Raw genomic sequence first — 61,229 nt, 5'->3', positions numbered from 1 at the left:
GATGCTTTTCTACTGCAAAAAATGAAAAAAAAAAAAAAAAAAAAAAATAAAAAAAAAAGTAAGTGCCAGAATCTTAATTACTACTCAGGTAAGGTAATTGTCAGGTAGAACAGTCTTTAGGGAACTTATAGCTAAATTGGGTCAGATTTAAGTCTCTAGAACCCACAGAAGCTTAGCACAGATACAGAAATTCACAAGCCCGGAGTAAATTGTAAGTATGGAGTACTCCTGTCCACTTATAAAGTCATTTCTGAAACCTCTGGAGATTCTAAGATATAAGATAAATGCATATTACATGGGAAATATTGAAAAGTATTACACTTAATTAAATCCAAAAAACACAGTAGTATTATACGAAGATTATTACTGTGTTCTGGGCCCAGCCACAAGCTGTAGATAGAGAGGGTACAAAATGTTCACCAGACATTACATTTTTTTTAATCTAAAAAACATTTGTAAAATGTACTCGATTTTTAAATAATCACTTAACAAGGCAACAAACCAACTACAAACACATAATAAATAAGGCTATTAAAAGGTCACAATTGTAGTAAATTAGTCAGAACTATAAATGGGACATTAGAAACACTATGTTTTTCCTTATATGCTTAATAACCAGAACAAGAATTAAAAAAGAATCAGTTTATTTCAAAGTCTGCTTCTTATATTGAAGCACATATTAAAGCAACAGTACAATGTTCATAAAATATAAGTGTGATGCTGTAACATTTCTTACATGTCAGAATACTGATATTTGTATGTATACTAAAATAAGAATTTTAAAATTGTACAAATAGATACATTAAAAATGACATAGAAATAGGGCGCCTCCCACTGCAACAAGACAGAGTTTTTATATCTGGCACGTATTAGTTCAAGATGAAAGTATAAGCAAAAAGATTTACAAGAATCAGCAGTAACAAGTTTGATGCTCAAGAGACATAATAATTGTACATTGTACTGTACATACATCATATGGGTTTAAGCTGGCTGAATATTATATATTTCAAGTTTAAAAATGCACTACCATATAGAGTGTCCATAGTTTAAGGCGAAATTACAGCTCAGAACTGTTATCTTTTCTAATTTGTGGAAGCTTCTTTGACATAAAAGATTTAGATGTTCATAATACATAAAAGATTTCCCTTATTTGTAGGTTCGCTTTTAGCATTTTCCTTCATTTAAATATTTTGTATTTCTTAAGTGGGTTTTTTCCTCTAGTGAAGTTGGCAGCCAACTTCTATATTTGCCTTTTGTAGGAAAAGGTACTTCACAGTATTTACCACTTTCATGTCCTTTTTTATCAAAGGAATCCTCTCTGTCAAACTTAAATGTTTAAATGAGATTTTTCTTGATTTTTAAAAAAATACCTGCTTACATTTCTTCTGGATTCTTCAGAACATCGGACACAGTTCTTAAGGCCAAATCTTAAACTTTATTGTTAAGAATCGTCATCGAAAGTGTCTTTGGAGCCATATAAGTCTGCAAGTTTCTTAAATCGAGGTCCCCAATTTTGTAGATAGTCGTAGTCCAAATCAGAATCTGTTGTCGCTGACTCTAATGAGCTAAGTGAACCAGCCACTGAGCCTCTTCCTTCATAGCCATAGATCTGAATAGAGTCATAAGGAGGAGCAGTTGGATCATTATCAGCCTCTTGTATTCTTGTGTTGATGAAATCATCAACATCAACGCTATTAGGAGCCGGCCGAAGCCCTGGTCTTGGCATATACTGATACTCAGGTTTTATGTCTTTACGAGGAATAAATCCATTGATGCCATCAGGGTTCTGCAAAGTAGCAATGTCAAAAGCTTCAGTATCTTCCTCTCCTCCACCTTCATCATCATAAGTAATAATGTTCTCTCGGACATCTTCTTCTTCAAAAACAATCAGAGGTTCTTTTTTCTGTCTTTTCAGTGTTACAAACAACACTACAATGACTACAGGGAAAAAAAAAGCAAGTTAGACTGCAACCTCAGTAGCTGCTTTATAAATAGATTATTGCATTCACTGAAACCTCAGCTTTTGTGCTGCAGTTCATCATGTATTTTTGCTAACATCTGCATTTTTAGCATACCTAGCTAGGTAAAAGCATTGATGTTTGTACATAGAATTGGACATACTGATTTGAGGTTTTCTGTTTGGGCTGAATGCCATTGCTCTTACTAATTGCTCATTACTGCAAGACTAATTCAAAGAAGAGCATTTGTGGGCCCCCAGTACTGCACGAATGCTGTGGCGCTGCCTTTTAGCAGCACAACCACGTGTACATCTGCAACAAAACAAAGATGAATCTTTACTTTCTGTATGCCCAAAGCTGAACTCTAATTCCATGTTTCATTTCCATGAAAATTGAATTTTTCTTAAGCAACACATGCCTTTGTTGTTGTGTTCCTTCTCGCTTCAAATTTCTATAGAATAACTTTAAAATACATAAGAAAAGAAAGACTATAAATTACTATGGGCAAATTAAAACATTTTATATAAATACTTTCAAACCATCAGGAAATGCTTTACAGCACTTTCTTAAAAGCAGGTCTTCTGAGCCATTCATTTGTCTTCAACACAAGAGGAGTTAGAGGGAAATAGCTGGCAGGAGACATTAATCCTGGCTGACCTCAATAAGGAACCTGTCATCCAGGGAAGATCACAAAACTTAAAACTGTATGTCATGACCTCCTTTCAACAGTATCCCTGATTAACTGATGTTAGGCCACAAAAGGACATTCTCTGAGCACACCTAGACGAATTCACTGGTGTTTGCTATTGCAGTTATCATATATTGCATTGCAGCCAGGCAGATTAGTACTGCCTATAAAAATAAATCTAAGAAATTAAGATTCATTTATCCATCTTGGAGCTGAAGGCAAGGTTAATTTTTTAACACAAACAAGTGTAGAAGAGTAATAAATAAAGAAGTTTTTTACCTAACAAAATCACAATGCAAGCAAGAATGGCAATTAAAGCTCCAGTGCTTAATCCAGCATTGAGGATGTAGGCTTCAGCATTACAGGAGAGCAAGGAGCCATTGCTGTCACAGCCACAGACCCGAATGGTGAGGGTGTTGGTGCTGCTCATAGGGGGGAGTCCGCCATCACTTATTACAATAGGAAGAAGGTATAAATCTTGCTTTTGGCGACTAAATCCTTCACGTCTAACAAGAACACTTGCTGTGTTATCTGTTTAAAGGAGAGAGAGAGTCATCATTTTTTCTTCCACAAAGTCATCCTCTTAGTAAATATTGAAAAAATATATCTTGCTACAACGGCTCTGAATTTTCAGATGCTTTATTTATACAATAAACCAGTACAATCTATTGCCTTCCTAATGACCCAAGAGCAACTACAGTATTGTGTTTCATTCATACAGTACCACACTCAATTTTAATCATTTTAGAGTGATGAGGGCAACACAAGAAACACAAAAAATCGTTGTTAGCACCTCCTTTTAGCACCCCACTAACTTTCTGGGAAACTCACAATACTTCTTCAACTACCAGAATGACTAGGCCTTGGCATTGCTGTTTGAGCTGGTTCTAGTCCCTTTCCAGAATTAAAGCCTTCAGTGGAGGGGAAAAAACAAAATCCCCCTGATTTATTGTTCTTGGTGTCAGACCTACAGGAATAGAAGGCAGAAATCTGTACCAAAATGGCCTGTGTTAATGAGACTCCCACTAAAATGAAAAGCCAACATTTGCTGTGTATTAGCAGATTTGAGCCTCGGTGTTGACCTGTTTCAATAAGAAACACTAAAGTAAGCAGTATTTTATCAGAACCTGTTTTTCACCCAAACTCCCAAAGCCAGAATTCAGAAAGCTTGATCATACATGCACAGCATGTCTGGGCACATTTTGAACTACGTGGCTGTGAGGAAGAGTTAAAAGTATTGCTCTAACACTATTTCCAGTTGTTCTCACTGAGCGGTTGCCTGCCATGGACCTCCTGGTGCAGGGGGCGGAAACCAAGCTGCCATCTCAGCACAGAAGATCATTTTGGATAGTCCTTCACGCTTCCTGGGGCAAAAGCATTTGAAAGGGAAGTGTGTGACATGAAATGCTGGGATGAGACAGCCGGTGCTTCCTGCTCCCAGCCACACCAGACAAAGGCGAGGAGACACAAACAGCATTTCTTTATTGTGCTCCTTGTTTCTCAGTTCTCAGACTGAACCAATGTTTATAAAATTGTAAACATCCTGCAGTAAATAAAATGAAACAATCATATCTGTGGTTTTCAGACCTTCAAACACTACTTTAGTATGAGGATTTACTTCACACAACCTTTTCTGTTTTGCCATGTTCTTTATTTTTCACTATGTAACAGAAAGAAAAAAAAAAAAAGACGGGTTCTTTCATCTACTAAGGGAGGGCTATTCACCTCCAACAGTACCCATTTTATTATTGCCTTGGGGTACTGCAGAAGATTAATCATTTTCCTGTTGAAGAGTCAGCATAAATTCCAGAATTTAATAATGCAAATCATAAAACCTCTCTTAATTATCTAATCAGTGTTATTTCCATGAAAGTTAGTGAATAAATTATACCAAAAGGGAAGTATTCTTGCTTTATATTAACCACCCCTGCACCCTTGTCCTACCCCTGATGTAGGACAAGGTCTGAAACTGTCCCCAAATTTGGTGGACACAGGTCAATTTATGGGATGAGAAGGATGTTTCCACTAGGGCCCTGTTTATCCGACTCTCCGACTAGTAACTTCTGCAGATCACACCAGAAAGGATGAAATTTTTTTTAGGACTGTCCTAGATAGGATCTCTTTGTTAGATGCCAAATTAATTCATCTCCCCACATCCACACCTCTCCTGCCAGGCCCACCACACCTGATGCCCAGTGTGGTTACCTCAGCATGACAGAACTGGAGTCTTTCTGCTACTGAAGTCTCACAAAAATAACGTCTGGATAGAAGACAGCTTGCTACCTTCTCCTTGACATGATGGTCATATTTGCTAAGGACAGAGAAGCTGATAAAGATCTGATTATTTATTACTTGTGGTTTTTGGAGGTGCCTTTTGTCTCTTTTCAGAGACTTTCTAACCTCCTAAATGTTTACATGCATCATTTGCCCAGCTAGGCTTTGTAGCACAATTTTTTAAAGGACCTTAGTGATATCAGCGTCTGTGTGATAGGAATCTTATTTTAGGACTTTAAATTAATGGGCTTGTAACAATTTGGTATAAATAGAAATGTAACATCTAGTATCTATTAAACTATCAACTAATACTTGAACTAATATATATTGATACAGAATAAAACTATTCCACAGGGTTCTCTAAAATGCATTTAATAATTCATTTCCTCAATATGAGAACAGAGATCTGCTCTATTAAATGAAAGATCACAACAGGACAGATTATTCTTGTGGCAAAAAATATGAACATTAATAGTGGGCTGAGCTACAACTGCCTAGAGGTGCAAAGGCAATCTGGAAGGAAACACAGGCAATATCATATATTTGTATATTTAATCTGTTGGCTTATTATATTATACTATATTATATTTTTCTTTAATTTTGGCAGCTTAAATAATATTCGTAACTAGAAATAAGAAAAGGATGGCAAATTATTCACTTGTTATACAGACTGACCAATTCCACTGCAGTCAATTACATTACACTAAAGCTGAATTTGATCCAATGGTTGATTTATCTGGTTTAAATTGAAGTGATTTCTAGTTTAATATAATTTTTTAAAAAGAAAAATCCAATCAACATGCCTGGCTAAAGTTTAAAAAGGACTACCATATATCAACCCTAAAAGGTCATTTTTTAAACTTTTTTTCTGTTTATGTTCACTTCTCACATTCAGAAGAAACATAATATCCATAGGAGGAAAAAAACTTTTACCTAGATAAAAGATAACATCTAATCCTAGCTAATATTCTCATCCTTGCTTTTTCATTATTTTCAAGTCCCAGGAGTATAACTATAATCCAGGTATAATGGCACTTTTTAAGCCAAGAAACAGAAGTTAAATGTCAATACCAGCTTAAAACTATTACTTAACACATAGGGGAGCTACTTGACTGACAGTCTTAACGAACACAATGGGGGTTAACACAAGACAGAAGGAAGAGAATAGCCATCTCAACACCATCTAGAAAAATACACACGCTCTCATTTTTCCAGCTATTATTGTCTGGGATATCCAATATCCAAAAGTGTTGTAAGTGAAGATTACCTATACTCTCCATGAAATCTTCACAATTAGAAGTTAAAATTGCATTACTTTATGGTGATCTTCCTGACCTTTGACTTTCGCCTTTTTTGTCTGGTGATCTTATTGACGGTTTTCCAATTTTTCCTCTACATACAGGCAAATGTAGCTTAGCTCTTGGGGGCTTGTTAACACATATATTGTGTAAGGAGGCTTCTAGATTAAAGAACCTGACTGCAGTGTGAGCATTATCACCTGTATCAGAATGTGAGTGCTGATTCAGCAAGAAACCTAAACAATTTCAGGGGTCCAACTGTCTAAAATAGTTACCAGGCAGTGGCAATTGCTGTGGATAATCCATGGCAAAATCCCGTAACTGTATTGTTCATATGTTTCAAAATGTCTTGATTAAAAGGTCTGAAATTGAGAGCCAGAGGACGTGTTTCTACTGAAAAAGTGGATTTCAGTCACTGATTTTAGTGGCCTCACAAACTTAATTTCAGTTGTTGTAAAGCACTATCTTGTATATTTGAGAACACTACCACACCTCACTTTTGCTATTGCAGTGTAATTCGTCCTTGTGCAGCATGGTAAAGCAAGGTGGTTGCAATCCTTCCAGCAACGTTGGCCATGTGCCAGGCCTCCACACAAGGTGAGCGAGCCCAAGTGAAGGACATTTCCGTTCAGGACAGAGCAGGATTAAAAGCAGGAAATCCATTTGCTAAAAATCCATCTCTCTGCTGTGAAGTGTCATGAGCCTCCGCTGCTCTTTTGAAGCTCTGACTTCAATGGGAGTAAAATTGAACAGAGCCTGGGCAAACACAGTGCAGTTTATTTATGTGGTATAATGTAAATAAACAGCGCAAAAGTAATTCAGTGTTTTATCGCAGCATGCGATAAGCCATTATCTCATGTTTTCTATGGAAGATAGTCTCAGCTGAAAAACTTGGTAACACAGTAGGCTGTTAATAGGATGTAGAATGTGATTACGTTTTTTGGATTACTGCAATATGTGATTACTTTCAGGAGTTGGTAGAAAGAAACTCTATTAAATGATAATTATAGGACTGTATTCACTTTAAAGTTCTGTAATAGACCCAAACATTGGAGTTTTCATTAACTGTTCTCCACAGTTAATAAAGCCATTTTTCTTTAAAACTAGCAATTCCCTCTGAAAGCGGTGGCATGGTATATACACTACTCAGATTTACAACTGAAAAAAGAAACTTTAAATAATCATGTAAATTATTTGACTTGCAAATGGTAACACACTCTCTCCGAGAAGTTTTTTTTATATGGAAGTACATAGAATTTTAACTTTTTTACTTTGCTCTCTACCATAACTTATTTAAAAAACAAACACAGAAATAGGTAAATTAACAACATCACTGCACTGAGGATTGTACAAAAAAGAGAGGATGGAAATGGATGGATTTCATTACACTATTCATTTCCTAAACACAAAATTATACAGGAAGATTCAATCCTTAAATACCATCTTGTTGAAACAACCTTTTGCAGTATTGTCAGGTACAGTCACTACATTCAACTGCCATCATCATTTCCATTACAAAATGTCTTTATCTCGGTTAACTTTGTCATTAAAAAAAAGAATGAATTTGCTGCATATGGAAATGAAGGATTAATGGAATTGGCTGGAGTCAGGAACCATAATACCATTTGCCTGCAGCTGTATCAGAGCATCTCAATTTTGACCTGTGCTTCCTCTGTTAGATTATAAAATCTAATCCATTTTCAATTTGATATGGTGAACATAAAATATCTTTTAAAGAGAAACTTGGCCTCAGGGTCTCAAGCAAAGAATACATTTTTATTTACTTCTCTCTAAAAATACATTCATCAATTTTTCAAATATTGTGTTTTACTACTTTAAAGAGAATAAATATATCCCCCCCTCCACTGGATCTTTTATGAATTGCTTATGTACGTACAAGTGTCAAGCACTAGGCAACAGTATTACTTTGATCCTTCAAGAATAACAGAAATTTTGTTTGGGAACTCTGATCTTAATTACCCTCACTTCAGATGTGATAGAGATATAAAGTATGCCACAACATAACACTTGAGAGGAAGAAGTCGTTACTGAAATCATGTATCTGGATTATGTTGCCTTTTGTACTTCTGGCAATCTAGAAGAAATCCCTCAGATTCATTATTTAAACCAGTTCAACGGAGTTCTACATTTCAGAAAACAGTTACGTTTCCTTCAAACATTAAAGCTTGCTAATTGAAACCAATTTCTTAGAAGCTGAAGCAGTTTTTTCCCTGTACAGCAAAATAACAAATGAACATTGAATGAGAATATCATATTGCTTATCATTAAATACATAGAATAAATATTAATAATGGCTGAACCTGTCTTTTTTCTGTTTATCCACCTCTGGCTTCCTCAAACTCTGCCAAGTTAGGTTCACTGATGCTATTATGTTAGATGATCAAATAAGTTTTGACGTTCACCTATGCCTGGGGTTTTTTTGCCTACAAATTTCTTACATCTTAACATCAATCTGAATGCAAGGCTCTACTACATTTCATGAACAGAAAATTGGCAAAGGGATCAGGATACCCATATCCTGAGATACACTCAGGCTGGGTATGTTTCGCAACAGAAATCCACATATGTATTTCCTACAAAAGGTTAGCGTGGCCGTGATTTTATTCCATTAGGAATCTAGTCCATGTCTCTTGTGATCCATAATTTTAAAAACTAGCAAGCAGAGAAAGGTGAACAAATACAAGCAACCTAACAATTTTCCTGCCTCAGCTAATTTTAGCCTAGCAAGGAAGTTTTCTCTAAATCAAGGAGGTCTGCCAGTTACATTTAGTGAATGTTTTTGTCAATGGTTTTTACCCTCTTTCCGGAAGATAAAATGGCAGTGGATTTTTCATGTAGGGTATGGTTATGTAATTTAAAATAAGTATTCAAGAAAATGAAAATAAGTTAACAAACATTACATTATTCCAAGAACATCCCTGTATTTCAGCTATATTTTTTCTGCTTTCCTCCCCTAAATCTCTGGAAAACAGACACTCTGTCAAAGTTAGTGAAAATGCTGTTGCATGACATTATGTTGGCCATCAGTTTTCCTTTGTCATTTCTTTGGACATTAGTATAGAGGGAATCTTCACACAAACCTCTGTTGTCTCTGAGTGTAAAATTTGGATTATGAATAATTTCAGGTGGTAAACTGAAGATAAATCTTGGTCCATTGGCTGAGTCATCCTTGTCATCAGCACTAATTGTAATAAATTGCTGTAAGAGAAAAGCACTCTGTAAACAAACAGCTCCTTCTCTGGTTACATCACATATAGACAGCATTCTGAGAAATCCCTTCAATACAAAGAATTTTGAAATAGCAGAAACCCCCCAAATACCTCAATAAATGTATGCAATTATAAACACAAAGCAGACTCAAAACTAGAACAGGCAATCTTTATTTGCTATTACATTTAACCAACACAGAACTATAGATGGAAAAGTATACACCTCTACATACATTCTTATATACAAATGTGTGTTAATGATAGCTTAGTAGACTAAATAAAATTATGCAGAAAATTCAGCAGCTCAGAGGGAGTTAGCCCAATGTCCTTTCCAAAATGCTACACTAACTCCAAAGGTGCAGATAATGTGTAGAGCAGTATTTCTATAGGATACTAACCCCTCTTCCTCGCGGGTAGTTCAGGGGTAAATCTGTAGGCTAAGCCCTCCAAGCACTGTACTGTGATTCTTCCCATAAGATGCTGAGTATTTCTCTAATATCCAAAACAGGCTCACAACTGGGAAAGCTGCTCCCAAACAGCTTCGTTGCCCATGTGATGGTAGATACTCACAGTCAACACCAGTCATATTCAATGCACAAAGCACTGTATCTATAACTGTTGGTAGCAATTCAAAATAAAAACACAGTAAAGTGCCTTTCTGTGTGCTCTAGGCATTTTGGCCAAAATTTCAAAATCAACGTTCATTTACTATCACTCATTTGAGCTGCCGACACAAAACTGGGCTAACACCCTGAAGAAAGAAATTAACGTGCAGGGAAGGTGGTGGGCACAGGCATACCTGATTGCTTCGAGCATTCTCACAGACAAACGCTTCATAGGCTGCTGCAAATTTTGGAGCGTTGTCATTGACATCAACGACCTTAATTGCAACTGGAACTTTGGCTTCCTGGTGTTGTTTGTCTATGGGAGTAAGCAAAACCAAAATGAAACAGAAGCAGGAAAACCTCTCAAAAACAAACAAAATCCCAGTTGTATCCAGGTAAAAATGAAATAGGCTAAAGTATTTCTATTAGGATTTATTGCAGCTTATCAAACTGAAACAATTAGAAGACTACAGAATTTATACCACTGATTATAAAATTTCTCAGTGAAATACTTACGGACTTCAACTGCAAAGACAGAGATATTATGCCAAGCAATTTCTTCCCTATCCAAAGCTTTTATTGTCTTGATATTGCCATCTTCTGCATTAATAATAAAATATCATTCAAGGTCAGTGTGTCGATCAATTGAATATCTAAAGAAGATTGAAAGTCAGTAATTAGATACAAGAAGGACTTAGTTTCATGCATCCAAATTTGTTCTATATCATTATTATTTTTAAATAATCGTAAGTAGTACATTTACTGTTACCCTTAATATCATTGTCAAAGGGATGATATGCGGTTCTTTTAAAAGGAGATTCACCTCGTTGGTTTCCACATTTAGAAAAAATATTACATCAGAATGTTTGTAGTAAGTGAAAATTATTGTTCTTTGAAGTCTCTATATTAAAGCCCCAAAATGTTCTTTATTTTCTTCTCTTAAAAAACATGGTAAAAATATCTACTGAGATATTTATGTTTTCTTCTGTTTCATATTAATCATGAAGATCTTCAAAGTTTTCTGATCTTTGGATTACTCAGAATATTAATCATACCAGATTATTAAATATTATCCATTATCTACACATTTGTACAGCTTTATACAGCTCTGGGTTTTGTATCTTTACCTTGCAATTCTTTGAAATGTTAACTATACCCACAAAACAGAGTTTCATAATTTAATTTACACTGAGAACATGACAAACAAGAATAAACGAATAGAAGACTACCCCTTGTAACTGCACAAAGTAGGTGTGTGTATGTGCTTGTCATTAGCAATTAACGCTTAACAATTACCCAACATAATCTCTAATCTACTGCGTAGACTTCTATGTTTTGAAAAAAAAAAACCATGCTGTGATAACAGCATAGGATATTTTATAGAAAATATAATTTAGAAGAGAGTCTAACACAGATAGATGTCCTTAAGTATATTTTAGGTAGACATAGCTATGGTGTGCTTTCTTAGTGATACAGGCTTTGAGAAACTAATAGCTTATGGAACAAGACATAAAAACAACTCTGTATGGTTAAAGTTATTAATATTCTGGGTGAATTTAGACTATTTCTATGCTAGATCTATCACACTATCGTAATAACTTGCATAACAATTCTAGAAGCTAATGCTTAGAAAGAAACAGCCTGCTCTAATGAAGCATACCTTATAGCACTGTTTGCAGCATCAGGGTCTTTGGCATGCACTTTTCCAACCACAGTACCAGATGCTGCATTTTCTTGTACTTCAAAAATATAACTTGGTTTTAAAAATACAGGTGGCTCATCAGCATCTTCCACTGATATCTTCACTGTTACTGTGTCCTTGAATGGCCCATTGCTGATGAACTTGGGATCAATATGTACATTGGCTGCCTCTACCTTCAGACTGTAGGACTTTTTGGTTTCAAAATCTAAGAGCTGCAAGAAACGAGAAGACAATGCATTCCACAGTTAGGAAAACTAGAGTGTAAAAGCAGTAAGCAGTCCCCTAGTATCCAATGACATAAAACAAATGTGAGCATCTGTCAACAAGCTTGGACTGAAATGTGTGTATTTAAAAACATAAAGACTCAAATGGAAGGAGCTACATTCTATGTATGGAGCAGCATAGGAAGGCACTCAAAATATCACTACAGAGTCCTTGTCTTGCTCTTTGCTTGCTGTATCACTCAGGAAATCATCTTTCCTGGGAAAATTAATCTTTTCTTCATGCAGCCTTCCAGATAGCACAAAGGAGCGATGGATAGGAAAGGGGTTCCCACAAAATGCCAGGCTTGGTCTACCCCAAGCTGTCAGGCATTCCTTTAGAGATATGGATATGGCTTAAATTGCCACTGGGTGCACCATGAGATAGGACAAAGAGAAGGTAAATTATTTAAGTAGTAGGGGAATTATGAAGATGGTTTGTAGTGCTTTCATTTCTGTAGTTCTTCCCATCCATATATCTCACAGCACTTTACAAAGGGGAGGTGAAATAATGCCCCATGAGGTAAGTCCTTTTGGGAACCTGATCAAAGTCACAGCGTATCTGCATTGTCATCAACATGAAATGGCTGCAGTGTTGCAGTATTGGTAGCCTCACAATGATCATGCCTTTAAATATCTGAGAAGCAGGTGCCAACCGCAATTCGCAAAGTATGCTAACGCCATAGACAGAATGGTGTGACAGTTTGCCCACGTTTTAAAATACATAAAAAATACACTCCCACCTCTAGAACAGATACAGTAATTGAACCACAGCATAGTTTTGACCGGAGGAGACCTCTGGGTCTCTTCCTGAGAGATTGCCCCGATGTGCAGGGCAGGGCTAACTTTGCAGTTAAGTTGCCCAGGCCTTCTTCTTTGCGTTTTGATTATCTCCAAGAGAGATGAATAGCTATAAAGATACAAAGGGCAAAATAATAATGCTTAAATAATGAATAAGATTTATGGTTTATAATTTGTAATTTAAAATTCATTTAATAACACTTTTAAAGATCACACTGATGGATTGTATATGACATCACCTCAGTATTTTTGCTGCTTTTCGCATAGCCTGTGACTCCTTCAGAACAATATTGTGGACAATGCACAGCTGAAGAATTCAAACTATAGGGCATGAGGCTGTTCAGACCGAACATAAAGCAACAGTGAATGTTTGCTACTTATTAGCGCTAGGCAAAACTTCATTAACAATGAAGCTGATGGCATTGTATTTTACCGTGACTTTTTATTATGAATTCATTTAGTTTGTGCAATTAATCCACTGTACAGTATTTATGTAACTCTTCTTGGTTATTTTCTTCCATTCCAATTCAGCTAATGGGGAAATGGAATATTAAGAGTTAATCACAGCTTCAGAAACAAATTAAGTGAAATTGCATTTACTGATATTTTAGCTTAGGTGGTAATCCATTATTATCAAATATTCTGTCAGCAACAGAGAATACTACACATTAGTAGGTATTACTCACCTTCTTAAGCTTTACAACACCTTCCTGAGTCTCATAATCTGTTGTAATCTCAAACATATCCATGCCATCTCCATCAATGATGCTGTAAGCTACTAAGCCATTTTCCCCAATGTCTGGATCTTTGGCCTTCACTCTTCCTACTTCCTCTCCTGGGACAGCTGCTTCTGACACTGACATCTGGTACACACCTGGTGGAAGGAAAAAAGGCATTTGCCTTAAGTATGCAGTCTGCTCTCCAGTTGTATATTTACTCATTTAACTTGTAAGTTTCAAATAAACACAGTAATTTTTTTACATTTTCAAATCCCCTGAAGGAATGTTATGTTATAACAGAGCTCTGAGAAGCAAGTAATCTGTGAAATCTTAAAATACATTGCTAATCTATATGAAATTACCTCCTCGCTGATATTTTACACAACATCTGTGTGTGTATCTGTTCACGGTGGGGTTAAAAAGACAACCAATCATTCGGAATGCAGAAATTGTTGTGACATCAAGGTTATCATTCGTATCAGAAATGTTATTACAATAATGGAAAGAAAATTCTCTTTCATATGACTCATGGTATGACCTTCAACTCTGTAGAGTCCAGAAGCATTTCTGCCCATTCATTCAGGAGCCACAAATTATATACAATGAATTAGATAAGACCTCTCTGCTGTGCTGGATGAAGAATCAATCGGCTTTAATTTGGAGTGTGAACGCATAGTAGTATAGTAGTAATGATTATTGAAATTTAACACAACAGAGAATACTTACCAATTTGTATGGGATTCCATACCAAACAAAAAATGGCTTTCCCTCATCAAACTCCAATAGGAAAACCATCCCCAAATATCCCACAGATGTGTTGCCATACAGGTTTTTCCTTGTGTATTCAGGGACACCAGAGGAGAGCAATGCTGTTCCTGGACAAATCTCTCTCCAGCAGTTGTCCTTTAGGCAGCACTGATTCCAGGACCTTCCCAACCCACTCCAGAGTTCCGATAACATAACCTGATCCTAAATGTACAAATCTATGTCAGCATTTTCTGCCACTTCATCAGCATTAATAAATTGGGAAGAAAAAAAAAAAAGCATGAGAAAATAAAATAATCTAATTTATTCCCCGCTCCATAATTGCTTTGTCGCTACACGAGCACCCTAGGAACATCAGGAGACTTAGACCAGGCAGGGACTTGGCTCATTACCCATAAAAACAATTGGCACATGTCATCAAAATAGGTCATTAACTCCATTCACAAAGAACCCAAAATTTAAGCACATAGCTCATTAAGGGTTTGAGCAATGAACAAAAAAAAAAAAAAAAAAAAAAAAAAGAAAAGAAGAACAAAAAAATCAATCACTTGGATGTTTATATAAACAGGTCAAATCCTGGTTTTGAGTTACAAAGCATTCCAAATCAAGGTTTTAAGTTGGAGGGTGAATGATTAAGCAGAGTAACTGCTATTTGGCATTTCTGATAATTGTAAATATTCTCCCAAAATACTCAGTAAAATGGCTTGAATTTGTAGAAAAAAAAAATCTATCATTTGATGAAATTACTCCACAAAATACCATGTACTGGGGTCCCAGGTTATGATTTGGAGTGAAAAGGTATGTTTGTGAGGTATGTAAAACCTGACATTTTTAGGATTTAATACTTTTCTATTAGAATGGTAGAAAATGCTGACATAGATTTTTACATTTAGGAACTAGCTATGTCATTTAAGCTCCTGCATGAGGGTCCAGGAAGCTGCCACACTGGAAGAAGAGCTGTTAGAGAGATGGTCATGTCCAGGACGTATCAGTGTCATAATGGTTGCTCAGAGGAGAAAGAGGGTGGGCTGGGATGGTGCATACATGGCACTCCAAAAAAAAAAACAAACCATGCAGAGATGAGATGCAGAACAGATGTGTGGGTCCATTAATGTACTTCCACCCAACTGTGAAGACTGAATCTGTTAATGTCAGCCCTGATTAGTTTTATATGTGAAAAATAAGTAGCACAGTATTTTTGACTGATTTGGTTTAACACACAAGAGAGCCCTCAAGAAATGGGCCTTCTTTCTCCATTAACAGAGAAGTCCAGACTGTCTCTCTGATCATATCATAGGTATATTTCTAATATAACATGGTCCAGTAGTTTCAAAAATGAAGTGTAGGGTTAGGGATCTTTGTAATCTAATCTTGACCTTAAAAAAAAGTCTCATTTTGCAACACAAAGCAAATAATCCGGATACTAAAGCTCTATATGTTACTAGCAAAAATGTGCAAACAATATGTAACTATTCACATGTGTGCTGTGGTAATCCATCAGCTGCTGCTTTTCAAAGTTTTGAATATGTATGATTCTATACAAATATGGGTACTAGCAGTAAATGTGAGTAAGGGTTTTGTTGTTACTTACTCTGTGGGAACTTTGGTGGGTTGTCATTGACATCTGTAAGTGTAATTGTCACTTTGGTTGTCCCTGAGAGGCCTCCCATGTGTCCTCCCATATCTTTTGCCTGTATTACAACATGATACTCTTCCTTAGCTTCTCTGTCCATATTTGGAAGGGCAGTTCGGATAATTCCTATAAATACAAAGAAAATATGGCACATACAAATTTTCACAGGTTTACATCACGAAAAATTGGATACTGCATTTTTAGCTTGCATTAAAATACAGCAAAATTTGCAGTGATGGTGCAGATTCTGTTTTCCCTACACTGTGCATCATGCTACGCAAGGAAAGTAGCCCAAATATTCAACACAGTTCAAGACAGAACAACCCTGGAGAATTACAGTTCAGCAATGAAACTGCCATTTCTATCATACCATATCATACCACAAAAGAAATAGTATCATCTTTCTAGTGTAGCGTACCCAGAAGCTCTACCAAATGCCAGGGGACCAACCTGCAAAAGAGCTTAGCTAGAATCAAAAGAGAATGAAGGAAGCTTTGCTCAAACACATCAGTAGATATACCCAACTGTACTGCCTCAGTCAATATATTTAGTTCTTCATTTTAATGTATTCCAGTTATGAGGTCCTACTCAAGTAAACTGCTCAATACCTGTTTGAGCTTCCACCGAGAAGTACGGCTGACCTTCAAGAATACTGTAAACCAATTTGGCACTGTTCCCATAGGTAGGATCATCAGCATCTGAAGCTGTTACCTGAATAACTGATGTACCTAAAAATGGAAAGCAAACACAGAAGGAACACAGTCAGAAACAAACACGTCTGTAAGAACCGTGCAGAGATGCTTTCAGTTTTACAGCATAACTATTTCTTAACTTTATTATTTCCAGGTTTGGTAAATGAAAAAAATTACTTGGCAATTTATATACGACAAAATAAACTCATACGATCCAAAAAGATTTGTCACCAGCTGTGATGTGGATTAATGTTCTAAACAGTGAAGATACAAAAGTCAGCAGTCACTCTGTACCATTACGGTTTTTTTCCTCAGTAGTTTAAGCGTTATATTGCTTTTGTCGTTAGACAGCCAAACAATAGATTTTTCTTTTTACATTTTCCTCAGTAAGTTTCAGAGAAATCATTCCTGTAGAAATCTCTGAGATAGACACAAGCTCAAACAGGAGATAAAAATGGAATAGATAGCGTGGCAGTAACTCCTTAGCTTTATTACACAGCTCTGCCAAAGGAATGATCTTGATGTTTACCCCAGAGGATTCACACTCCGTAAATTCCAGGGAACCCTCATCTTCCTTCCTAGGAAGAAACAGTCCTGTTCTAGGAACCATCTAGAGACACTTCAACCGTGACAGTTAGTAGCTGTGCAGGGTTTGATTTGGTCAGCAAATTAGATAAATTGACTGAGTCACTGGCTGAGCATGAAGTAAATTTTACTTCCCAAATTCTAGACGATAAGAATTAAATAAAGCCAAGATGTACTGACAATGCAACATCTTCCATGAGGCCAGGAACTGAAGTGCATTTATGACTACTTACCTACATTTGATCTCTCTGGCACATTGGCATGGTAGTTTTCATGAAGAAACTCAGGTGGGTTGTCATTTATATCTTGAACTTTAACAATGAATTCAGAAGGTGGTTCCAAAGGTCTGTTAGTGTTCCTGTCTACAGCTTGTGCCGTGAGAGTGTACTGAGCTCTCTCCTCCCGGTCTAGTGTCTTTGTTGCATGGATGTTCCCTGATTTGTCATCAATAACAAAAATGATTCCTGCTCCTTCACCTGAGAGAATGTATTTAATGTTTCCATCTCCAGAATCAATATCTGAATGAAGCTACAAAATGAGAAACAGACATACCTTAACAAGATGGTATACGTTTCGTGTATGTGCTTATGAAACAAAAAAGTTCATGAAATTACTATCATTTAATAGTTTTCAAAAATCTTGTCTTACATCAGGCAATAATCCATACTCGGGCACATGCTGTTAGCACATCTGCCCTGCATTCAGAGAAGCTGCCTGCACAGACTTGCATGCTATCGCACGTAGGGTGCTACTGAGAACCGAGCTTTAAGATTTAAGGAAGAGAATACATGAGAAGATAGTTATAACAGGTTCTTTATTCAAATGAAGTTGGAAGGAAGAGTAATTTTTACAAAGATTTTGCACACTTCATACTAATCATATTCTACCAGGTTGCCTGCAAAAAGCTGTTAAGTGACAGGTGGGATGTAACGAATGAGCCAATCAGTAATGGCCAACTAGTTTTTAATTACAACCTCTTTAATATAAAAGAAGTAACAAATGTTTTCTGAACATTCTTTCTTTTGTAACCAATGCACACTTCAGTTTGATGAATGAGGGAAACATTGAGCCAAATTATAGATTTATTGATTTTATATTGACATCTACAAATTGCACAATACTAACCATCTTTTAAACCCGAATACCCACAATGGCATTTGCTGTCATTGATTCTGTTCTCCTCTTTTGTGCTGGGGTTAAGTCAACACAGTTCTGCTAACCATTTATAAACTGGCAAATATACTGGTTTATTTATGTATTTATATTCTGTTAGTATTAGTAACAGAATAAAAAACTAGTCCGGAATGTGTGTGCATACACCTGTCCACACAGATATATATCTCCCTCTATACATACCCCTCATATTTAATTTTACTGATAACTTCAAAATGAAAGGATGAAGAGAGACCTATTGAGCAGTACACTTCTACTGAGCTGCAGAGTTAGACATTACACTTTTAATTACTATTTTTAAAGACCCAAGAATGATACCAGATGTTTTTGAGACATTGTTTCTCAAGTGGTTGCTGTGGTTCTTGCTGTTGTGTTACATAACAGCTTGTACACCTTCATTCAAAGACTGCTGAGGTCAGTGGAGAAATTTGTACTCGCTTAGGTAGTATTTTGCTTAGCACCTTAATTGAGCTACAATAAAACGATTAATTCTAGGTGAATAAGTAGCTGCCGAAGAAGCAGCTAATACAAGAGAAAAGCAATGGCAAGAAAAAAGCAACTCACAAAATAATAATATAAAATAATAACTATTAATCGATGAATGAAAAAGAAATTCTTTCTTACCCTTCCTACTAGTACAGGATCTGGTCCCGTATACTCTTCTATAACAAAGAACTGATTCCACACCCAGCCTCTTTTTGAACGATGCAGAACTTGTCCTTCTTTTCCTTTTTCATGGTGACCATGAAGTGATGGCCTTGCGTGGTTCAGTTTTTCTGTAGTTATGGCATGGCTGTAATACAGCATGCCCAGGCAGATAAGAGCGGCATGTAAACAATTGTCCTCCTTCATTTTTGGTTATTTTGTAGGCACAGGAGTATCCAAGAATCTACCCCTTCCACCTTGGAAGTCAGAAAGTTTGGGGCTACTGAAAATTTTCAGATAAAATGTTCTGCACATAGGATGCCACCACACATTAAACACATCACTTTACTGCTCTGCAGCTTCCCAACTTAATTCCTGAAAGAAAGTAAAATGGAGAAGACTGTCAGTTCTTTTATGTCTTTGAGGTGCCATAATTTTTTTATTAGGCAAAATAAAACCAGGACTACCTTGGAAAATGTCAAGATAATAAGAAGATTAAAATATATTAATAATTATGAAATACTGAGTAATGAGCATATTTGATGTTTTGTTACATGCAACTGCCACCTTGTAAAATCTCCTGACTTGCTGGTTAGGGCACTCGTTTGGAAGTTGAAAGACAGAGAATCATATTCTCTCATGATCCTTCCAAATGGATTTAGCCCAAGATGCAAGGTAACTGTAGAAATACCTAATTTATATCTAAGCCCTCTTTGGAGTTTAGATATAAGCCTTAGATATAAGCCGTTAAGCTACGGCTTATATATGGTTTAGATATCAGATGGATACCAAGATACTTGCTTATCAAGAATGGAATATTTCTACACATGCCTGGAAACAGGCCTTTTCATGACCAACAGATTTTCATGCTGAAAATAACTACCTATGTTTTTCTAGGCAGGAGCAGTGGCTGACAGACCTCCGAGGACCTATATTTTGGATTTAGACCCTTGAAGTAGCCCTTCTACCTCCCTCTGAGGGTCAAGTCATCAAAGTGGAGAAGCAGCATTGATTGCCAATTCTGCTGACACTGTGCTGGTGACGATAAATGCCATAAACCGATAAAAACATATTCAGATACTTTTGATAATATAACAATTGATTTGGCTATTTTTTCCCACTTTCCCTGTGATTCAAATTACCAGAATTATATTGATTTCTTACTTTCTAATAATTCTTAAAACACTAGGTCAGAATTAATATTTGAAGCAGAAATTGCATAATACAGTGAAACCTGAACTAAGGTCTATACCTCCAGCAACTAACAATCCATCATAAAGGCCACTTTGACTTATCCCTGGGGTTTCCTATATATTCACCTTCAATCCTTACAGAACAGCCAATTTTTACAAGGTCCCTACGACGTTTGTTTCAGCTTTCAGTGTAATTCACTTTACTCTTCTGCAAGATACTAAAAAAACACTCAATGTTATATTCATACAGGTATATGTATAAATATATGCTACCATCATCTTCAAAACAGGATGATTTTTTTAACAAGAAATGATATATTACACATAGTATTTGGAGCAGAGAAAATGTGAATATAGGGAAAAGCTTGAACCTATATCACATTCCATAACTCCAGCAACAGATAAACATCTCGGTAGTACCAAACCCACTCATCTTGGGATGCCTTTCTCAAATCCTGAGCAGTCATGTCCTCCCATCCACGTCCCTTTGCACAGTTACATAAAAATACACACCCAACATTAACAGACATGAGTTTATAAATAAGTAATTAATGAATAAGGAATGAAATATTTGGGTTTATTTCCTCAAAAAAAGCTAATTTTTAATTTTTATTTTATTGAAAACTGAAATGACCTCAATTACAACACCACAATGGCTCCAGCATAATGAATTAAATGACAGTCACATGTATAGATGCAAACATAACCTGGCTTTCCTAAGCATATTTATTAAATACATAATTTGGTGTATCCATTTAATTTTTTACTATCGTTATATGATGTCACATTACAGATGATTCATACCAGCATGGACTTTTATTTATTGGAATAAATGCTTTTATTCTGATACAATATGTGTGTGTGAAGTGTGGAGCATTAGGTCTATGGCTTTAGAGCTTATTTTGTATCTCCATTTTGTTGAGGGGTAAAAATAAGGTAGGACTTAAAGGACCTGAAAACTGAGATTGAACCTATTTTGGAAGTGGCTTAAATATGAAAAATACAATATGTGTGTGTGAAGTGTGGAGCATTAGGTCTATGGCTTTAGAGCTTATTTTGTATCTCCATTTTGTTGAGGGGTAAAAATAAGGTAGGACTTAAAGGACCTGAAAACTGAGATTGAACCTATTTTGGAAGTGGCTTAAATATGAAAAGCCTTTCAACATTTATTATAGTGGCTTTCTATGATAATAGTTAATTAAAGGAAAAGTTTTGCATAGAAAAAATAAAATTCAGCCCCCTAGTATGCAGTATTTACTTACCAAGCTTCCCTATCATTTAACATTATTAAACCATACTAAGTCCTTTTAAATACAAGCCATCATATTCTCTGCTCATCCCACAGATGTTAAATGAGTTATTCTGTCCTGCTTAGTAAACACCTCTGGATTTACATCCTTGTGGCAGATGTAAATTTAACCCCACAGTGAGCAGGCTCTGAAGTTACCTCGTTTGGCTGCTTTGTCTAAAGAAATTTATTGATGTAATCAAATTCTACATATTAAGGCCAGTTCAGTCTGCTTCATAATTGCATGCAGTATCAATGATACTGCTGTTTCAGATGTAGTTTGCTATGGAGTGTCCTTTGAGCCAAACAGTCTTCAATGCCATGCCCAGTATAGCTAATTACGCTGGACAAGTACACTTGCTATAGGGATCTATAGCATGTTACTGGTGTGCAGCAGTTAGAGGTGCTTGGGCTCTCGGACTGTTAAACGGGGCCTACATGCTCCAAACAGAAATGAAATAGGAAGGTACGCCTAGACAGCTGTGCATTTTTAACCCTGCTGTGGAAAAAAAAAAAAAAAAATCTAAGTAAACTGCTAACATTAATAGATTTTGGACACATTTGAAAATTAAACTCAACGATAATTATTCTTCATTAACATCACATAATGATCTCAACAATGAAAATAAGTAAACAAATATGACCATTATTCCCAAATTTCTCAATACTGTTATATAAATCGGTAAACACTTTATAAAGACGCTTAACAATAATGGAAGAGCCAAGCTGATACACATACTGCTTATTATTAGCTATTCAAGTGTGAAGTGCTGGAAACAAAATATTAATCACACAGTCATGCTTGATTTACTAATACGGGTTTAAAGCAAAAATTCTTTGCTACCTTTTGTTTTATCCTCTGCATATATGCGTATAGAGAGGAAGCAATAAGGCTACATGTCTTCAAGATAAAGAAAACTATTATCTCTCATCCACTACTTGGGCTAAAAAATCACTGAGGCTGTTCATGGTAATTGCTTCTGTTTTGAGTTATAGTGCGAAAGGACTCCACACTAGTAATCCCAAGTTGGCTCCTTAGTAAGTGACCTACTGCTGGATAGGCTGCAGTTAAAGCTAGAGCTGCAGGCAATAAGGTCTCCCTGGCCTCCTCGTGCCCCCCCAGCCTTCTCCCTTCCTGAAGTTCATACTCTCTGTTCAGTTACATAGTGGTTTGCCACAGTGGTAAGCCCTCTGACTCCTATCAGCATAAGAAAAGCTAATAGAATAAATCAACAGGGTTCCACTGAAGTCTATGAAATTACTTAAATTCAAAACAGCTACAGTTTGGCTTTTTATAAACTACTTTCTTCCTAAAAGGCAAGGTGCACTAGATGCTCTTAAGTTAAAGCTAAAATAAACTTCATTAAAAAATGCAGCAGTATTATTAACAAGAAAGAAGTCGTCTTTTTTTCTCTTTTTTTTCAAAACAATCTACTTAAAACTTTTCAAACGTTTTAACATTAACTCAGCTGCTGTCAGCCTACAGTTTCCTACTTCTTCAAGCAGAAAATATGGAAAAACAGCTAAACAATTTATAAAGCAATTCCTGTAAGCGTGGAATACAGATCTGAGGATGGCAATTGCCACAGCTGACTGGACTGATGCTCTGGTCAGTGTCGCAAATTCTGCATACGGCTCTTTTATTCAGACACTGCACAACACTACACGGATAGTGAACTATCAGAATCATTTGCTGTGAATGTTTCTAGTCTTTTTAAAAAAATCACAATCTTAGAGATATCCTCAACATTCTTGTTATTTCTGCACATAGATTATATTGTTATTATATTGCTCAACTGCAGCAAAGCAAATGTCAGTGGGCAGTTGACCAAACTGCAACATCCTGATTTTTTTCCAATGTTGTTTAGAATTGCACAATATATAATTTTGAAATCCTAAGTCTTCCTAAGAAATCTGTAAAAAAAAAAAAATCTGCTCCCCACTTCCTGAAACACAGTGGGTGCCAGGTTTGAACTAAGATGGACTTCTTCTCAAAAGGAAGAATTCCATTAACATATTTTAACTGCATACAAACAAATGGCAATTTTGGTACTGAATAATAGCTCTATCAGGAATAAAGGGAAAACAAGAGTTAACCAGTCACCACACAAGATCAAATCACATCAGAGAGGCACATGAATGTAGTGAGACTCCCAAATGCTGCCCATGTAAGTTGATCAATCAAGGTATGCAGGACAGAGAAATGTTAAAATAATACCTAGTCCACACTCTGAAAAACAACGTACACGGTGAGGTGTATACACAAAATGTTTGCATGGAAATAGCAGATCTCCCTAAATAATTGTGAGAACACGCCTTCAGGGCACTCTAGCTACATAGATAATATGTCTATGTTTTGTACTTGTAGTTGTTACTTAGTTCTGGAAATGCAAAGCTAATAAGTTTCAATTTTAACATAAGAACAGTCTGTTCTACCATTAGAAAATAAAATCCATCAATATTCCTAATGGAAATGTGCTATTCAACTAATTAAGTACACATCTATCTACCTGAAAAATGATATAATCATGTCCGCAGACTATGGCACAGAGTTGAGCCAGGGTCTTGACTGCTCCACAACACACCAACTCCGCTCTCCTTGCGCACCCTCGCAGCCAGAGACTGCAAAGTGCAGAGACTCTCAACATGCAGCACAGCACAGCAGAGAGGTGGAGTTATGGGGTTATCCCTACTCTAATAAGCTAAGAGAAAAAGTCAGTCTGCTCTACAAAACTTCACACACAAATTTGAATGACTGCTTATAGATGACTAATAGACAAAAATAAAGAGCTAGCAAAGATTATTTTAATGACAAGATCAGTCACAGAAGTGAAGTCTAGCCAATTTTAAATTTCTTTCATTATATTTATAGCAAAAATAATCCCAAACATTCATGCTGACTTCCTGTGTGCTATTAAATGACCATACGCCAAATTATAATAGACTAAACAATTTTTCTAATTTGTCTAGGCCGTAACTTCTGGATGATACATTAAAGTAGCAATTGTTCTCAGGAATACACTTGGCAGAAAGTAGTCAAGAGCACAATGTAGCAGTATAATAATGGATGATTATGTTCTGAAATGTTTTGCAAAAGTATCAAGTAAATATAGCAAACTCCCAGTCCAAATGAGATTTTAGCTGTAATTAGAATTAGCTGAAAAGATGAATGATTTATTTTGCAATAATTTTATCATCAGACAAGGAAATGAATAGTTTTTTAATGACAGAATAAATATTGGATCATATTAGTTCTGGAGTTAAGAGTGCCTGAGTTTTGGGCATAAGGATGGAGCAGCGGGCACAGCTGGCCGAGCCCTCCACTGCCCACGGAGGCAGGGAGGGACCTGCTGTGGCCAGGCAAGGCACCCAGCTTTGCAGGGGCCTCTCCTCCGTGTCATCAGGCATAGCAAAGCCAACAAGAACCTGGGCATTTTTCTGCTTTTGGGATAGGGCTGTTCTGAGCAGCCTCAGGGCTCATACTCCATGGTTTAACTTAAATGGTTAGCTAAGAGACTTTCTTCCTTGAATACTGTAATCGACGTCACGAAAAATGAGCAGTTCACATGGAAAGAAGGTAGGAAAAAGATTTCCAGATCAAACAATCAATCGTGTCCCACTGATCCCATACTGGTTAATCTTTAGGGCATATCATGAATTTAACTACTTTGGGAGGTTTTAATAAAATACATGAACTGAGGGATGTGGAATAATTCTGTGCACAACTGTTTCATTACTCATGTGCATTGGTAAATGTATGCATAGCGGTGTGAATGCAGGAGTTCAGTCCGGCACGTATTTTTACCCTCTTGTAGATTGCTGTATTCAAATACCTGATGCCTAAGTATTTTCAAGAAATTTATATAAATTAATATGAAAATATTTTTGAAGGATACTAGTTCTTGCTGCAGTAAGCTATTCAGCTGAAAACTATAAACTATAAACTAACATTTGGTTTTAATTTAATTTTTTCCTGTTTAACAAAACTTTGTTCTCTTCCTTGACTCATTTCAAGAAAATGTTACATAAAGGTAAACAAATAGCCTGGTCTCTTTTGTTTATGAAACAAGATAAAATACCAAGAATTAGTACCTTCCACATTTAACTTAATTCTCTCAATTACTTTTTGATTTTAAGCTGTTCTGCATTATCACACCAATCTTTGAATAGTTTTTAGCTTAGACTCACTGTACAACACACTTGTGGAAAAGAAGGCATCTCACTTTATTTACATGAAACAATGTTATGCAACGTATCAAGATCCGCTATACAGCATATCTAGTTTGCATGACATATACAGCAAAGCCAGTTCTTAAAATAAATCCTTTAGTCCTGAAAAATGCCAAACTTTCTGTGAGATTCTAGGTACCCTAAATCTGGACAAGACTAGAATTAGGATTATTGCATTTTTCCACTGGAACTAAGGTATACCTGATTTTTCCTTGATAGAGCTACTTATATGATATGCAGAATTGGGAAAGGTGCAACACTGATGTATCATCATTTGGAAGGTTTACTTTAAATGGAACGAGCTGAACTGGAGGATGAGACAATATCAGCTTTTTTAACTTTCAGCTGTACCCCAACAGTTAAGGGCTTTATGCATGTCTTTCCAGTCAGGAAATCATCCCATTAGGAGATGGATTTTTCCTTCCTCAAATGAACCCCTTCTCCCAGGGCAGCATTGGGAGATAGAGCTCTATTCATACACCAGCAGAGTTCCCTTTCTAAGTGCCAGGACCATGGCCTTTACTCATCACATACAAAATAGGAAAATTAAAAACTAAAGGACTCCATACCCAGCAAATCGACTTTATGAATATGACTAACCCCATAAGACTAGCCATGTATATATGTATCTACTGGGAATCAAGCATTAAAGACCAAGATGCAGTAGTCTAATGTAAAACGTTTTGTTTAAAAGACAAGGAAAAGATTTTCATGCTGTATATGTAACTGGTAAATCTCATTTTTCCCAATGTGCAATTCTAAAACAGACCGCCAGCAACTAACTCCCTGTGAGCCCTTCTGAAACACTGAATTTCTCTTCTTGTTGAAGCATATTTCAGGTCTCACTGGAGCGAACAGCAAATAACCCTGATCTGAATGCAAATTGATATAAAGTCTTTTGTGTCATTCACAAGACATAATTAGTCTTATGAGACAAAAGTATTTAGTCCAGAAATTTTTTCATATTTAAAGATACTTGGGAAAAAAATTCTCTTAGTTATTCCACTGAATGATGAGAACCCTCACACTCCCCCAATTCATATTCTGCTATTTTGCACAGGAGCACGATACAATTGTAAAGGATCATAATCTGTTCTGCAGAGCTAAATATATATACATAATTTTATACATGGTATGCCAACAGCCAAGATTCTAGGACTATCCTACTACAGAGGGATTCTAGGTCATGGCAAGATTTGTATGTACTAAATACATAAATAAAATCTTTACAGAACTGGTGATTTTCATCTTTATCAATAGACGTTGCCTTAAAAATGCTAAGTAAGTTTTGTAGAATCCTATTCCGAGTTCTGTAGAATCCTATGAAAGGACATCTTAATCCTTTTCATTTTTAAATTATGTTTCATAGCACTGTATTACATTACTGAGATGTTTAAAGCCAATAATCCCCAGCTGCTCCAAAGAATAGTTTTTGAAATGTAGCCATATTTTCCTGTAGCAGCTTTGAGACTCAGTATTAGGAAACCATAGACAAAACCATAAAATGATGGCTCTTTGAAAATAAAGTCATTTTGCAGGAAAGAGGAAGAAAAATAACCTCCTGACTAATACCATGTGATATATCCTTCAGTATCCACCTCTGAAGTCAGCATGGAAGGAAAGTATTTTCACCAGGCTTTGATTTAATTTGTAGTCATTCAAGAAGAGGGAAATTGCCATTTGGTGTACCTCATACAAAGCAGCAGAAAGTAGGAAGACAACTTAGTACATTATGAAGTGAACGACATAGAAATAAGCCTCAGAGTGTGATATTAAAAGGCTTGGGAAATGAAAAATGGCTGTAAACAGAGTTTTACATTTACTTGCTGCCCTGGGGAGATCCACTTAAGATAAATGTGACAGAGGCTGTCTGTTTTTAAGCATAAACTCTACAGGAAAACAACTAGCATAAGAAAGGTAGTCTTATTACAGACCATGGTGATTGATAGAGTCATTTGAAGTAATGACTAAGCTCTTGGTAGAGTTTATTTTAAATAGTACTTGTGTTCTTGTGCATCTCAGACAAACTGGAATTCTCATAATTTCCTGTGTACTCAAAGGCCAATATAGCTGCAGCCTATGCCCATGCTAGTTTCAATATAGTTTGCACATATGTAAGTGGCTATAAATGACATGCCGAGGAGGAAATAAATGACTACTAAAGTCAACTTACTTCCAACTACTAATGCTGTACTTACATGCTAAGCCAACCACGAACGTTTTTTTTCCTCTAAGAATTTGTATTTGTGAATGGCTAAATAACATTTGTGCTGTGACTGATGATCTTTTTGGTTTATGCTAAAAATGAAACAAAGTCAAGATTAAAGAGTGGTAACTGAAAACCTATCAAAAACTAACAACTACAGGCAGGCCTATTCAGCTACCAAAGAAAACCAGAAGGAATTCCAACAAGCAATCCATTTCTGTTCTGATCTATAATCTCTTGCTGAAGGGCTGACAGCTTCCACGCAATCAGAAATCTAAACTGAATCTGTGGTATTATACTTACAGCTTCATTTCTAGAGGCAGCTTCAGCAGTGCTGCTGAAATGCCAAACTATTATAGCATCGTGTGTGGTCTTTATATGACCAATGTGTTCCTCTACAAAACTTTTTTCCACTTTTAATATAATTCTACTAGATTACTTGATCCCTTGGTCCCCTTCAATTTGGTCTCCCTCAAGTAGGAAAGCTTCTGATGAAAGATGGCCACTTCGGAAGCACATGCAAACCACCCTGACAGCAGTTTGTTTAAGTCTAGCAACCATTGTGACTCTTATTTAGGGAGATTCACATAATTAGATTCTCTGTAACACTTCTCTTTATAAAACTTGACAAGTTAGTGAATTACTAAGAGTCTCTTTCTTTTTCAAATACATTTGCTAGAGAAAGAAAGGTGAGAGCTAAATTTCTAATCAAAGAGCCTTCTCCTTTTCTCAGCTTTCTTGGAGCTGCAGAGGGAAGAGTTCAGATCCTTCAGCCATGCACATTTAAGGTTCTTTTTGATAGCTTGCTTAACTGTTCCAGTTTGGTGCAAATTTCTTCCATAAAGAATATAAAAGCCACTTTGAGATTGTTTGAATGAACAACTGAATCAAAAATTAACTTTTTCATAGGCAGAGATTGTCTGTGAAGAGACCTATTTTGGCTCAATAACGTGAGATAATAACACCAGAATATTCAAACACATTCCTAATACAGCGTCAATAGCTCTAATAAAGGAGACCATCACTGTTTAAGTACCTAATGGGAGGCTACAGCTGAAAGGACCAAAACTGCACATTTAAATTATTATTTACAATCCATTAAATCATAAGGTTATAATTCAAACAATATTTGCATGAGTACCTTCTGAGATGTCTTGTTGGAAGCAGTCACCATAGAATATTTCCATTTAACTTAAAAAACAAACACACAAACAAACACAAAGAAAACACCAACTTCATTAGTTACAACCTTCCCTTTGGCTTCCTGTGCAGCCTGACCTGCTCTGAGCACAAATCAGAGGAACTACCTGTATTTTCAGTGTTCCAAAGCTATAAGGACCGAGACATAATTCCCAATATTATGATACAAAACCAAAAATGCAACAAGAGGTTGCTAAGGTGATGCAATTAGATGCTAAGCATATAAATAGCTCAAAAAAGACAGGATTGCCAGCTTGCAACTAAAATTTGTTTTTCATGCAAATGATACATTTGCACAAAAGGGCAAATGATTCAGTACATTTTGCATGAACATAACTCATTTTGAGTTAAACCTGTTCATTACATATTTCTAACTGATCATATGAAACACTAATACATCCCAGAGATTATGGATTGGCACTATTTCTGACCTGTAATTACAGATGATTCTAACAAAACCCTTCATTTTTATTCTTCTGATAGGAACCATTAACAACAGTTTTAAGGCAGTGCCCTGCTACAGTTGGAACGATGTTTGGCGCCATCATATCATGCAGAAGAGGCAAAATTTAAACACCTTGAATCTATAGCTGTTCTTGCATAAAAGAAGTTTCAGAAACTGATGTTCCACAGAAAGCTGGTCATGGGAAATTGGCAAAAATAGGCATTTGTTTAATTAGATTAGTGTTATTCATAGCTGAAGCTATGAATCAGCTATAATTAGATATATTCTGGAAATGCATTATATGGTTTGGAGATATAAATACTCTACCTTTTGCCACCATCTCTCTGATGTCAAGGGCAGGTCTTGACGTTAAGAGTGCAATAATCAGGACTTGTGGCATGTATCTGCATCTTAGATCACCAATGTCTTTTTTAACCAACGGGACAGTATAAAAGTACTTGAGTGTGAATGAGTGTTTGTCCAGTCAGGTGAAGCTTTAGCTTCCAAATCAATAACAGATCGTTTTCTCCCTAATGAAGACCAGTGAAGTGTTACTTAAAAATGAGCATGTGAAAGAGGAAAACAGCCTGACACTTGGTAGAACTGCTGGATTGAGAACAGTATCTCTTTCGGATAGAATGACCTTAGTATAAGGCAAGTACAGGAGAAATAATTTCTATTCATAGAAGAAAAATAGAGGCCAGTAACAATAATAAAAGAGATTAACATACATACATATATATGCACACATATATATAAAAAAGACTGAAAGCTTCAGTCAAAAGAATAGGATTAGGCATTCTTTTCACATTAAATATACCCTTACATTCAGCATATTTTCTACCAAAATGTTCTTTTCAAAAAGTTGCCGGGGTGATATCACTATTTCAATCCAACCAATTTCCTTTGAAGTTTCCCATAATGGTAATTAAATAAATTGCTCTTGTAGTAATTATGTTTTTTCTGGAAAAGGAACTATTGGGGTAAAGACAGATGAGAGAGTCTGTCACCAAACATAATCTTTCCAAATACATTGGTACTTGCTACATTTATTGGAAGAAGGATGGAATACTTAGAAACTTCGGACCTTTTTAGTTTTTGTAAAGAAAATGTCAACTTGGCAGTTGAAATAAGAAACAAACTAAAATGACTGCTGACAGTCCTGGGAGTGTATAGGGAAAGAAAATGGAAGTTGCGTCACTAGAAAGCTTTTAAAGACAGTATGTGTTAAGCCCAAGAGAGCTAGTGTGAACTAGAAGCCCAGATTACCATGTTAGAAGCAAGTAGCTGGTGGACAAGATGAAGGTGACTGAAAGCCCAAGACTAATAAGCAAGTGTATTGTATAAAATGGCATTCTCCATGTGAGCACAAATACATCATATTTGCAAGAGCATGAGGCTTTGGAGACTGGGTTACTATAGTTCTATTAAGAAGGTTCTGTGTATGGCAATTCATCAGATCAAATACCTCTAGTCTCTGTGAATTTTATCATCTTTGATAGAAAGAAACGAGGCTCTCACAGTTCCAAGTAATTTCCAAATACGTAACTTTATGTTTCATCTGTACTTTTTCTCTTGCTTACAAGTCAGGCTAAAATTGTTAGTTGCAGTGTGTTGAGTGTACCATCAGTTTTGTTTATGTTTTTTCTCAGATTAAGTTTTTTCAACTTTGCTAAAGATTCCCCTATCATTTGTGGAAATTTGCCATATGCCTGCTAAGCAACCTGTAGCATCCACTGATTTAACCGTCAGAACCAGCTGACCAGACCAGCTCTACCTTGTTCTCTGGTCTAGTCTGGTATCTTCACAGATACTTCACAGAATTTAGTTGCTGATGCTTGCTGGTTTTGTTCACACTACAAAGAATCTGGAGTTTTTCATTTAAAAGCCTATGCAAAACTTCACTGGGTATGTTTTTCTTTGTGCATAATGCTGAACATTCCCATCTTCCTTTTTCCTTTAAATCTCTTTGGTAAATAATACAAGGTTGCATAACACTAACCCATATGGATTAGTATTTGAATGTCTTTCTGGTGTCTTTACAATATCACATCCATGGATAGTGAGTTAGTGCTCTTCTACAATGCTAACCCTATATTTTCTTGCCACTTCGAAGACCAAAAGACAGTGTTTTCAACTCAAAAAATCACAAGGGTGAGCAAAAGGAAAAGGAGTGATTTGGTACCATTTGTACTTCACCTACAATCAAAAATAGCTTCCTGGAAATCCAGTGGTCAGAGAGAATAAAGCACCAGACAGGCACCAGCTGGAGAAACGGGATCTGGGGATTCATCCAAGAGCTGGGAACATCTTTCTGAACAGACAGACATATTTCTTGTTCAAATGTAATGACTCTCAGGGTAAACATTGCCTTAAAAAACTTAACATGATTTTTTTTTTTAAACTCTTTGTGCAAATTTTGTGGACCCCTTCTGGCTTAAGCTTCAGTAAGTGAGCTTAAAATCAGACCCAAAGAATGATAAATATATAAATAAGCAGGAAGAACTCATTATGAAGGTCATACGCGTGCCATTTGTAAACACAGCTATAACTAAGCCCAACTATAATACGTGACATGAATGCTTATGTAAGAATAAGATTGCTAATATGAATGTTTACTAAATGCCTATTTAATAATGGCGTTTAATTAAATAGCGTAAAAAATAATTTTCCATGTGTAACATGAACTTGTTAAAATTTCAGAGCTTTGTAAGCCAGTAAAACGGTGTTACCATCGCTTGCAACATGCTAAAGGCTGTGTGTGAAGCTGACAGCACAGGCCTTAGGACCCATTAGGATTTGTCAGGCTTCATCGGGACTTGTTTTGGCCTGCCTGGGGCTTGGTTTTGGTTAACTTATTCGGCTGTAACAGGCTATCTAAGGACCAGGTGACTATTGCCTAATTTGTTTTGGCTTTCTGCTTAGCTTTGGATGACTGTGTGTTGTAATACAGTTGGTTTATGTATATATTTGTAATGAACAGATAATAATAACAATTCACTATTCCATATAGAACAAACTATCTATGACCTCCGAATAAAATGCAGCATAGAGACAGACATGGGATGATATGAGGAGATTTGAAAGTCCAGGTGAAAGACAATAGTGGAAACCCCAGGGCTGTAAACTGCTCACCAGGGGTCAGCTACTGGCCATTGAACGAATGCAACCTTGGAAGCTGCATAAAACCAGTTTTAGAGATAACACAGAGAACAAAGGACAATATTCAATATACATAAAACACACCATTGAACGAATGCAACCTTGGAAGCTGCATAAAACCAGAACAAAGGACAATATTCAATATACGTAAAACACACCATTCACAGTAAAACTGGATGTAATGTGGAACTACAGACCAATGAAGAAAGTGCAAGGTGCATGTGGAGCAAGATGTGGAGCATGTTAGCAAACATAAAAATGACTCCAGGTGGATTCTAGAGTGAGGAGGAAGAAGGAACCATCATCGTATTGCTCTGGGATGCAGGGGCCCTCCACCCCCATCCCTGCCTGAAGACACCTGCCTGAGAGGCAGCTGATGGCGAGTGTGACACCAGAGATAGGGTAGATACTAGAAAGCTTGTGTGTATCACTTTTAACTGTACATAACTTGTATAGGAGCTCAACATGGGTAAACTAATAATTCTTTGGTTAGACTGTTAAGACTTCAGCTTAACAGTACATTCTTGGCTTTACATATAAGTTTTGTTCCTCTGGCCTAAATGAGCTCCACAAGCTGTAGCATAATGAACTGATGGAGACTTCAAGCAACATAGTCTGAAACCTGGATACAACACACCGGTAACTGCTCACAGGCAAAGTAGTTCAGCTGAACAAAAGACAGTGTTGTCAACCATGCATGAGCTGATGTTAAAGGAAACGGAGTCTGTGCTGAAAGGAGGTAACAGCATGTGGGGAGCAGAAGTAACCTGGGTAACGGCTGGGCCAACAGAGCACCAACTTCTGCTTAGGGGAGTTCATTTTGACAGTTGTTAAAAATGCCATTACCATCCTATTCTTTGCTGGGAAGTTTTCCCACTTAAACATTTAATTGATCTTTATATTTGTTAAATGAAAGCACTTTTTAAGCAAATCAAATCACTGCAGATCTACAAGGAGAAAAAAGGTCATTCCATTTGATGTGAGGTTTCTTGAATACACAACTATTGTATTATTCTGTTTATCCTGCAAGCAGCAAAGTAGCAGTAACCACCGGGTCACTAGCTTTACTGTGAAACAGCACAACCCAGTCTTTGTTGAGCCTTCCTTGGAGTGAGTCATTGTGATTCACTGAAAGACTGTTCCCTGTGATGGGGTTGTTCTCTCCTGTGTCTTCTGCAGGGCAGAGAGAGAGAGAAGACAGAAGCGGTACCTTTGGACATTTAAACAGAAGAACATAGCAGTGAAGTTTGCAGTTAGTAACCAGTCTTGAAATGAACAGCTCATCAGTGAGTGCTAAATGTTTGTGCAAACACATTCCCTTTGAAAATTAAGAGAAATATTCTTCTCTCCAACATGCTGCAACTCATACATGTTGCCCGCAGTGAAAGTATGAAAACAGCTCAGGAGGTTAAGGGAGAGTCTTTTGGTTGGTTGGTTATTTTTGCTTCAGTGGAGCCTCGGTTAACAAAATATAGCTTACAGCATGAAACTAAGCCAAGATAGCCAGGAGGCCTCTCCGAGTGACCAGACTTTTGAGGTTACATAATCTGTTTTTCTATTTTGGGGGCAGAGGAGGGAGAATGGGAGGCCAAGTACCCAAGTTTTCTTGTAGAAGTAGGTATAAACCTGTAAAAGTACAAGGGGACCAGACCCCAGAACGATGACTTTTCAGTATTTTAGGCTGTTGTTTCTAAAAGAAGATTGCGTTCATAAACAGAACCAGAGAATACCCCAGAGGGTCAGTCCTGTATTTGACTCCAAACATTATATTGGCTCAGGCTTCCCCTTTTCTGGCCTCTCCTGTTATCCCGTTGAATTCATTAGAAGGTGGTGGCTACCAGCCAAAAGAAATGGTTAATGCATCCCAGAGCCCATATTGTTTGAAATATCTTCTGAGACAGGAATTTATAGCATTGCTATAATAAAACTCAGATTTCAACATTAAAGTATAAGTCTGTGTACTTGCCACACATACCAGAACTATATAGAAAATCTGAACCATGAAACTCTGAGGAAATTAGGAAAATATGCAGTAACATCTAGAAAGAGGCCATTAGGACTTGGTTATACCTTTAAGAACAACCTTAAGCAAGAGATAAATCACATATGATGTTACACAGGTAGCGGCAATGGACCCAAAAGAAATGCCACTGAATCACAAATCCTTGGGTTTTGCCACACTGAAGTATAACAATTTTAGACTGGTCTAGAGCAGTTACTACCTTAGGTAAGAAAAGATGGGATTGAGTCCTGATTCTGCCCTCGCTTTGCCCCTCCCTGCCTCTGCCCGTCGCCAAGAAGGTTAGTTTTTTCTTTGATGTAGCTGTTCAGTGTGTTCTATTCTATTCTTTTATATTATGCTTGTTAATATGCATTCAAAGTATAATGAAATCTGTGCTTTCCATCCCAAAAGAGTACATATTAATCTTCTTCAGGAATTACAAAGTATTGCTTTTATAGACAAGAAACTGTATAGCTTTTTCCTGTAAAGGAATAGAAGTATAGACTTTGCCTAAAACCTTGGAACAAACCTTCATTTATGAGGCAGAGGAATCATTTTTATTCCACTACATGAATTCAGTGGGCTGCCACAGGCCAGTCATAATCTGTTATTGTTTCCCTGCAACCTTGTACTATTAATTTTTCTTTCTAATGAACTGTCCAGTCTAGTTTAGCTATGGGAACTATGATGGAGCTGCAATATAAATGGTTTATGTCACGCCTTTGTCAAAAGGCTTTCCCCTATAGCACTAGAATGTAATTGAAAAGCCATTTTAAAATAAAGTAACTGAATGGTTGCAAATGCAGGTTGTCAGGAATAAAGCGGGAAAATCCTTTGCATTACATTAGATTTTACCAATCACAACTTCTGTGACTTTATTAGTGTTTATACAGATTAGTAAAGCCACATAAATTGCATATGTTTGCATGGTTATATTAGCAAGATACTGAAGCCATTTTTAAGAAGTTTTTCTTCAACTGTGACTAACAATGCAGTAATTGGTTTGGTTAAATACCCCAAAAGAAATAAATATACTAAATTTTGTTTTATTTTATAGCATACAGAATATGCCCATGTTTGAGAGAGCAAACTAGCTTCTGAGTAGAATGCAAGACAGTTTTTGTTGCATAGGAAACTCTGAATGGCTGAGTACACAGTAATCTTTTTATATATAATACATACGTGCAAGACACATAACTTAGTTTTCTCTTACGTTTATTTTTTCTAACCCCAGATGCGTGTGTGTGTGTTCTTGGCACAATGGTATATGTTTTAATAAATGCTATTATTATTATTATTATTATTAAGGCCCAAAGAGAGCAACTATAGAGAGCATTTATAGTTAAAGCTGACATCAGTTTTCTCAATAAATTCCCATCAAAATTGTTTCTGAAAGACTTTGATTTAGCTTTTGGTTCACACTTCTCACCTTTAAAATAACTATGGAAATTTTGTCAGAAATTAATTTTATCAGAACACATTTCACAGCTAAACACAAGATATTTGAAGTTGTTTTGACTCACAAGCAATTGGATTTTTGGTGAGTTTTTTAGTCAATGTATCAATCTTTCAATGCCTTTTTCTCCTCTTATGGCCAGTCTCTGCAGTTTGTGCAGTGCAGTCTCGCGTTCGCTCAGGCAAATCTCATGCCTTGGGGGAACCTCAGGAGTTGCCTGTGACTTAGCCCAGCCAGGCTGCTCCAGCCCACAGGGCAGAGCACACTGCAGCCCAAATAGGGCTGGGATTTCCCAGAAGGTGGGGAAAATGCAAAGATAAGTGTTTGATGACTCAACTGTTTCAGCATTTGAGCCAAACCAAACTTTTTGTCACTGAGACCAGCATTTCAGTTCAAGTTAGTTGTTTCCAACAACAAACTACACATTTCAACAAAGTCAAGATTCTTTCAAGGCAACAGTACTTCATAGAAATAATTTTCTATTAAAAAGCAGATAGGAAAATCTAGAATGTCTATATTATGAGGTATTGAGACTATAAGAAATAGGGCAACATGAACATATTTCCGCACTTGATGTCTTTTAGAAGTCTGTAATTTATAACAAAATAATCATTCATCTTTGGTACCTGTTTGACCAGGATCTATGTCTTCTAATTATTCTAACAGTATTTCCAAAGGTGTTTTAGCTCAAGCAAGTCCTGAAGAGCACCAACAAAGCAGAGGTAACAAATTCAGACTCCATCCCGTTACACAGACTATGTGAAATGAGACTGACACAAGCAGATTGCTCTTCTTAACATTTCACTCTCAGGCCTTATTTTAAGAACCTAAGGATTCAATGTACTTTGGAGCGCCATCCTACTAAAATCAAAGCTTTTGCCCTCATATATGAGCCTATTTCATTTAGACTACTAATATCCATCCAAAATATATTCAATAAGCTAATCCTGCAGATATACTAGGTGTTTGTTCTGCGTGGTAGTTCTGTGCGTTGAAGTTGAGAATTCAAAAATTCAGGTCTTAAAACCTATATAAATGGCTACTCGTATAGAAGTGAAGTGAGACGTGTAACACAGGTTAAAGCAGGCAACTGGAGATGTAACGCTTCCTGTTCAGATATGTAGGCTTCATTAAGCCTGCTAGCACTGTAATAAGACAGGGTGATTGTAAGTAACTGAAAGTTAATCTTCTTTCCACATGGCATTTGTGCAGAAACAAAACTATGCAGCAATTTCCTTCCAAGGTCCACTTTGTATGTCAGGAATACCATGTTTTTCCCATTATAATCTAGGCTTACCATGTGAGAATTAAAAACATAATAAAAAGGATGTTATATCTGAAAGAGGCAAAGTATACTTTATACAATACTGATTTATATATCCAGTAAGTGAACCTAAGTTTCTCATCCTATATGAGAGGAGTTTTTAAATAGGCAGTATTCTTTTCTGGGCGTGCCATGGACCCCTTATTCATATATAATGCTCTTCAGAGTGATATAATTGAGAAGAAATTTATCTGTTGTGCCTACTCTCACTCCCTCTAGAACTTCAGTATAGAAAACCCAAGCAGTATGGGAAAGAAATCTCTAGTCAGGATATTCCCACTTAATGAAGCTACTGGCTATCTTCCGGTGTGACTGAGTAACCAAGCCTATGTTATAGCTCCAAATTAGCTCAGTAGTGCCTTTCTGTCTGCCCTGTTGTTCTTTGTTCCATTAACGATATTTAAACATGAATATTTACCTTCTCAACTGTTTGATTATCTAGATACTACAACAAGAAATTTGTATTCCTGAGCAGTCACAGCTGGAAACAATTTAGGAAAGAAAGATCCTTCAAAAGAAGAGAAGAGAATTTAAGAAGCATATGGATGCCCAGGTTTACATGATAATCAACAAAAGCCATGCTTGTTCCTCCTCTTTTGCAGGGAGGCACTTCACACTCCAACCAGAGGGAGCATCCCACAGTCACTCTGCAGGAAGCTTTCTTTCAGAAATTTGCTTGAACTCTGAAATGTAAAAAAGTCTACGAAAATAGACACAACAGCTTCTCAGATAAGGCATGAAAAAAACTTGAGTAGGGACCCAGTTTGCTAAATTCACTTATCTCATATACTAGTGAGAGTGATGGGCCTTCAGGTTTTCCTTTAAGGTTATTCTTCACAGTCCTTTCATTCATAAAAATTAAATCTACTTGGAAGCGTAGCTCTGAAGTCAAGAACAAGAAGAGTAGAAAGAGGCCTGAACTAAACCTTGAAGTGAGATATATGAAAATGCCAGAAGAGGCGAACTGAAACAGTGGTGAGAAAATTCACATAACTCTGCAGGGAGGGGAGACTCAGAGAAACTGAATGCATAACTAATTTAAGATATTTTTGCTATGTCTTCTTGATACCTATATATGAATTTGAAACCTAATCAGGAAGTCTTCAGTCAAACCAAACACTCTTTAACTTCATTCTGTTGAAAGCTGCATCTGAACAAGAACTGAGCATTGTTTGCAAAATTTGGCCTTTGTGTTTAGTGAATGACAGGATGAGAATCTCACATGCTGAGCTGCAGCTCTTCCTAAGAAGCAAAGGAGCTTACACATTCCCCACCTAAATTAAATTGAATGTTGTTGGTATCACTGTCAAATACACTCTATTTCAGCCCGATACTAATTGCCGCAGTCTACCTTAACAAGTCGGTGGATACCATAAACACATATCCTATATAGCTGCTCACAAGGATGTTTAAGTATATGGCCCATTTGGCTGCCAGAAATAAGATTATCATCATTCAAGGACATTTGCAAAGAAACGAAGCATCTGTCAAGCAGGACTTGAGTGCATTGAATGTAAAAACTGTGAATGAGTCAGCTAGACAAAGAGCTTTAATATCCTGGCTTTGTACTCTTCATCCTAGACAATTCAGATGGGATCATGCCTTTGATTCTGTAAAAATGATAGTATTTACATATTTATTGTCTATTACATTTAATCTGTTTCTGTGTTAATTTTAAAAAAGCATGGATACTCCTGTAAGTGGACAATTCTCACCTCTGTGGAGTCACTGGTTTCAGTAATAGCACAACTGAAAGTCACAGAAGATATGAAAAATTAAAGGCATCAGAGCAGCAGATATAACTACTCTTAGGTCTAGGGTTTTCCATACTGCTCTATTTCCACACTTCCCACAGTCGCCTTCTCTGAAGCCTGAGAGTCACCACTAAATTCTTTTTCTAACCCAAGTCTGAGCAGTTATATTAAGCTCAGTGGTACTGCACAAAATATCAGAGAAATAAACCAAATATGGAATTAATCACTCATTCATGTAGGCCTAGAATAAGAAAAGTATGAATCTTTTTGACTGATAAAATCAAGTTGGAAGCCTAAATATTAGAAAATTTCTTACATTTCTGTTCTTCAGTGCTACATTGCTGTGAGTTTTCAAGAAGTTCTCTGATGTTTTAAACAAGAAATTAAACAAGTGTGATCCAAAAAATGCACCTTATCAAACCGTGCTTTACAGACATAGAAGGACGGTCAGTGTCCCATAGCATCAGCTCTCCTGAGTGACAATCAAGGCCAACGGATAAACTCTATGATGCATGAGACAAACTGGCTGACAGCACACATCAAGCGAGGGATTAGTCATTGCAGAAATGTCTCCTATATTGAACAAATATTGTAGACACTATAGAAACAAAGACCAGCTATGCATATCTGACACCACTCAAAAGATCATACGTTTGGATGTGGTACTTACCTTCACCCACTGGAAACTTGCTGCCAAGTTATGTAGCATATTCCACTCATTTGAAATGCCACTTAATGAGACTATGATGACAATGCAGATGTAAGTTTTCTGCTGCCACTTATTCCGTACTTCAGCTCTGGCTGCAAAGAATGAAAAAGTTCATTTGAAATCCAATGCAATGTTGGTACCATAATAAAAGAAAACAAAAGTCTAGCCTATAAACTAACACAGTAGCCTAAAGAGAGTTTAAAGACTAGCAATTAAATAATACTTCTAATTCCAAGAAGAAAATTTATAAATAGCTTTTACCTTAACAGACTTACTATTGCAAGAATGTTCCCATAACTAAAATGCTGGAGGCGATATCAAAATTCCTTCACATCTTTTTCGTTATCTCCTGAAAAAACAGAGTTCTATGGAAAAATCTGTTCTGGGAACATTATCCAATACAAGACACTGTAGGGAAAAAAGTAACAGCTGCAGATACCATTAGCCAACAAGATGTGCTTTGAACATTTCTAAGTGCTCTAAAGGCATATTAGAAAATTAGTATTTTTACCATTATGATGGAGAAGGGAGTAGCTTATTTTAGTAAGTAGAACTACCACTACAGTAGGGAAAAGATATCTAGGATAAGACATTTGAAGGGAGAAAATGAGCAAGAGGTGCCTCTGCCTGTAAAAAGTGCATCTATGGTTGTTTTGATGGTTAAAATCCTTTCATAAATGGGATAGTGAGTTGAGACAGTCTGTATAAAGGGTGCAAAACCAAAAAGAAACCAGCTGAATTCATTTCTAATGAGGTGAGGTAAGTATTTTCTTGAATTTAAATTAGTAAGTTAAGAATGTTCACAGTTTCACAGAGCAGTCCCTCATCATCCTGTGTGTTTCTGACATGTTCCCACACAAGTAATAAATACAGTTAATGTGATTGAACGCAAAAGAAATACTCAGTGTGATCTATTGTTATGTACCGATGTAGACACTGTATTTCTGATGCTCATTTGATACCTTGACAGACTCTTAAGCGGGTACTAAATGAATTCTAGGACTAGGATTCATTCTAGCCAAGGAGATCAGGCTAGATTACCCAATGCTTTCAAATTTATTAATTGAGAATTTTTAGGAAGAATTATTGCAAAATAGCCTCTGCAATTTGTGTTGATACATCCAAATCAGTAATTTTCTGCAGTATTTAACTGTTAAAGCTGTCTCATCTATATCAATCCTCCATTTTATACCCACTTTTCACCCCCGTTAAGGCAATCAAGTTTTACTTGCAAAAAGTAGTTCAGCAGCACAGGCCAAATTTCAGAGTTGCTAGCAAAAGTGTTGAGGACAAATGAATAGGCATTGACTGAATATTACATATTCAATATTGCAATATTACACGAACATATTTCACACTTACTCCATCAAAGGAAGAAATAAAATCATATGGCTTCTATTGCCAGTTGTGACTGCAGATATGTTGACTCACTGTTTTAAAAATTTGTGATACACATTCAATAAAAATCACATTCCTAGAAAGTGAATTTTGCTAAGGTAAGCTCTATGAAGTAAGGTATGTTCTGTGTGATGACCGAGTCACTAATATATAAAGCACTTGGTTTATAAAAATACTCTACACATGCAACATATTTATGCACTTTGCTATGAAGTACATGTGGCATTTTGAAATATGCTCATTTTGCAAGCAAATAAACTTTTTTCCATAGAGGACCCTTTTGAACTAATTCATAATTCATATGAATGAATGAAAAGAAAGACTAAAACTGAATAAACTTTCTCATTTTGATAATTTGTTCAATATCTTCACAGATAACATCTTTACAGATGACTGTGCAGCTCAAGATTCCTTTTTGCCCAAGACATATGAAGTTGCTTAGGTAAGTATTTCTCAAAATATCCTCTTACATATCCCTATGGTCTAATTTTTTCAAGATCTGCTTTTGCTTTTAAAAGCAACAAATAGTTGATAATAGATACCACCAGTCCTCGACCTGATCTGCTACACTATTAAGCTTTTTTCTGTACATACACCTGACCACCACACAGTGAAGTGCCCATGTACATAATAATTTAACTGTCAAGTAAAGGCTCCATTTTCCAGTTACACTGCATTTAAACAGACATCAGAGGTTACAAATCAATATTTTTTGTAGCACTAATCATTATTTGAAGCAAATAAATCTTCATATTAACATCAAGCAAGGAAACTCCTCCAGATATCAATTTTCATGAAAAACATGATTTAAGACTGCTAAATGGTTTCCATCATTATTACAGTACAAGAAATAGTTTAGCTGATTAATTGATACACAGGTATCAGATATTACTTTTACTGTATATTATGTTTTTATTTTCTTATTTTCTGCTGCAGTTCAATATGGCTTCAATAGTAAGATTCTACTAACTCTATAACCTTTACAAAAGAGAGAAAAGCCAAAAGAAAATTAACTGCTGTTTTTACAGAAGGCTATTTCAAAGTCCAATTATAATTACAAGAAAACTCAAAAAAACATCCATTAAACAGTCCCAATGCTCCAAATAGATTTGACACAGTGGCACTTTAATCAAATCTCAAATCCCCAAAAAATTTTTTTTTTTTTTTTTTTTAAATAAGCCGTGGCTTCAGAGTCGGTTTATGCAAAGTGACAACTCGAACAATTTTGAAATGTTGCTAGTTAGAGGGGAAAAAAAAAAAACCCTAACCCATTGTCACTATGGTAATTATTTCACAATGCCTGATGTTAAATGGGCAGTCCTGTGGCCTAAGAAGCAGCTGAATCCTGCATTGTCCTTGCATGATAAAAAGATTTGAAAGTCTGAAAAGCAGAGGAACGGAATCTCACAGCTTCTTAGACTTCGCTCTGAAAGAGCCATTGTAACATCATCATAAATCCTGGGCTCCCCAGGCACTTGACAACTAAAGCAGTGGACAATAGAATTCTTGTGTTGAACAAAACACTCCTTGTCTGCCAAAGGGCTTATCTGCTTCATTTACAAATGTCTTTCATTGTACCAAAATGATTCCCTATTAGAAAAACTATTAGGAACAAAACTAAATAAATATTCACAGCTTTGTGGTCTGTTTGGTAAAATGAATAAACTAATACAATCGAGGAGCATGCAAAATATGAGATTTGAGTCAAGAAAACCCAAAACAACCCCAAACCTCTATTTATTTTCCTCCCTTCATTTTCCCTTTTCCTGATTGCAGGGAATTACACTGAATACACATTTGTCTGTAAAAAAGACCTAGGTACATTACACTCACTAAAAGATGACAAATATTAGAAATGTGCAAAGATCTCAGATTGGAGCAAAACTGTATCCAGTGTGCTTTTAAAATTAAATATTTCTGGAAGAGCAATTACAGAAATAAACTTGGGAACATATCTGAGAGTTTAATGAAATAGAAACAAAATATGTACAATGATAAAAGGATTTAAACTGTAGATTTATAGCTACGTATGTTTAGGTCCTTGTTACTGAGAGATACAAAGACATTAGGGATCAGTTTCTGAAATGAAATGGTCGCCAGATCATTGCAACTTTTTTCAAGCCCAATGAAAATTCTGGCAGCTATCATAGAAATGAGTGAAAGAGACTAAAATATTCCAAATATATATATATATGCAACTTCAAAAAGCAATTCTAACATAGTCAGAATTCCATTGCATCAGGTTTCCACATAAACAGCTATTTGATGATAATTTACTAGAAAGGTGCTTATGGAAAGACAATTTACACCATACACAACTATTAAGGAAAAAGCCTACCAATCTAGAGTATTGCTTAAGCAAACATTACTGACCATATTCAAAGTGCCAGAGTAATCTGCACAGCTGAATTAAAACCTGAAGAACTTGAAACTTCTTGACTGAATTATTGATCATAAACTACTTATTCAAATCCAATATGGAAACAATGTTTTTACACAGCCCAGGCAAATGGGCTGAGTGGCTGAATAGCTTTTTTTCCCCTTGTCTAATTATATAAAGATACAGGTATTTCTAACCTGCATATTAAACAGATATTCAAGTGGGAATATTAAAAATTCAGAATATACACAATAAACAACAATACTGTTAAAAATGCAAAAAAGGGTCTAACAACATTTAAAATAAAAATAACACAGGTTTAAACTCACAATCACAAGACAGAGTCCAAGATTTAGGAATATGTGAGCTTTCCGTGGTTCTACCACGTATTTGCAGTCTGACCCTGCCACACACTACTTAACTTTGGAGCCATTTCTAAAAGTGAACAAAGGCATACTATAAAACATTTAACCTATGAAAAATTTAACCTATGAAAATCAGTATAAAAATCACATGCCAGCTGAGTATCTCTACTGGTTGGGTGCAGAGCTTCACCATTTTTTCTCTCACCTTCTCTCCTCAGTGAATAATTATTCTAAAGTTATAGGTATAAGTTCTGATTTAACATAAAGTTTAAACTTGACTTCTCATATGCCATTTTTTGATGTTTGCTACTCTATGCTATGCATCGCCAAAACTCCCCTCCCTCCTGAAGCTGTATCATCTGTATAAATACCATTGGCATAAAGTTATTCTGACCATTTAGGCAATTCGCAATTCAGGAATATGTCTTCAACAATATCTGTTTCCTGCCAGCTCTCATAGTTTTATTCTAGTTCCTACTACATGACATACACCACACCATATTTTTATATAGTCAGCAGTCTCTGTTTAGGTATAAAAAAATGGATCTGCACTGAAGTTTAAGTCTCAGTGCAAAACTGGCATTTAACCCTCCTAGAGAATATATATCTGGGTGCCTTGACTAGGAGGGTAGTGTCCTTGGCTATGTATAAATTGCTCCTGCAAGCTATTATCTTAGCATCTAAATATGCTTATGCTCGGAATCACCTTCCAGGAGAATCTATCTTTTTACACCTACTACGGGCAGCTAAGTCAAGTAATGTGAATCCCCACATGCAGCAACCAATATAGCATCCTAGAATAATTTATGTGGGAAGGGACCTCTGGAGATCATCTGGTCCAACTCCACCACTGAAAGCAGCACCATTTTCAAAGTTACTTTAGGTTATTAAGGCTGTCATTCATCAATGTTGTTAGCTGAAATTAGCAGCATGACCAAGGGCTCTCTGTGTAGACATGAACCCTTTAAAGGCTTACCATCTTATGCTGAAAGATGGTCACATGAAAAGTAATAGAACAAAACAAAGGGCAAGAATTGCATCAGAAAGAATAAAAAGGCAATCTTGTATAAACCGCCTTATCAATACGTATGTATGCAATTACTGGGTCTATTGGCAGGTCAGGGCCAATGACTTTGATGACTGACCACGTTTCAGGGTCTGGAGGATGTTTTCACCACTCTGTGTGTGCTCCTGACCACCCAGAGCACCTGCAGCAGACCTAAGGTGTACCCTGTGTTGAGCAGCAGCGATGGAGGAGCTTTTCACACACATTTCCTCTGTTACTGGCTTCGACCGCCATAATACTTGAACACTTTAGACTGTTTTTATTACCCTCTGGTTCTGAGGTAGGAAAGTGTTAATATCTGTATTCTACAGCACAGAGTTCAGTCCCGGAGGAGCTAAGTTTTCAACCCATGATTCGCATGAGAAATCTGTCATAAAATGAGGCTTGAAAACAGATTTTGAACCAAACAGTTGTACCGTCCTGTACCTTCCTCCAGAAGGAAAGAACCACCTTGCCACCCAGGGGGATGCCTTGTGGAAGGCAGGACATGCAAGAAAGGCAGGACACGCAAGAAAAGGACAAAACCCAAGAGCTACAGAGAAGGTTTCAGACAAATTTCTGTTCAAAGCAGGTAAATAGCCTGTTTCTCTTTCTTACGAACTATTCTGATCTTATATTATGCCCTCTATCAAAATATTTTCCCTTGGTGTTCCCATCCCTTCACCATGCTGTTGAGCGCTGGCTAACATTCAGCAGGTTGCAATGCCACAAGCAGGGAATCGGTGAGCCTGACTGCTTCTAAATACTGTGCATTGAAAAGTAGTCGACCGTCCTGAATACTAAGCTGTTAGACGTGAAGGCCATAGACGATGGCAGAAATTAACAACCTAAAAAGCAGAATAGCTGTATGCTCTCACAAGAGACAAAAATACATATTAATGGTTTTCAGAATATTAACAGACTGCAGACTAAAGCCCAAATCTCATCTGTCCAAGGCCAAATTAAATAGCAGTAAGAGAAAAAATTCATGTGGGCTCACAAAGAACAAATTAGCCCCCCTCAAAAAAGCTCTTTACAGGTCACATGAGTGCCCAGGCCCTGTGCTCACCCAATACAATATGACTTTATCAGTTTTTTCTTGCTTTTGGGTCACAAGTGCCTGAAGGTAGATGATAGGCCCTTGAGGATAAAGTCTGTATTAATTAGCTTCATGCTGCTCCAGTCTCATCTTATCCAGGTACTAAGAATACAAGTGGATTGGGAGGCCTGAAGGCAGGTATGTTCTGTCATTTTAAATATCATAATTCAAGCCCTCCATTTCAATGTTTCCAACTTCTCTGAGTTTCTTCTAAAAACTCAGTTTGGAAGAAGAGGATCCACAGCAAGTAGATACATACTTCTAATACATACATGCTTATATAGATATATGCACATAAATAAATCTTCATAAAAATATCTTATACAACTTTTTCATGCATAAACAAATATTTCTGTGTACCACACTGTATATAACTTGAATTCCCTGCATTTGGAAAAAGTCTTCATTTGTCCTCTAAAAGCTTGACTTTTTATATTTGCTGTCTAACAGATTAACTTAAACGTATGTTCTTGAACCACCACCAGTAAAATGCTTATATATATTCTCTCTTGGATAAACATATTATACATACAAAGCACACAAAATCAGTTACTACTATTGCAAGAGGGATGCAGGATGGCTCTAAAGCCTTCTAAGTGATGCTGGAACTCAGCTTCCACCAGCAGCAGATGTCAGAGACTACTAGAGTGGGATCTTGTCATCACCGAAATATATTTATGCCACATTTTCCCTGAAGATTTTTTTTTTCGTTTGTTTCCTCCCCTTGCCATTTTCATATTCATATTCTTCGGTGCTTTTCTTCCACTAAACACAAATGGATGGATCCTTTCTCTAGAGCAAAGCTATAGCAAAGACTGTCTTCACTAGTATTTGGTGCTCTATTTATCTTATCTTTCTCTGCTGCCAATGTCAGTAGGCTGTTCTCTATTTCTTTCCTCTGGCCTTCTTCCGCTCTCTTTTATCAATCTCTTCTAGTGACCTGAAAAGAAAACCTAAACATTGACAGCCACTGAAGTATATGCTGAATGCCCCCGTTAGTCAAGCTGTAGGGGACACTCAGCACAGAAAAAAAATTCAACTAACCTTTCAAAAAATCTTTATATAAATGTTTTACAAAATCATCCTGCTGGTTCCAGGTCCACTGGAGACACCCAAGAAAGAATAATTCTGGGACATCAGAGATACCATAAAGGAGAATAGCTCAGAATTCATCCAAGATACTCAAGAGAGACGGAGTTCTTTGGTCTCAGGAACATTTTTTCCTCCCTTCTCCCTTTTATTAATAAATAAAGAAAAGAGGAGTTGTTCAAAGTCACCACAGAGATCTGACATTTCTGAATTCCTGTGTACCTCATTCAACTCACTGAATATCTCTGTCATCCCAGAAAGATACATGATTCATTCTGGGAAGCCTATTGCAAACCCAGCAACGACTCTTCAAACATTTGTAAAGCTTTTTTTAAAAGTTTAATTCAGTCTTATTTCTGGACAGAATACATCTCTTTCCCTATTCCCCCCCATCCTCCTCCCAAACTCCCACAGGTCATCGCTTGTCTAGATCTAGGGAGCGTGGAAGGAACGGAAAATGGATAGTAAACTCATTTTAGGTCAACAAAAAGGCATTCAGTCTCTGTCTTTCCTAGTCATCTTTTCCTCATTTCCTTTTGTGTTTTCTCAAAGGGCATTACACAGTTGGCTTCTCAATCAAGGACAAGGCAATGTCAAACACATTAATTTGTCCATGAAGCAGTCTTTAAGTGTTGACAAAAGAAAGCTTAAAAAATGAAGACAGACCAGCTAAACATTACTGATTCCAAAAACAAGCCTCTTTCAATGATACATTTCAGTTTTCAGGACTGAACAATACTGACTAAAAGATGTTTTGATACTATCCCCAACAGTATATAATTTGTAAGAAATAGTAATTAAAGATACAGCAAAATATCAATGGGTAAGTCTAGAACTTGGAAGACGTGCAAGCACTAAGAGCATTTCATGATGCCTGGTGTGCAATTTCTACTCACAACTAATACAGCGTTCCAGAATTTCAGCAATGTTCATAGCAAGGATGATACGATTTTCCACCATCAATCATTTCAGGATATTCCACTCTAGAAATTACAATACACTTCTAATTTTTATGGAGTTATTTTGTCATTTCATAACATGCCTACCTACCTGTTCTTGAGAGTTGAAACATAAACACAGATCTGTATTTCAGCTGCATCATGTAATGAAGTGCTCGTAACACTGAAGTTCACAGACAAAATTAACCGGAATATTCGACAGTATTAATATTTAACATTTGTCTGCTATTTATTATGCCTCCCAAATACAACCGAGACTTTAATTTTCTGTAGAGTAATTATTATAAGCTATGAGCAAGTGCATTATGAAGTTTCTTCAAAACAATGATTGTGAGATAGAAATATGCATAACCAAATAATAACAGAGCAAGTGCTCTGCATATTCAGGAGAAACTGCATAATTAGGAAAGAATTCCTACTGGTATCGATAGGAGTTTTGCCTGATGGAGACAGTCCTAGGTGCTATAAAGACATTTGCTTTAAATAACAATAAATGGGCTCCAGAGTACTATATCACTAGCAATCAGCTAGTAAACGCACATTCAACCAACCAAGAAGATATATTTATGAAAATAACAAGGATGATAAAAAAGTAAAAAAAAAACCAAACACACAAACAAAAACTCCTACTTGGTTGAAAGCTGTGAACCTATCTCCACTATTTTAATTGATGTCAGAAATACGGCTAGTCTCTAAGTTTCAGTTGCTTTCTTTTAGGACTCAGCCAGGAGTGCCCAACGTTAACACGTCTAGACAAAAAGGAAGGCTGCATATGGAAATAACCTAATGCCTAATAAAAAACAGAGATAACTTTATAATAACGAAGGAAGTCACTATGCCAACTGCACAGAAATGCGACTCCCCAGCAAAAGCATGGAAAGGTCTATTTGCCAAAAGCTTATCTAAAAACATATAAGTGGAATAATTTTCATACAGCAGTAACATTTTTCCTTTTCAACTGAATTGGACAGGGATGGAAGAATATTCCAGGCCATAACTTAAGTCTCCTGGGTGGCCTTGGGCAGATTTGCTGGGAGTATCTACACAATATATTGCTGGCAGATGTGAGCTTTTTCCGCCCAAGTTCCAAGCTGAGTTGAAGCTGAATAAATGTGGTTAGCGCAGCACTGTGCCCAACCCACCAAGTCCTACTGTGAGCCGAGGCATATGAGCTTGCGATCAGACCTGCTAATTCAGATTTGGCACCGTGATAAACATGTTTGTGTAGCTCCGGTGGGCTGAGATTCCATCTGCCAACAATAGACTTTGTCAACATGCCCTCTGCTCTTCAGCTCCATCACTAAACTGGAGATAATAATTAACGCCTGTATCTGAAAATGATATTGTGAAGGTAAGTTAATTTACTCTCACAATGAAAGTTAAGATGCTCTAAAACTAGAATCATATAGCCGTGTAGTTATTACTTAAGGTAGTAAACCTTTTTCCATTTGTATGCTATGGAACTGAGCCAAAATAAGGCTATATACATATTTAATGTTCAATTTGGTGAGGTCTCCATTTGGATAATATAAATAGATACTCACATCTTTGGTATTATCTTCAGGTTCATAAGACTTACGAGTATTTGACAACTCAACATATCTAAACAAACCTGTTATTTTGTTTTCAGAAAGTGTCAACCTAAGTGAGTTATACGGAAACAAGGCACTTAAAAAGTTTACCTAAAGACTGTGGACAACTTTGCTTCAACACCTTGCTGATTCTCCAGTAAGTATTCACAGCACAGCAATTGTAATTATAATGTAGTCCTTTTTAACAGACAGCATTCTGCATGCTAAATTATGGCTGAACACTTCAGAAAATTTATTTGAGAAGTTTCAAATGACAATAATAATTTTCCCCACTCCCTTTTTAAAAAGAAATCTAATTATTCATTCTGTCAACCTCACGCAAAATGTTCATTGTTCTTACATTATTGTTTACTTATTGCTGTAACTGTAGCACACAGAGAAAGAGAGAGAGAATGAGGAATAAACCACAGAAACTCCAGTAAACGTTGGATTTTTCCTTTTATATTTTGTATTTTATTCATGTGCTGGTTTTATGCTTTTATTTTTCAGGGCACAGGAACTTCTCCAACCACATTTGAGAAAATAAACTTCAACAATCCCCCACATCAGAACAGTATAATTTTTGGGAGTGGTTACATAATTTATCTTCCAAAATACTTTGTGAAGAAATATCTTGTGGTATTGAGAAATACACAATGCTGTAACTCAAAAGGTCAAGATTTCATGGTTTAAAACTCTGCACATCCATGAATATGGTACAATAGGCTGAAACAAAAATGACCAGAAGTTGCAAGTTTCAGAGCAAAACCCTGTGCTGCATCAAACAGATAAATTTAGACGACAGGAGGGAAGCCCACACATCTGCACAGCATCAGGGCAAAACACCCTTTCAAAATGCACTGTAAGGGTCCCCCACGCACACTCGTACTGGAGCACTGTGTAACTGAGTCAAGGTGCAGGCACACGCTGCTCCTCCCTTCTCTTGGTATACGATAATCCACCCATTTACACAAGCTTGCATGGTGCAGGCATGGCCTTTACAGCCTCTGGAAACACATAAACCTGCAAAGCTCTACTTTGTGCTACACAGATGTTAATAAGTGCCTTAGGAACAGGAAGTAAAGTTGCACATTATCAGAAACATGAAACACTGACAGTTGGTAGCGGAGTTGTTGAACTGTAATTTTCCCTATAGATTTCTTTGTGCCCTGAGTTTCCAGTACAGAAATATTTCAATTAAAAATAATAATTGCAGGAAAGGATACTTTCAGGGAAGAAAAAAATAATCCAAAGCATCAAAGACATTTAGGAGCATAAATTCTATTGAAAGTCTTAAGTTCTTATAAGATTAAATAACATTGACTTTGAAAAAACTTGTGATCCTGTGCATTTGAAGATATTCCCCCCGTAACAGCAAACTCAAACCTCATAGTTAAATGTAATAAACCCACATATGCAATGAAACTTAAGTGCAACTGTTCGGTACCTTTCAGGAAATGCCATTTATTTTAATTTCCAAAATCAGAGCCAGTGTTAGGTTTATGCTCTAAAGAGTATACTTTCCCAGAAGCTATCCAGTTAGGGAGGAGATTGCTATCTGAGCTCTTGCATGTACAGGGCGAATGACTGCCTAAAGATACTTCAGGGATATGCCAAACTCAGGAACAGTCTCAAGGGACACAACCTTGCTCTGTACCTGCATTTACCAGTCTGCCACCTCTAGGAACAGACGTGCCTGCTCTCCCATGGCAGGTCGGGGGCCGTACAGGACCTCAGGCTTGCTAAACTCAGCTCTGAGTAGAACAGAGGAACTTGTGAAATAGAAAGACAAGATTAGCTGTCTTGAGGGGGGGAAAAAAAAAAAAAAAAAAGGAGCCTTAAGAATGAAGCCAGCAAGCTTTGAAGAGCCAGCAGGCTCCCATGTTAGCCATATGCCTTCATATGTCTGTTCTGTGGGAGTGTTACAGCTCCTGCTGTTCCATTCTTCACTTTTTAAAGAAAATGTTACAAGGCCACAAGGACTCACAAACATTTGTTGACATTTCTTCTGGGTCAGCCTTAGGAGGCCTGCAAGAATTTAAACATATGGCAGTATTTAGTTGCATGAGGGAATGGGTTGTTTCAGAGAAAAGCAGTATTTAGCTGCAAAACAGTTTAATCCACCATAAAGGTTTTAATTTTTTTGGCCAAAATCCAAACTTTTCTCATTATATTTTTCACGTATTTTTAAAGCAACAGCAGCTTATCAGTTGAGCTGGTATTATGAAATATTTCACAATATTTTCTACTGTCCTCCACACAAATATCTTGATCTGGGGTTCCAGATCAAACAGATATGATGTGTGTTTACATTTGAAAAGGGGAAAAAAAGGAGACCAACTGACTACTGAAATGAAGGTTATCTCCCAAACTTGTCAAAGGACACAGAACTGTTGCCATTTTGAACAACAAGATTACTTGAATTGAGTTCTCAACATGTTTCAGTAGCAGTACGTATGCATTTGCAAAGCAGAAAAATGGGATTTCCAAGGCTTTATCTTGTTATTCAGATGACATTGTTCTAAGTCAGTTGCTAGTAAACGCACAATAGCTCATTTGCGGGCATTCTTTATATCTTGCGGTTAAAAAAACCCACATTGCACACAGAGATCTGAGCCGAGGTTTGTCTCAAGCCATGAATACAGGGCAGCACAATGTTAAACTTACTCAAAAACACTGGGAACACACCTGATACAGCTATACTGACCGAGCTGCAGCATCAGGTGCGGACCATAGCAACCTACCTCACAAGTAAAGGTAAAAGCCCTGTACGGCCCGTTTTTTCTTCAATGCTTATTTCCTTCAATATTACAGCACACTAACGAAGGAGCTCCTGCCGCCCTTTTCACTTGCACGATATAAAATAGGCCACAATCTTGTCTATTAATTGTATAGCACGGTGTTTAAAGTGAGTAATTTAAGCAGTTGAAATGGAAGGTCTTGCATGGAAAACAAGGATGCAAGAGCCATTCTCTGTTAAAAAATATTTTTTTTTCCAAACTATACAGCAGACATGGTTTTTAAAAGGTCGACCTGATCCAGAAATTATGCTTTTCCTAAAATGTTCTGTTAACTAATATCTAAGCTAAGACATTAACTAATATGAACCAGAAGTTGTCAAACAAGCTACTAGTCCTTGCAAGCAGCCACAGGCGTTAGGAGTACTCGTGTGTGTCCGTGCACCCGTCCTTCCCTGCCTGGCAGAGGCACACGGTGTTTAAAGTGAGTAATTTAAGCAGTTGAAATGGAAGGTCTTGCATGGAAAACAAGGATGCAAGAGCCATTCTCTGTTAAAAAATATTTTTTTTTCCAAACTATACAGCAGACATGGTTTTTAAAAGGTCGACCTGATCCAGAAATTATGCTTTTCCTAAAATGTTCTGTTAACTAATATCTAAGCTAAGACATTACGTCCTTCCGTGCCGGACTGAGGCAGAGCCGTGCGCCGCACCAGGCGGGGACAGGAGAGCAGGGGAGGGCTGGCTGGGGGCCACTACAGCTGCCTCTGCGGTGGCAAGGCGTTTGCCCCAGCAGATACCTCATTAACAGCTAACATAAAGGTTGAGGAGACCATGGATTTTGGTAGGATTTCTGTGCAAGCAAGCATGCCGCAGAATTTTGAAATGATGCTCCTGTTTAGCAAACCCCTCTGGTTTTGAACAAAATTTTGAAGCCTAAAAAGGAACCCAGGATTATTTTGGTGAAAACAATTGTAAGAAATTAATTTATGAATGACTGAGATGAATAAAAAAAAAATATAGAAATTATAAGGGAAAAGCAAGGTTATCTAATTTTAACAAGCATATTGCACAAATAAATAAAACATCTGGATGAGGAAGTTTAAAAGATATAGGTAGTATGCTTTTTGTATGCATTGCCCTGGAGGTTTATTGGCTGGCAGCAGGCAGGGTTAGGTGCATTATCTGCGTTGTTAGCCAGAAGAATGAAAGTTGCTTATATGTGTTATTTTAATCCAATTATAGACTGGAAAAGCATCAAACATTCTGAAATCTAAAATGAGTCAGAGGACAAAATTTTGCCATTACGAATCGTGTGGACATATAAATGACGTGAGTAAAATTTCAAAGTCAAGTAACTTTTATCTAACTTTTATATTCTCAACAAAACTATCATCCAAATTTGGTTAGAGAGATAACTATACAAAATGTTGCAGACTTTGCAGTCCTTAAGAAACAGAGCACGTTACATCTCCTAAAGCTTTGCAAAAAAAAGTTTTTATAATTTTGCTAAAATTAATTTGACATTTCCTGAAAGTTACCCACCTACATTTAACCTTTATCCAAAATTACCTTTTATTCCAAACTGTTCAGTAATAAACTACATGAGGCATTCTGATATTAAGGGAAGGTAAAAACTGAGTTTCAGAATCTAGTTATCAGCAATGATCACAACCAGGCAAACAAAGATTACTGTGAGTAAGAACCAGTAACTTAGGAGGAAACAGTAAATCAAACAAATACTGATTGTTAGTCACCACATAACAAATTCTCATGACTTAGGGATGGAAGACTTGTGCTCAAAAGCTGAATTTGGCCATGATGGAAGGTCCTGACTGTACGGAAGACACATTGCACGGTATGAAGAAACTAGTGACCTCGATGGAAGTCAGCTGTAAAGATTTCAGTCACATGCACATTTGATGCACTAAAAAATTAGTCGTTGAAAACAAATAGTCTAACACAGTAGTGCCCAACCTTGCAGCTGAATTCAAAGCTTAAGAATATGTGAGCCAGACGGATCAAAAGATGTATCAGCAGCACGGGAAAAATAACAAAATAATGAATTAAAAGGGACTGTATGACTCACTCAAATGTCAGTAAGAAAATGGCATCACAGAGCTGAAGCCATCAGCTTGTAACAATAACTAAAAGGTTAAAAATAAGTTTTATGTATTCAAAGAGTGGGAGGAAGACTTAACTGCAAACTTTTTGTTGCCTTCAATGGCAAGGCTGTAAAGCAATTAGAGCTGGGAATGTAAAGCAATTAGAGCTGGGAATTGTAAAGAAATTTTTATAATGAAATTTTTATACAAGCACTTGGCATTAAATTCACATTCTTGCCAATATTATGATAGAAGGCAAGACACACAAGTCCATTTTTATCTTTGAGTAAGGCAAACAATAAATATATTTTAAGTACCCCAGTGTGAGGAAAAAAGGCATGTTAGATTCTTAAGTCTACAAATCAATGACATTTTTCAAGAAAAAAAAAAGATGGATTTAGTTCTGGATCTGGACAGAATATAAAGAAATGTAAAAATGACAGTATACAGTATGGAACAGCAAGGCTGTATTGAGGGGGGGGACCCTACAGGAGTGACAATTTCTTGTAGGATACAATTTCTTGTAGGATGCCGGTGGTATGCTAAGGGTTTTATCAAACATTTAGATTCAGAGCAGTGTGCAGTGCAATGCCTGGGTGGGCAGGCTGCTGCAGCGAGCCAGGGAAACTGTTCTGCACCGGCCCAACAGCCTGCCTCGTGCTGTACTGCAGAACCGGTGCTATTTATCACGGGTTTCACTATTACAAGTCTTTGTCTTACAAAGATGAGCAGTTGTGCTTTGGACTCTTGGATACAACTTCAGCTATCAGTTGTGTTGTGGAGAACCTAATTCCAATTATCTGAAAGCAGAGAAAAGTTTGTTTCTGTATTTAGCTACTTACCCCTATCTAATTCATTCCTCTTTTACGTGATAAGAAATCGAAGATACTCTGATACACCCCTGAGCAATTATAAAAGCTATGTAAATATTGTCAACGTAGCTATAAATATTCATTTTGTATTAAATCTTTTTTATCATTCACACACTTTCAGATTCTATTTCTGCAAATATTTCCCTGAATTCAGATTATCAAGCACATTTGCTGAAACAGCATATTTTAAGTAACTATTCACAGCAGACTTTCAACTTGTAATTGCTAATATTCATGTCAGAAACCTAACTCAAAGAACTACACTTATCCATTTAGGAAACTGAAGGTTATCACATTATTTGTACATCCCATCAACACAGCTCAAAATGCATCAAATGGCTCACAAAAATTACCAGAATAAAATATGATTATGCTAACAACGCATGTTAGTGACCTTGTGCAAGCAGTCTATGGAGATGAGGAAAGCTGATGACATACACAAGTGTTTGCTGAATATTTTGCTGAAATTAACTAATTTTCAATGACTATATTAGTACGTAACTATTGCATGAACATACTGCAAATGGAAAAGCTGGATGACCCTCATTTAATGAATTCTTTGTTACAAATTAACTACCCTCCTGTAAAAAAATACTTAAAAATCTCAACTATATATACACAAAATGTTTCTATACTAAATGGATTCATAATGCTTTACTAAAAGATCCAATTCTAGAATAAACAACTGAAAATTAAGTTGATGTGGTTTAATATTGTTCTTTGTAGACCCGTTGTACCTCCAGCTGAAATCAATGCAAGCCAATTAAAAATAAATGCTCTTGGCAGCTACTTGTTTGTGCCTTAACATATTAGCCATTCTTTTGATGAAATCAATATTTATTATTTTTTTCACTTTTAAAACACTGCAACTGTTTCTGAAAGTCCCCAAATGTATACTGTCTTCTGCACAAACATGTAGACAAAAATCTTGACTATCAAGTTCATAATTACAACACATCAACACATTTTCAACTCCTATGCTTCTATATTATTCTTTGGTCAATATTTGTATTCCTTTGCCTGCTCAGTATGAGACAGTGCCTTCAGCTACTTGTAGAGACTCTCATCCAGCAAAGCTACCTCTGAGGCAGCATTTGCTCTTACTGCTTTGTTTTCTTAATATAACCCATTCAGCTGAACATATTTCTATACTCCATCATCGTTAACACAACCATGACAAATCCAAATCTCAGGAAGAGTTGTACTGTATCTACCTTTCATTTATATGAAGGGTTATGAAACATAAAAAGGCGTAGCTAATATTAGATTGTTGTAAAGCTTCCTTAGCTGTCTGTTTTCATTTCGACCATTTGTAATAAACATCCCAAGATTTTTTTAAGACAGACTCTCGGTGGCACAGTATGTGCTAACTTCTGTTTCAACCTTTCATACCATGGCTGATATATGTTGTGAGCCAGATACTGTGGAGATACAGAGCTATTGAGAAATGTCATAATAAAAAAAATGTAAAGCTCCGTCACATGTGACATTAAATGTTACATCCATTTGCCTAATTTTAACTCATGAATTCTGAGGAAAAGAGAATACATGACCATGATTTTATGGCAAGTTAGGAGCATCTGTTAGGATAAACCATAATAAACACAGTTAGAATTTCTCATTATCTATGTCCAGTTGAATGCCTAACACTTCTGTTGTCAAATCTAAACAACCTGCAGCCCAATTTTCAGCAATAATTAACTACAATTAGCAAACTTGATGGCTGCCTTAATCAAAAACATTACAAGTGAGGTTTTGTAATTCCCACCACTTGGGCTGACATACAGATTTGATCAAGATAATTTCCATTGATATGAAGTCTACTAAAATATATCTGCTCAAGCAACTATTATTTTTATTATCCAACAATATTAATGGCTTTGCTGTACTGAAACAACAAACATGATGAGAGCTATTCGGACGACTTCTGATTTATACTCAAAATTTAGTCCCTTTTAAGAGAGGTATTACCAGTACTACTCTGTAATCCTGGCAAGATACTAGCAGAAGCTCAGTTTGATGCCTGTATTCTTATTAGGAGCACCTCTGCAGTATTCAGCAAGCACGTCATCCTCCTTCATTACCATTTAGTACAACCCCAAATAACTTGCATACAGTTCAAGAGTAAATTCTTCCTGCCCTTGGGAAGAAAGAACTCCAATTCAATAAATCGATATTAATATTTTTACTATCTTGCATTAAATACTAGCATGTTTTCAGTAACAGTTTCAGTTCAGATTTGTCTCAGGTAGTCTTTGGCTGGAGATAAAACCTCTTGTGGCTGCTATCTGTTTAACAAAAGCTAAGGATTAACCAGCTTCAGCTGGAAGGAAGGCAAGATGAAATTGACTGTGTTTTTAAGAAGAGCACAACTTTTTCTGGATGGCCAAAATGCCATTGCTAGGATCTCTTCAGTACAGCTGCTGTGCCAATGCGTCACCCTCTTATCATCCCAAACTGAGCTAGTTTTATGTGCTTTAAAATTTACATATTCTTTTAATTTGTCATTTTCACAACCTTAAGTATCTTTCTAGCATCTGCATTGGTCATTCTTTTCCTGTTTTGGCCTAACTCACCTTCTTATTCCTAAATCCCAAAAGCAAAGAACATCTTTTTCTTAGTTCATGGGATTTTCATATGTAGAAAAGATGACAAAAATAATAAAATTCAAAGCAGTCTATTAAATACAGAGCAGTAACAAAAATATGAAACACATAAAATTCACTCACATATACACAAAGAAGAAACCAAATCTGCACCCCATTTTCATTAAATCTAATTTTTTAAGAAAGAAGAACAAAAAAAATGAACAGGAATTCATGCTAAAGGACAATATTACCAAAAAGAATATGTTTGTCAAGCACTTTTCCCAACATACCAGCAAAGAAAATATCTAGTGTCAGCTGATTCTCACTCTCTGTATTTCATTTTGATTTGTACTAAATCCCCATAGTACAAACTCTATATGCAAACTTTATATGCATTGCATATAAAGCAATAACGATGAAGAGGAAATAAACCCACAAAGGCTTCCACAGAAAGGAATGCTCCTAATATTTGTATCTCATGTCACTTGCATCTTTTCTCTACTTGAACATCTTCCTTAGTATCTCACTTCTGCTTAGCAGCTCTAGCACATCTTAACCTAAGACAACCGTAACCTGTATGCAAACTTTATATGCATTGCATATAAAGCAATAACGATGAAGAGGAAATAAACCCACAAAGGCTTCCACAGAAAGGAATGCTCCTAATATTTGTATCTCATGTCACTTGCATCTTTTCTCTACTTGAACATCTTCCTTAGTATCTCACTTCTGCTTAGCAGCTCTAGCACATCTTAACCTAAGACAACCGTAACCCAGGACAGCTCTGACCTAAAGAAATACTAGCCAGCCAATTTTGAAAGAACAAGAACTTGGCATTGATAGTTTCTCAGTTATCAGCAATAATGAAGTGCTTTTTGCGCAGCAGAAAAATGCTAGAAAGCCATGTGTGCTGCAGTAATATTAACTTTCTTGGTGGGCAAGAAGCAAAAGAGCTGTACCCATTTAGCAGTTTTATCCTCGTGTAACTGCTATTGACATATCAAAAGACTGATCTGTAACAAAGGAGGTAGGACTTATTTTTTTGTCCTACCTCTCCTTAAACAATCATAAATTCAGACACAGACAGAGAAAAACACCCCAGGTCTGGAGTAAATATGTTGTGTGCTTAAAAGCTTATACACAGAAGAATGGAAAATGGTGCTTAACCATAAGCACTAAGGATTGTATCATACTGCGCATGAATAATGCATATGTTCCACCAGCAATCTATTAGTGACATTTCCAAGCTAAGGAGTCCTTAATTTTTCTAATTTAATATTGATGCGTATAGTTAACTATAACTCCTTCTGCAGGTTCTGAATTGAAGGCCACTGTTGGCCATATTCAGTTGTACTCAGGCTATGTTATATCCATGGGTTTTTAGTCTCCTGCACAAGACTTTTATGTAAGAAAACCCTTCAGACATTTTAAATTTCTTAGATTGGAAATTATTCCTGGTTTGACAGTAGGACCTATTTTCCTAAAGGCTCTTGATTTCTAAAAGCATGTGCAAATATATTATAAGAGATGGGCACAGCCAGCTGGGAAGGTGTAAAGAGACGAATGACCTGTATAAAGGCCATAGAACAAGTCATTAAAAGAATCCACAATGGTAGGAGAAGAACCCACATTTTTTTACTAAGATCCCTCTAGATTAGAAAATGTGCCATTAACCTATATACTCAATCTATCAATCTTTTTTGTCGGTTTTTACAGGACCTAAAGTCACCTGTTGGTGATATCCATGTCTCTTTAAAATTGTGACTTTAGAAATAATTTAAAAAAAAAAATAGCAGAAACTTTAGAGATGTGTAAATTAGCAACGTCTCACTTTCTCTGGCACCCTGAAAATATGAGTCCAGCCTACATCAGTCAGAGATGTATGGTTTCAGCCCCTCCTCCCCGACAATGGTGTAAGACAAAAACCTGAGAATAGAAGTATCTCAGCTGGCAAAGACGAGTCATTTCTGCTATATGAGTTTTATTCATGAACTGATAAAAGCATTCCTTTGCCAACACATGCTGTGCTTAAAATAAGGATCGTTATTGATATAGATATCCTGGCATAACTATATTAGCAAACACTTTCTACTGCAGAAGACGACCAAAACTGTATCTTCTTCGCTAGAAAATTTTGTTCTTTTAAATTTTGAACCACACAAAACTTTAAACTTGGAGCAAAAGGTTTGGAGAGAGTTAATTTCTTTAAAAGGTAACATCTCTTACTTTTGAAGCAAATTTTGTTTTCTGCTACTGTCTCGACCTAAAACTAATTACAAATACTAACATGAAAAAAGAAGTAATTTCAGACATCTTACCTGTAAAGGCCACCTCTATATTCTGTAGCTCCACGAGTCTAATGTAGTGTCTGTTCTCATCATGCTAAACAGAAACAGCTACTACTGATGTTAAGCAAAACAGAAGACTCTCCCACTAACTATACATACATTTCCATGTATCCATATGACCTCCAATATATCCATATATTCTGTCTTATACAGAAACAAGAGGCAGACAAAGAAATAAATTTGGAAACTAGTTTCAGTTGAGTCCCACTGACACGATGTGGGAGCTAGCAATTCCTCTTAAGTTCAATCTTCCATCTTATCAAAAGAAATATTTGCTAATGACTTTGAAAACTCTTACATGAATCATTTGCTAAGAATACTAAGGGATGGAATTAATTTTCCTTTGAATTAAAAATTCTAGATTTTTTTTTATTCCAGGAAAGAAAAATCTAAAATCACAGCAAGTCTGTTGCTTTATGATTTTTGCCTATGTTAGCATCTGAGAAACAATAACTTCAAGGTAGTAAATGCCCTTTCTTTTCTGCATAAAGAATTGCAGCTATTTGGTCTATGAGTGAAACAGATACCTGCTAACATTATTCTAAAAGAAGCTGGAGAAAATAATAACAGTTCAAGAATAAGGAAAAAATCTATTGAAATTCTATACAATAATATCTGGAGAAAATACTTGGAAGAAATTATTAGCCTGTATTGATTTAATGCTCTTTCCTTTGA

The 61,229-nt window shown here is 36.5% G+C and overlaps 1 protein-coding gene across 1 annotated transcript; it reads right to left on the bottom strand.

Annotated features, from left to right (window-relative positions):
- Nucleotides 1-633: 633 nt before the first annotated feature.
- CDH11 (cadherin 11) lies at nt 634-40,093 on the bottom strand. The gene is made up of 12 exons (XM_009282859.2): nt 39,959-40,093; nt 19,008-19,403; nt 17,444-17,738; nt 16,542-16,661; nt 15,892-16,059; nt 13,503-13,690; nt 11,714-11,967; nt 10,570-10,706; nt 10,248-10,369; nt 9,320-9,437; nt 2,926-3,177; nt 634-1,938 (listed from the first exon to the last, which is right to left on the bottom strand). The coding sequence occupies exons 2-8, from the start codon at nt 19,233-19,235 to the stop codon at nt 10,673-10,675; spliced, it is 1,287 nt and encodes a 428-aa protein (XP_009281134.2). The 5' UTR covers nt 19,236-19,403; nt 39,959-40,093; the 3' UTR covers nt 634-1,938; nt 2,926-3,177; nt 9,320-9,437; nt 10,248-10,369; nt 10,570-10,672.
- Between the last annotated feature and the right edge of the window lie 21,136 nt (nt 40,094-61,229).

The sequence above is a fragment of the Aptenodytes forsteri genome, unplaced genomic scaffold, assembly GCF_000699145.1.
Source record: "Aptenodytes forsteri isolate BGI_AS27 unplaced genomic scaffold, ASM69914v1 Scaffold70, whole genome shotgun sequence".
In the NCBI taxonomy this organism is placed as follows: domain Eukaryota; kingdom Metazoa; phylum Chordata; class Aves; order Sphenisciformes; family Spheniscidae; genus Aptenodytes; species Aptenodytes forsteri.
Note: the sequence above shows the minus strand (reverse complement) of the source record. Positions and strands in the feature narration are given on the sequence as shown.

What these genes read in the sequence shown, in the direction of transcription:
- CDH11 (XM_009282859.2), bottom strand. Translation starts at nt 19,235, where the DNA reads ATGAAGGAGGACAATTGTTTACATGCCGCTCTTATCTGCCTGGGCATG. An exon ending in ATCCTGTACTAGTAGGAAGG is followed by an intron (nt 17,739 to 19,007) that starts GTAAGAAAGAAT and finishes CTCATTTTGTAG; the next exon opens with CTTCATTCAGATATTGATTC. An exon ending in GTGTTGTAAAGCTTAAGAAG is followed by an intron (nt 11,968 to 13,502) that starts GTGAGTAATACC and finishes CGTTTCTTGCAG; the next exon opens with CTCTTAGATTTTGAAACCAA.